This window comes from Humulus lupulus, chromosome 3 (genome assembly GCF_963169125.1).
Source record: "Humulus lupulus chromosome 3, drHumLupu1.1, whole genome shotgun sequence".
Taxonomy (NCBI): Eukaryota; Viridiplantae; Streptophyta; class Magnoliopsida; order Rosales; family Cannabaceae; genus Humulus; species Humulus lupulus.
In genome coordinates, this window is record NC_084795.1 from 172553291 (window position 1) to 172625379 (window position 72089).

General features: G+C 43.1%; 1 protein-coding gene and 2 non-coding genes across 3 annotated transcripts; 2 read left to right on the forward strand and 1 right to left on the reverse strand.

The window, feature by feature from the left end:
* The first annotated feature begins 5980 nt into the window (after window positions 1-5980).
* LOC133827979 (small nucleolar RNA R71) lies at window positions 5981-6087 on the forward strand. The gene has a single exon (XR_009890626.1). It is a non-coding gene; the product is annotated as a small nucleolar RNA R71 (small nucleolar RNA).
* A 17482-nt stretch (window positions 6088-23569) lies between these two features.
* On the forward strand, window positions 23570-23642 carry TRNAR-ACG (transfer RNA arginine (anticodon ACG)). Its single transcript has one exon. It is a non-coding gene; the product is annotated as a tRNA-Arg (tRNA).
* A 210-nt stretch (window positions 23643-23852) lies between these two features.
* Window positions 23853-30471, reverse strand: LOC133823276 (CDPK-related kinase 1-like). The gene is made up of 11 exons (XM_062255941.1): window positions 29134-30471; window positions 28282-28412; window positions 27723-27764; window positions 27495-27603; window positions 26965-27043; window positions 26590-26886; window positions 26184-26296; window positions 25179-25286; window positions 25033-25095; window positions 24768-24935; window positions 23853-24499 (listed from the first exon to the last, which is right to left on the reverse strand). Exons 1-11 carry the CDS (start codon window positions 29614-29616, stop codon window positions 24362-24364), a joined length of 1731 nt encoding a protein of 576 aa, XP_062111925.1. The 5' UTR covers window positions 29617-30471; the 3' UTR covers window positions 23853-24361.
* Between the last annotated feature and the right edge of the window lie 41618 nt (window positions 30472-72089).

Here is a 72089-nt window from a genome sequence, read left to right on the forward strand (position 1 = left end):
GCTAATTAGTGAACCAACGGCCTAAGGGTGCCAAGGGTTACACTAGCGCACAGGGCACGGCTTGGCCACTAGTAGCCAAGGATAGCTTAATATGCACTGAGCTCGGTTTAAGCGGGCTGGAGTCAGTGGGGTAAACAGAGGGTGCGTCCTAAGTTGTCGGCCCTGATTATTATGTGATATGATTGTTATAAATGTTTGATTGCAACCATGACTTTGAATATATGTTGATTGACTATTGTGGATTATTTGATGAGAGTTCTTGCTTAGTGAGTTTGTTATCTGTTTCTACTGTTTGTGTTGCACATGTTTTCTTGCTGGGCCTTGGCTCACGGGTGCTATGTGGTGCAGGTAAAGGCAAGGGAAAGTTGGATCAGCCTTGATTGGAGAGCTCAGCAAGAGGAATGTACATGACCAGCTGCTCAGCCGCCACGGTTGAGGTATAGGCAGGGACGCGAGACCCAGAGATTGTCTATTTTGCCTTAGTATGGCTTACCTTTGTTTATGTACTTTTGGAAGTCTGTAAATCAACTTTCAACTCTGTTTCTTTTGGGATCCCATGTATATAACAATTTAATTATATAAAATGAGTCTTTTAAGACCAAAACCTTTTTAACCCTAGCTCTTACATGTTTAATGACACATTTTTAAATTAATGACTTGATTAGCAAGTCTTGCACCTTTATAAGTACACAGTGTAGCGGTCTTGGCTATCCAGGGCGTTACACGCACCCTCTATATAAGTCACTGTCTTCGGCTCACTTAGGCCGAGCCCAGTGTTCAACCCACTGACTCTGGCTCACTTAGGCCAAGCTCAGTGATTATTTGACTAACCTTAGCTACTAGTGGTCGAGCTGCATCTTGTGCGCAAATATTGATTCTGGCACTCTTAGGCTGTTTATCGCATGTCCCCATGGCATAATACCATCTATGACATCATATACAAGTAAAGGGAACTCTTAGTCCCAACATAACCGCATAACTGGGTGCAATTTCTTACCTTTGATTCCGATAGCTTTGATAAGTGAAATCTCCTTCAAGCGCGATCCTGTCTGAGCCCTAGCTACACCTAGTCACAGCCATAAATTAGAACCATCACTAAATTTCAATTCTGTAACCTAACCCCGGGACCAATTCCGAGCCCTCGGAAAGCCCTAATTCCACCAAACGGGGTGGTGGAATCAAACCCCGAGCCCCCAGGAAAAAACACTAAGAAAACACCCAAAAATCCACTTCTAAAGGCAGGGTAGTGCTACAGCGCCACAGGGTGAGCACTACAGTGCTACAAGGAGAGCCAAAAGTCCCCAGAAAACCCAAGTCTAGCGCTGTAGTGCCCTAAGGCTAGCACTACAGCGCTAGTTACAGCACCTTCAGCACACTGATTTTCTCCTTCGAATATCCTCGAGCCAAAACTCCCTAAAACTCCTCCAAACTTCAACCACATTTCAAAATAGACCTACCATCCTTTACACCACATCCCACATGACCCAATAACACCAAATTTGACAACATGCACCATCAATCACAGAAAAAACCATGTTTGAGCTTGAAGCTCAAAAACTCAACTGAAAAACCAGAACAACCCAGAAACTGAAGTGACCAAGTCCAGAATTTCTTACCTTTGATGGGAAATCACCCCTAGGTTATCCTCCAAGCCTTTCTAGCCTTTAACTCCTCAGTTCCCAAAGCTTAATTCCCTTAACTTCCATCAAAAACCAAGTTTCAGAAATCAATTCTAACACAGTTCAGAAAACTCATCATAACCTTGACACCTTACCTCAATTAAGTGGCTAATCCCTGCTAAATCCTCTAGCTTTATCAAAGATCCTAGCCCCAAGCTCCAGCCTAAAGTTCCTCTTAATTATTGCCTCAAAAATCTTCAAGGAGTGGTGAAATATGGCCAAATCGAGAGAGAGAAAGAGGTTAACTTATGTGTTATGTTTTTCCTTCTTCTTTTCTTTTCTTTCAACTTCCACTTGTTTCTACACTTCCCACTAAGTCTATAAAGGCTGAATATCACTTATCCCTTTTTAAATCAAATGACCATATTGCCCTCCTAATTATAACCAAACCTTTAAGTCATTCTAAGGGCATTTTGGTCCTTGCTCCCAATTCCCGCTAATTCCTCAAGTGTCCCTAATAATTACCGCTTACATCCCGACACATAACTAATCATCAATCACTTTCCCAGATTCCCAGAAATACCTCTGGGCCCTCTCGAGCCGGGTATAAATCCCCACCGTGACTTTTTCGCTAAACCGCTCACCATGATTGCCTCGAGTCTCAAGCTGCAAATATATCCACATAATAATGTGGTCTTAACAATTTATCACAAATAATTACATTTATGCCCTCAATGGGCTAAAATTACGAATATCCCCCTTTTAATCCAATCAGGGCCTACATGCATACTAATACACATAATCATGCTTCTCACATATCCAAATAATCATATAAGCATGCTTATCACATAATCATGCATTTAACCATATAAATCACACATAATCCAGTTATGCCCTCCCGACACACTAATCAAGGCCCATAAGCCCTATTAGTGATTTTGGGTCGTTACAGGGGCCGAGGTGGTGGGTTCGCGGGACTTAGCGCGAGGCACTGCCATGCGACCAAGGTGGGGTCCGCGGGACTTGGTGCAAGGCACTGCTGCGCAGTTGAGGTGGTGGGTCCATGGGACCTAGTGTGAGGCGCTGCTGCGCAGCCGAGGTGGTGGGTTCGCAACATCTGGCGCTAGACGTTGCTGTGCGGCTGAGGTGGGGTACGCGGGATCTGTCGCGAGGCGCTGCTGTGCGACCGAGGTTGTGGGTCTGCAGGACCTGGCGCGAGGTGCTGCTTTACGACCGAGGTGGGGTCCGCAGGACCTGGCGTGAGGCTCTAGGATTCGTGGCACCTGGGTGCAAGGGGTTCTAGTCTTCAGTGAGGCAGAGGCCTCGTGAGCTGCATGGGAGCTTGACTCGTAAGATCTTGGCACTTGGGTCTCCAACCACGCAAGGGTCTCGAGAGGCACATGGACGCCCGGCACATAGGCGTGAGGCGGGGGCCTCGCAAGGCCCAGGGGCACGAGACACACAAGGGTGTTGTGAGCGTTCGAATCTTCAGCAAGGCAGAGACCTACGGGGCACCTGGGAGTGTTGGCTAGAACGTGGTCTCGTGAGACCTATAGGCCCGAGCTCGATAGCATGACTAAGTGACCATTAGCCACGTATTTCAACCAGGGATCAGAGATTTTTTCCTTGGTGGATTTTTGGGATCCACAGATACCATGAAGTGGCATTTCTCCCAATTGAGCACAAGTATTTTCTCAATACAATGTTTTAAAACAACTTCAAGATGAAGAAGACATGTGTCAAAGGAATTTCGAAAAATGGTTAGGTCATCTATGAATACTGCCATTGATTCTTCAGTCATGTCACTAAAGATGCTCATCATGCATCTTTGGAATGTAGCTGGTGCATTACACAAGCCAAATGGCATGCACTGGAAAGCAAAAGTGCCAAAGGGACAAGTGAAATTAGTCTCATCTTGATCCTCTAATGCAATCTTGATTTGATAATAGCCAAAATAGCTATCAAGAAAGCAATACAATTGATCACCAGCTACACGTTCAAGGATTTGATCAATGAATGGGAGTGGAAAATGATCTTTGCAGGAGGCGGCATTTAATTTTCTATAATCAATGCACATGCACCACCCTGTCACAGTTTTTGTGGGGACAAGGACCCCTTTTTCATTTTGGACCATAGTGACACCAGATTTCTTGGGCACGAATTGAGTAGGACTAACCCATTTGTTGTCTGCCACTGGATATATGATACCAGCATCTAGCAATTTCATAACTTCATTTTTCACGACTTCTTTCATTGTGGGATTCAGTCTCCTTTGAGGGTCTCTTTGAGGGATAGCCTCATCCTCCAGATTGATTCGATGGGAGCAAATTAAAGGGCTGATACCTTTGATATTAACAAGTGTCCAACCTATCGCAGATTTATGTGTTCGCAGTAGCTCGAGTAACTGCAATTCTTGAGAATTTTGAACGTTGGACGAGATGATAACTGGAAAGGCTTCACCGTCTCCCAAGAAGGCATGTTTCAGACCCTCGGGTAGTTGGGTCAATTGAACAATTGGAACATCTTCAGCTGAAATTTTTGGATGTGCCCTCTCACGAGGTAGCTCTTCAAAGCGAGGTTGACAAAACTTAGTCCTTCTATTGCGTGAGTCTATGTGATCTGATATTGCAAGAGTAGACTCAATAGAATCAGGACTTTCATTGTCAGATAGATGGAGTTCATCAAGATTATCGAAGTTGTTTCGCAATTGAACCTCCTCGAGAATTAAAGTGTCAATCATGAATGTTTGATAACATTCATCATCTTCTCTTGTTTCCCGATGTGGAAGATATTGACTTCAAGAGTCATGTTTCCAAACGATATCTTCATTAGTCCATTCCGACAATTGATTAAAGCATTTGCAGTAGCAATGAATGGTCTTCGGAGGATAATAGGAATTTTTGACTCCATGTTTACCATAGATTGGGTATCAAGAATAAGAAAGTCCACGGGGTAATAAAAATTTTCAATTTGAACTAAAACATCCTCAATAATACCCCTAGGATTTTTGGTGGAGCGGTCAGCAAGCTGTAGCACAACAGATGTTGGCTTCATTTCTCTAAGACTGAGTTGCGAGGGCACAGAGTAAGGCATGAGATATACACTCGCGCCAAGATCAAGTAAAGCTTGGCTGACTTCATGAGTCCCAATTTGGCAAGAAATGGTGGGACAACCGGGATCTTTGTATTTCAGCGGTGTCTTTTGTTCAATCAACACACTCACTTGCTCAGTCAAGAAAACAGTCTTCTTGACATGGTGCTTCCTTTTTGCAGTGCATAGATCCTTGATGATTTTGGCATAAGTCGACGTTTGTTTTATGATGTGAAGCAAAAGAAGATTAATCTTTGCTTGTGTTAAGTTGTAAAGGATTTCGGCTTGGTTATCAAGAAGTTTCCCAACAGGTTTCAAAGCCTGGGGAAATGGTACTTTTGGAGAAGCATTAAGTGGTGTATTTTTGGTATTAACTTTTGGAATACTGAGAGAAGTGGTTTTTATGGATGGGTCTTTCAAAGTTTTACCACTTCTAGTTGTGATGGCATTTGCTTCCTTAACATTTGGATCATTGGAATTTGAGGATTGGGCCATGTGTTGGCCTTGCACATTGAATTTAGGTTGGGAAGGAAGTTTGCCTTTTTCGGGAATGGCCAAGGATTCAATCAATTTTGAGAACTGACATTTCATTTCCTTAATTTCTTCCATCATTTGGCAATTTAGTTTGGATTATTCCTCTATGAATGCATGAAGGGTATTCTCGAGAGAATTTCGTTGTGGATGAGCATTGTATTGAGGTGCAGAATACACCTTTGATGGTTGAACTTGATGCTCGTTTCTCCATTGGTTTCCAGACGATTGAGCTTGGTTCGAATCTCTCCAACTAAAATTTGGGTGGTTTCTCCAACTAGGGTTGTACGTATGGGAGAATGGCTTGTTATATGCCCCTAAGGCATTGCATTGCTCCTCATAAACCCCCACCATTTCATTAAAAGCTAAGCAGTCCTTAGCTAAATGCTCCGTCCCTCCACAAACAAAGCAAAGTCTTGTGGTTCCACTTAAGCAATCATGTGCGATTTTGGGCAATTTTTCGTCATTAAGACCTCAAACTACTTTTTCAAAGATTTGAGTTGGGCCTTAACACTATCCATTTCTCGAAGTTGATAGATCCTAGATGGTTTATGTCGGTTGGTGCTATCAATAGTACTTGGACTAGTCCAGGTGTGAGATTTTTTTGCGGTTTCTTTGAGATATTCAAGAGCATCATCAGGCTCTTTTTGAGGAATTCACCATTGCATAACATTTCTACAAACTGACGCTCACGACTCGTGAGACCTTCATAGAAGTAACAGACCAAACGTCAGTTCTTATAGCCATGGTGCGGGCACTGATTCAACAAATCTTTGAATCTTTCCCAGACTTGATAGAACATTTCATTGCCCTTTTGGGAAAATGTGGAAATCTATCATTTTAGACTGTTGGTCTTTGTTTACCGAGTTTTTCGGAAACGAATACAAACAGAATAATAAAAAGATAAGAACTGTAGAAATGCTGAAATGTAACTAAACAAACAGTGTTTTTACGTGGTTCAGGCGTTAACAAGCCCTAGTCCACGAGTCGATGTTATTATACTTGGAAAAGGTTACAGTAAGATGGCTGGTGCACAAGAACTTCACACACTCACAGTGTTTCTCTCGGGTTCTCTTGAAGAAGATGAAGCTAGAGAGATTTTAGTAGAGTTTTTGCTATGTGATCTGTTGGTCGTCCCCCTTCTTGTAAAATGAAGGGGTCTTTATAGCTAGGGTTTCAGATTAGGGTTTTTCTCTACGTACATGAGTCTTAATTACACCAGCCATAAATAGGGATACAATTACTGTAGTAGCATGGCTACAAGACTCTATGTGGGTATATTTACGTGAAAGTATGGGGAACACACAAAGTCAGCCGTCTTTTCCAAGTTGTCAGCAGAACAGTAGGCGAAAAGGTACCCTTAGGCGTGCTGGGATGTGTGCGGCTTTGACCTGACGGGCGTGTCAGGCGGGATCCTGTGTCAGGCGGATATCATTCCAAATATGCCTCCTCCAGGACTCGACCGTTTGGCTTTGTTCCGTGCGAGGCACGGAACTGCTTCCGCGGAGACCACTCGAAGAGCTTCTCCTGGAAGGGGCTTCCCCGAAGGATACCCCTTCGGGAGTCCGGGAGAGTTGACGAGTTTCCGTGTTGTGTTTGCTTGGAAGAGTAATCCGGACACTAAACGGGAGAGGTGAAGCCTTTCTGTTCATCCGCGAGCTCTGGTCACCTACCGTGAAAGACATCGATAATTCTGCTTCCCCGAGGACATCAATCTAAACGCTATCCGGAAATCTGGATAACAGTCTTATGTCTAGGGAAATGTTTCAAAAGGAAAGATTTGGTCATTTCCTCTCATGTTCCAATAGACCTAGGTCTCAAAGAGTATAACTAGCTTTTGGCTTTGTCCTTCAAGGAGAAAGGGAAGAACTTTAGTTGCACAGAATCGACATTTTGGCTCAGTTATAGAACGTGGCTACTACCCCCTCGAATTCTCTAATATGCACGTATGGGCTTTTGTTTTCCATTCCATGAAATGTGGGCAAGAGTTGAATCATGCTAGGTTTAAAGTCTAACACGGGCATATTAGGAGGGAATATAATGCATGAATGTGTGGAAGTGCGAGTAAGATGGAGGTAGTCATTGAGAGTTCTTGGTGGGATTTCATCTTTGCGAGCCATTGCGAATGTATTATTATCAACTAAAGTTTGTGGAGAAGCAGGAGTGGTGGATGAATTGGAAGAAGTTTTACTAGAAGTTTCGTGATGATTCATCCACTCTCAGAAATCAGAATTAATTTTTTTTTATGTTTTTATTTTTTTTGTTAAACTTGTTCCTAGGCAGATTTGGAGGTTTTTGAATGATCTCCAACGCCTTACTAGAACTCTCCGAGATTACTAAGTATGGTGGATCACAAGTTAAACATTTTCGACCAACAACCTTTAAGCAGAGTGAAATTGCTTATTTTGACATAACAAGCTTGGTTTTCTTATAGTAATAAGTTCAAAAATATAATAGTGCAAAGGTATATGCTCGAAATGTTCCCAGGTCGATTGGGAATATTGCCAAGGTACCACTTTAGACCCACACTTGCCAAGACAGAACTCCCCGGGGCTCCCAGGTAAGTGTGGGGGGTAACACTATCACAAACCATATTTAACAACCAATCTTTCTAGACAGAACAATATCTGTTTTTACCATTTGTAATATTACACAATTGTTCTCAATACTTAGCGTTTTATGATTGAAATTTTATGAACAATTTTATGCAAATTTATGCCTTTTTTTTCAAGGAATGACTAAATTCTAAGGAAGACTAAGGAAAAAAAAGGAATGAAAGATCTAAACTAAGAACCTAAAACAACAAAATAGTCAACACAAAAAAATAAAGAAAGGAGAATTGTAGTGAAGATAAAATAACAAGCTTAATCTTTTTTTTTTTACAAATATTTATTAAACTAAAAAAATAAAAATAATTAAGAAAAAAAAGGAAAGAGAAATGAAATTAGTGTTAACTAAAAAGAAAAATATAAGTTTTATATATATATATATTTATATAATATTTTTATGTAACCGAAAAGTAGAAAGAAAATTAAGAAATAAATAAATATATATGTTTTTTTAATTTTTTTTTTAATAATATTCAAATTAACTAAAAATTAGTAAATAAAAAGAATACAACACACAAATGAAGAAAAAAACTATACTAACACAATATTCATACCAACAAAAATACAAATAAAGTTACTAACATTTTGGTAAAAATTTCACTAAAACTTTTGAAAACTACCTCCTCGGCAACGACACCAAAATTTGTTTAATGCCCAAAATGTGACAATCACTAAGTGGTAGTAGTAGTACAATTGGGTGGTCGATCCACAAGGAGGTAACCTAAAACCAAAATGTTAGTAGAAACATAACACAAAAAGTTAGTAACATGTAATAAATAGAAATAGAAATGAAAATGAAAATAGAATTGAGATTTTTTTTGTTGTGTTTTTGGTGAAATGATGACATGAGACAAGTCAAATGAAATAAAAATAAGATGTAATAAAGGGTTGAAAAGTAGAAAGGTTCCAATAATCATCCATATGCTTATTTAGTTACTTAGTTACTTGATTTACAAAACTACACAAGTAAATAGTTCACATCGCAACATTTACTTGGAAAATCTAACACTAAAGTCCATATTCTTTTCTAACAAAAGTCCATTTTAGTTATAAAGTTCTTTACTTTAGAAGTACAATGTTAATCTTATGAAAAATCTAAAAATGACAAAATACCCAAAGGAAATAATGCAATAGAAGATTAGACATGGAATTATGTATCAATATTACTTTTACTAATTAGAAGCACATAGAAAGAGCATGACTAATCCTATATACTATTAGCACAAGTAAATAAAGATAACAAAATAGAGATGAAGATGAAAGAACATAAGCAACTCAAATACATTATATTAAGAACATTGTAAATCAAAGTGACAAAATAACATCACTAGCATATGGAATCATCCCTAACCTTCCTAGAAAGATTAGGCCATTATGCTCATGATTCTCACAAAATTCTAAGAAGAAAGTATGAGAAGAAAGTGAGTAGAAATTTTGTTATAGTTTCTTTACTCAAAAAATATATACCAAATGTGAAAGAAGAGCCTTATTAATAGAAGAAGAAAATGACTAAAAAGAAATTAAATTACAAATGAGGTTTACAAAATAGATTTGAAATATTAATAATAAAATATGATTTTGAAAAATAAATTCTTATTACTAGCTATTTTAGTGAAGACTTGTACGCCCTGATTTTTCCACGGGCTGATTAGCGAGCTGAGTTGCGGCCTAATCATGATTACCTTGTGGATATCCCCAAAACCGGAGCTACCGTCATAAGATCATACCTCTTTAGATCGAGGTAACCCAAAGGTTCGCCAAGATTGCCTAAGACTTGAGTCCGGACTCTGGAGGCCGAAGGTCGAGTTAGGTATCCAGCTCGTGGTACGAGCTGGATTTGGAGGCTATGACTCTTTGTAAAGTCAACACACGCAAGGTAAACGTGCACATATCAGACATCACGTGTTTGATATGCCCCTGACTTCTCGGACACGCAGCAGGAACGTGCGTATTCAGACACCCACGACTGGGATGGGCCGTGCGGCCCATTATCTCCTTACCTATTGATTTGACCACACTTATGTGTCAGGTTTAGGAATTAATCATGAATGTCACAGAGTTGATACGATAGGTAAGAAGGTCACGGGATGACCTTCTTACCAACTCCCAGGTGCCTTCTCCTATAAATATGGAGACCCTGGGAGTTGATAAGGGTTGGATTATCTCTTGTAAGAAATACCCTGTAATCAAATATCCAGTATATAGCAATAATACTGACTAGTGGAGTAGAAGGATTTTAACCTTCGAACCACTTAAAAAACGTTTCTTGAGTCACCATTTCACTTTTCCAAGATCATATATCTGTTACGGTTCAACATTAGCACTAATCCCTTTCTCTTCTTTTCTTAATTACCTGTTGGCGAAGAACCGCGTCAACAGTTTGGTGCTCTTGTTGAGAGCAAGTTTGGTTAGTGTTGTCGCAAACATCCAACTATGGTGACTACTCGATCTAGGCACGGTAACGAGACAAAGCAGCGTGATGGGCAGGAGGCTCATCATACTGCCACCCCTGGTGAACAAGTTCCTGAGACCCAGCAACGGCCAGGAAAGCAGCCGGTGGGCCAAGATGACACCGGAAGTTTGGCCCCCCTGCCACCTAATCCAAACCCGTGTTATTACACGGCGGTGGAGATGGAGAATGCTCAGCTAAAGAGCCAGCTAGCAATAGCTAGCCAGCAGATCAAGGATGTGCTGGCCCGACTACCCCCTCTCACAACTGACGCTAACGTCGGAGAGAGGCAAGGCGAGGCTCCTAAGTCTCGCTGAGGTAACCGATCCAGGCATAGCCGCTCGGACAGACTTCCGACATCCAACTCCACTCCTTCATCACACCATCGAGAGGCAAGCTTCGAAGAAGTGCCTGGAGCCAGGCAACAGAAATACAGTCGTTCAGTCAGGACGTCGACACCTAGCTCCCAACCATCCTCGAGAGCGCCCAGGGGAGCTCGAGGTAATTCCCGAAGGAGATCTGGGGAGGGCTCGCAGCATCAGCCCGTCCCCAACAACCGTCCTGCGCCTCGTCCAGATCGCCAGGCGCGGGATCAGCAGGTTGGCAGGGCCGAAAAGCCCCCACCAAATTTGATCCGTCCTGACGGAACTAGGATCGCCTCTCCAGTCAGGCATCCTCCATCTCCCATCAGATATCCGTCTCCTCCTCGGCCCGTCCGAGATATCCCAGCCTATGGGAGTAGTCGGAGAAACCCGCCATCAACTGGACCTTCCCAGCGTAGCAGGGCACCAAGGGAAAGCCCAAATCCTCACCACCAAAGGCGGACTCCAAGCCTATCTAGCAGGAGCCAATGGACCGGCAGTCGCCGGAGTGATCTCTCTGGGGGAGACCTGTGTCAGCGTTTGAGTTCGGCACAAAGTCATCAAACCACCCAGGGGGGCGACCTACGAGATCGCCTTAACTCTCATAGAGGGGAACCAGCAGGAGGAGATGGCCACGCTCGCTCAGGGGGGGCCTTGTCCGAAGTACGTAACGGGGGGAATGTCCCAAATAACCTATCTTAAGATAGGAGGGGCAATAACCCACCAAATGTGTACAATGGGCCCGGAGCTGTTGAACAACCCCGGAATAACCACGGACATCAGGACCAAACCCTCGAGCGCCTGACTCAGATGGAGGAGCTGATGAGGAAACTCCTATCAGAAAAAGAAAAAGATGAATATGATTCAGGGGACGAGATGGAACTCTTCGCCCCTAGCATAGCAGCAACGGCGTACCCATCTGGTTTCCGTATGCCGCACCTGTCAAAGTTCAATGGGGACGGAGACCCATCAGACCATCTAGGGATGTTCAACACCCTAATGATGGCCCACAACATTGGCCCCGAGCTGAGATGTTTAATCTTCCCTTCCACACTGAATGGACCTGCCAGGCAGTGGTTCAAGCAAAGAAAAAGATAGTCAATCAGCTCCTGGAGGACTTTCAAAAGGGCATTCCGAGCCTCCCAGGCCGCCCGTGTTCAGGCCCACTCCCTGGCTAACGTGAGGCAGCAGCCCGGTGAGACTCTGAAGACCTACCTGAGCAGATTTGTGAACGTCGCTGCTCGAGCTGGAGACGCGGATGATAGCTCCAAGCTCATGGCCATGAGAACTGGAATCCTCGTCAGAGGAGATCTCTGGAAGGATATACAAAGGAAGGGAGTCAGCTCGGTTAGCGAATTCCTTAACAGGGCCCAAGAATGGATAAACTTGGAGGAAGCCGAAGCCTCAGCTGCGGGAACCAGCCAGGTCCTCGAACAGCCGCTGGAGTGGAGACGGAGGTCGTGGTAGCGACCCAAAACGTCTCACAGAACAACCAGCCCGGTGGAGGCAAGAGAAAGGGGAATGGCGAAAACGGTCAGCACGACCAAAAGAAGAATAAGTCCGTAGACAAATTCAAGCCCGTCTTTGCGACTTATACAGAGCTCACCCAGTCTAGGGAGAACATCTTCCTAGCCAACTCTACTCGAGTCCCCTGGAAGAGGCCGGAACCATTAAAGCACCATAAGGGGAAGAGAGACACCTCCAAGTTTTGCCGTTTTCATAACGATGTTGGCCACAATACCGACGATTGTAGGCATTTAAAAGATGAGATCGAGACTCTCATTCGAGCAGGCCCCTTGGCTCAATACACACGGAATAGGGTTCCAGCAAGTCGACCTGCTCCAAAAGTCCCGTCCAGTTAGCCCGGGCCTCGGGTAGATCAAGACGTCCCTCCTCCCGTGGTTGGAGGAGAGATATCCACCATCTCTGGAGGTCCGTACATGGCCGACACAAGAAGGGGTTCCCAGAAGAGATACGTGAACGAACTAAAGGCTCATAACGGAGTAGAGTTCGTCCCGGAGCAGCGCCAGTCAAAACAGCAGCGGTTGGAGAGACAACCGAACATTTTTACGGAGGAAGATGAGGGCCATGTCCAATTCGCTCACAATGACCCTTTGGTCGTGGCAGTTCAGCTCGCCAATCAGAGAGTGAGGAGGGTGCTGATCGACAATGGGAGCTCGGTGAACCTCCTGTTCTGATCCACGTTAGAAAAGATGGGTTTAACCGTCGCTGAGTTGAAGGCGACCTCCATGATGCTGTATGGTTTTTCGGGAGAGGGATCAGCAGCAATATGGACGATCGAGCTGGTGATCACCCTAGGAGAAGGATCTCGGACAGTCTCCAAGCTCCTCGAGTTCGTGGTCATCGACTGCTCCGCTGCATACAACGCGATCTTGGGGCGACCTACGCTCATGGAATTTGAGGCCGTCACTTCCATTCGCTACCTCGCGATGAAATTCCCTACTTCCATGGGAATATGCACTGTTCATGGCGATCAGCTCGCTGCCAGGGAATGCTACAGCATTTCTATGAAGGGAAAATGTAAACCCGGGCAGCTGGCAATGGTCATTCAAGGTGGTGGAGAGGAATCCCAGGAACCCTTAGCTAATACTGAGATTGAAAAACCTCAAAGCGCCGAAGGGGAAAATGTCATCTTAAGTGAGGATATTGACCCCCGAATAGGCGAGGACCGATCCGAGCTCCAGGCGATTGAGGAGCTCGAGGAAGTGAACATTGATCCACAGAACCCATCACGGATGGTCAAGCTCGGGAAAAACCTCTGTAGCAAGAGGAAGGCGGAGCTGACTAAATTTCTGCGGGATAACCTGGACGTGTTTGCCTGGTCCCATGAAGACATGGTGGGAATCAGCCCGAGTGTCATCATGCATACACTTCATCTGGATAAAAGCGTTCCCGCCAAGTCCCAGAAGCAAAGACGCCTAGGAACAGCTCGGGCTGAAGCCTTGGAGGAAGAGGTGGCCCGGCTCAAGAAATGCGGCCTTATCCGTGAGGCCAAATTTCCAATATGGGTCGCCAACCCTGTGCTGGTCCCGAAGCCCAACGAAAAATGGCGGACCTGCATCGACTTCTCCGACCTGAATAAAGCCTGCCCCAAGGATTGTTTTCCACTGCCAAGGATTGACCAGCTGGTAGATGCCACGGCGGGGCACAAGCTCATGTCCTTTATGGACGCGTACTCAGGCTATAATCAGATCGCCATGAATCCGGCAGACCAGGAACACACCAGCTTCATGACCCTGACTAACGTCTATTATTACAAGGTCATGCTGTTCGGGCTGAAGAACGCTGGAGCTACCTACCAAAGGTTAGTAAACAGAATGTTCGCAAGCCAGATCGGGAAAAACATAGAAGTTTACGTTGATGACATGCTAGTCAAATCAAAGACCGCCGATAACCATGTTTCCGACCTGGAAGAATGTTTTAGGACACTACGGGAGTATGGCATGAGACTTAATCCGCAGAAGTGCACTTTTGGAGTCGCTTCCGGGAAGTTCCTGGGCTTCATAGTCAATACCCGAGGAATCGAGGCAAACCCCGACAAGATCAGATCACTGCTCGAGCTTCCCTCGCCCAGGTCGCGAAAAGATGTCCAAGGCCTGACAGGAAGAGTGGCAGCCCTCAATTGGTTTATTTCCAAGTCCACCGATAAGTGTTTGCCATTCTACAACCTGCTCCGAGGAAACAAGAAGTTCGAATGGACAGAAGAGTGCGAAAGCGCATTCCTTGACCTGAAGGCACATCTGGCCGAGCCACCCGTATTATCCAAACCCAAAGCAGGAGAGCCTCTTTTTCTCTACCTGGCTGTCACCGGGGATGCAGCTAGTGCCGTGTTGGTACGAGAAGAAGACCGAGTTCAGAGACCAGTCTACTACATCAGCAAGAGACTTCTCGGGACTGAATCCAGGTACCCGTTGATGGAGAAATTGGCGTTCTGCCTTATCATGGCCTCGCGAAAGCTCAGGTCATACTTCCAATCCCACTCGATACACGTCATGATCGATCAACCTTTAAGGCAGGTTTTGCAAAAACCTGAAGCATCGGGACATTTGTTAAAATGGGCAATCAAACTCAGTCAGTTCGAGATTTTGTACACTCCGCAAACTGCTATAAAAGTCAGGCCCTGGCCGATTTTATGGCAGAATGCATGGGATTCCAGGAGGATCCCGCAGAAGACTCACACCAAGTCACCTCGCCCCAGGCGTCGTGGAGGATCTTTGTAGATGGTTCGTCCAACGAGAACGACTCCGGAGCTGGAATCATTTTGATATCCCCCGAGGGACATAGATTCCACTCGACACTGAGATTCGGATTTAAAGCCTCCAACAACGAGGCCGAATACGAAGCTTTGCTGGGCGGGCTGAGGATAGCCCAGGAGTTGAAGGCGAGCTCCCTCCAGTGCTTCAGTGACTCCCAGCTCGTGGTAAATCAGGTTCTGGGCGAATATTAGGCACAGGAACCCAAGATGGCCGCCTATCTGGCAAAGGTAAAAGCTTAGCTGTCCGCGGTTGAGCGAGGCTCAATCGAACAGATACCTCGGGAGCAGAACGCTAACGCAGAAGCTCTTGCCAAGCTCGCCACCTCTGGGGAAACGGAGACCTTGGGGTTAGTGCCAATAGAGTTCTTGGAGAAACAAAGCATAGTAGATGTTAGGACGGAGGTCGAGATGATCGATTCCAGGCCGACCTGGATGACCCCCATCCTTGAGTATCTCGTCGAGGGAAAGCTGCCTGAAGGGCGTAATGATGCACGGCGAATACTCTATCAAGCTCCCAGGTATACTATAGTAGATGGGGTGTTATACCAGCGTGGGCACTCCCTCCCTCTCCTACGATGTGTTCTTCTAGGTGAAGCAAAGGCCATCCTGCAGGAGGTGCACGAGGATTTTTGCGGAGACCACACTGGGGGGCAGAGCTTGGCCTTAAAGGTCCTGAGGCAGGGATATTACTGGCCAACTCTGTCCAAAGACTGGATCTCATACATGAAGAAGTGCGACAAGTGCCAGCGATTCGCCGTAGTTGCCCGAGCTCCTCCAGTTGAGCTAAAGATGATCTCGTCCCCATGGTCGTTTGCTAGACTTGGTTGGCGCCCTCCCCACTGGAAAGGGTGGAGTCCGTTACGCCGTGGTAGCCATCGAATACTTTACGAAGTGGACTGAGGCAGAACCTTTGGCAACGATAACGTCCAAAAAAGTGCTTGACTTCGTGGTTAAAAGCATTATCTATCGATTCAGCCTGCCCAAGAAGATCGTTTCCGATAATGGTACTCAGTTCGACAGCGACCTATTCACTGAGTTTTGTGAAAGGTATGGAATTGTGAAAAGTTTCTCCACCGTGGCCTATCCTCAGGCGAATGGCCAGGTCGAAGCTGTCAACAAGACTCTAAAGGCGAGCCTCAAGAAGAGATTAGATGAAGCGAAGGGGGTCTGGCCAGAACAGCTCCCCCAGGTCCTATGGGCATACCGGACCTCGCATCGGACTCCTATGGGTCATACTCCTTTTTCCCTAACCTTTGGGAGTGAGGCAGTCCTCCCCGTGGAGGTTAAAGTGCTTTTGCATAGGGTCCAATCTTACGACCATGACCGCAACCACGAGCTACTGCGCAATTCCCTTGACCTAGTTGATGAAAGGCGAGAAGATTCGCAACTCCAGCTCGCCCATTATCAGCAGAAAATCACTCGCTACTTCAACACCAAAGTCAAAAAGCGCGCCTTTAGCGTTGGCGACTTGGTCCTAAGGAGAGTTTTCCTGGCCGGGAAAGATCCCAAAGATGGAGTCTTGGGACCAAACTGGGAAGGACCGTACCAGGTCATCGAAATCATTAAGGAGGGAACTTAGAAGTTAGCTCGGCTTGATGGAGGGGCGGTCCCGCGGACTTGGAACGCCATCCACTTAAAGAAATATTATCAATGATTCACTTGTAAGGCCTGGAAGGCCATTTTTTATGTATTAATGAGAATCGGCTTTTTGTACATGTTTGCAAGTGTAATCTAAAGTAACCACGAAAGACCCTTTCCCAGTTACTTGGGGGGCATATGGTACCTGGATATAACCAGGTCTCCTTAATGACTTAGAAGTTGATTCATATCGATTGACCGTTGTTTTTCTTAAAAAATGCGAGATATTGATAAGGATTAACGCTAACTAAGTCCTATCCTGGTCATAACCGGGTCATAAAACTTAGAAGTTGATTTAAATCTATTGATCATTGTTCTTTCTAAAGAACTCGAGATATGGATAAAAGTTAACACGAACTAAGTTTTCAAAATAAGTTCCTGGCCATAACCGGGTCATAAAACTTAGAAGTTGATTTAAATCTATTGATCGTTGTTCTTTCTAAAGAGCTCGAGATATGGATAAAAGTTAACACGAACTAAGTTTTCAAAATAAGTTCCTGGTCATAACCGGGTCATAAAACTTAGAAGTTGATTTAAATCTATTGATCGTTGTTCTTTCTAAAGAGCTCGAGATATGGATAAAAGTTAACACGAACTAAGTTTTCAAAATAAGTTCCTGGTCATAACCGGGTCATAAAACTTAGAAGTTGATTTAAATCTATTGATCGTTGTTCTTCCTAAAGAGCTCGAGATATGGATAAAAGTTAGCGCGAACTAAGTTTTCAAATTAAGTACCTAGTCATAACCGGGTCATAAAACTTAGAAGTTGATTTAAATCCATTGATCGTTGTTCTTCCTAAAGAGCTCGAGATATGGATAAAAGTTAACACAAACTAAGTTTCAAATTAAGTTCCTGGTCATAACCGGGTCATAAAACTTAGAAGTTGATTTAAATCTATTGATCGTTGTTCTTTCTAAAGAGCTCGAGATATAGATAAAAGTTAACGCGAACTAAGTTTTCAAATTAAGTTCCTGGTCATAACCAGGTCATAAAACTTAGAAGTTGATTTAAATCTATTGATCGTTGTTCTTTCTAAAGAGCTCGAGATATGGATAAAATTTAACGCGAACTAAGTTTTCAAATTAAGTTCCTGGTCATAACCAGGTCCTAAAACTTAGAAGTTGATTTAAATCTATTGATCGTTGTTCTTCCTAGAGAGCTCGAGATATGGATAAAGATTAACGCGAACTAAGTTTTTCAAAAAATTGTAACCAAAATGCGTAAGGGCAAGAAGGAGGATCAATTAAAAGCGTTGAATCAAATTGTCTCGAGGTGGAAGCACCTCATGCAAAGGTTACACAAAAAATATTAAAAAATAGTGAAGGGCACAAGAGAAGAAACACCCTAGGCTCCGCCAGGTGGCCCCTTGGAGGTCGTCGTCTCGCCTTGCTCAACTGCGCCAGAGCCCTCCCCGGCCTCGGAGGGCGCTTCTTTATCAAGGCGAGCTTGGAACTTCACCAGCAAGCGCTCCCAGAGGCTCGCTGACAGGAAGGAGAAGTCAGCGTCTGGATTGTAGGCCCAACAATGGTAGAACAGGTCTTCCAGGGACTTTTCCGAAGTTGTCTGCTCGGCCTCTAGGGCGGCCTGAGCCTCAGCCTTCACGGCATCTAGGTCTGTCCGCGAGGTGGCGAGGGAGGTCTCGAGCTCTTGGACCTTCGAGCGGGTTTTTTCCAACTCGACCTGCGAGGCCGCCAAGGCATCCTTAGCCGCCTGCAGGGTAGTCTGATGCTCGCTCCTCATGTCCTCGAGCTGAGTTTTGGTCCTGGCGATGCTTCGGTGAAGGGCAACGGCGCTCTGCGAAGGTGAAAAGACAATTTCCTTAGAAAAAAGAGAGGAAAAACAGGGCAAAGTGTAGTAATAAAAACCACAAAAAGGTTAGTTAGCTTACCGTCATGGCCATGCCCAGCGAAGACTCCAGCACGCCCACGGGGCTCATTGTCTCGATGGCCCGGAGCTCCTTCTCGGTGAACTTGTATATGTGGCTGACGACGTAGTTCGCCGACTCATACACCGTTCCCCGGAAGGCCTCGGGGATCTTCCCCAGGTCCTGAGGATTGACTGGGATGCGTACCTCGGAGGGTACAATCGCCGAAGTCCCGAGCTCCGTTCCTGCGTCCCGGGCGGCGGCCGGAGCTCGCGGAGGGGGTGGAGGCATGTTGCTTCCCCCTGCAGCAGGAGGAACCGCTCCCACGACCTGAGCAGCTGGGGCTTGCTCCTTCTCCTTTGCAGGAGACTTGGCGGGGTTCCCGGCGACGTGCTTGGACGTCCGGAGCCTCTTCATTTTTGGCCCAGCGGTCCCTGCTGGGGGGGTTCCCCCCGAAGAACGCACCTCGCAGGCTCTCCTCGGGCTGAGACATCTCTTCTGTAAAAACGAGAACATGATTAGTACAAGAGTTGGCAATCATACAGAAACAAAAACAAAGGGGTAATGAAAAAAATTCAAGTATGTGTATACTAAAGGATATCCTACCCCCCGAGCTAGAAGAAGAATCTAAGTTGATTACTTCCCGAGCTGACGCGAGTTCTGGGTCCGAGGCTGACTCAAGGCTAGATTCCTCTACATATTGCCTAAGCCCCGGAGCTACGGCGCCCCTCCGAAGTCATGGCCATGACCGAAGGTTGGTCCCATACTCCTCGAATAGGATCGACCTAAAGGCTAGGGTGTTATCTACTACTACGGTACCCCTAGGCCGGCTGTCTTGGTAGTCCAGCACAAGCCGGTCGACACAGTGGAGCAGGGTTGTGTTCAGGTCCGGATCACTTCGGTGACGATGGACGAGCTGCCTAGGGTTGAACCTAGCCAGCCGGGGGTCTGCTGTGGCCCTATCTAGACTCCTAAACATGTAAGGGTTACCTTGTCCAGAAGGACCCGCGGCTGCTCCAGATTGGATCCTCTCCTCGCCCGTCCTCTGGGCGACCTCCAAAGCCCGCTTCCTGTTCCTCACGAGGGGAACTTCATCGTTCCCATCCTCCTCATCTTCATCTCCCGCGACCTCCTCCACGATGATGGGTCTGGTGTTGCAAGCTGGGGGAAGCCCCCGGGGCCTCCTGAGGTTCAAAGTCTGATTTGGGAAAATCAGCTTGCAGGCTACCATCGTCTCGTCTGTTACGAGCACGCGGTAATCTTTCTCACTGGGGGCAAGCCCGCCAGTGTCTCGTATTCGGCCCCGAGGGTCACAGATTTCTCTGTCCTCGCGAAGATGGCTACAGGATTAGTCTAAGTCAGAAAGGGATACGGGAGGAGCTAAAACGACACTTAACTTACGAGCTAAGGATGAAAAACACTTACGAGGACGATTGAAGTAGTGGAGCTCGCAGTTCCTGAACCCCGTCGACATGAAGAACTGATCCTTGAAGTCGTTGGGGTGGCTGGGCAGCTCGATGACCGCAGCCGTATTGGGAAATCGGGTTAAGTAGTAAAACCCGTCGCCTCACCCCCGCTGATACGGGCTGGCCTTGAGGCAAAAGAAGTACAAAATTTTCGCTGGAGTGGGGACCTCCCACTCGTGCTTCAAAAATAAATATCTCAACCCCGCCAACAACCGATAAGAGTTGGGGGGGGGGAGCTGGAATGGGGCCAACTTCACATAATTTAGGAAGTCAGCAAAATACTGGTCCAGCGGGAGGAATGCCCTCGCCTTGAAATGCTCGTCGCTCCAGGCCGCGAATGCCTTGTCAAGCGGCGCGCAACTCCGCTCACCTTCCGCGGGAGGTCGGGCAATCACTGACGTCCTCCCCAGCGCGATGTTGTGGGAGAGGAATATCTTATTGATCTTCGTTTGGTCAGTGATCTTTGAGACGATCTTCTCCGCCTCGAAGAACACATCAGGAGCCACCTCGAGCTCATGCTCCACTGCCGGCCCAAAGTTGGGGATCGGGGAGTCCGGCATTACCGCCTTTCCTTTGTCTTGCTGGGAGGCCGAGCTGCTGACGGTCTGCTTGGAAGCGTTCCTCTTCGGTGCCATCTGGTCGCCTAGCGAACAAAAGAAAATATTTCAGAAAAGGCGACCCAAGCATGAGGAAAAATCAAATGTTATTTGCACGAGCTGAGGTAAGCCTAGCCCGTGGAGAGTGGGACCACGCGGTTCAATGAACACGCGCCTATGCTCCCAACAGATCCCCGATTACTCGGAATTCGTGTGTCAGGAGGGTCAGGATAGAATTTTCCTTGGAGGGAAAGTTTCAGTAGGCAAAGATTGCAAAACCGCCTGTGAAGCGTGTCCCCTAAGCTACCCGGTTTTGCACCCAAAATTCCAAAACTCCTACCCAGAAATTTTCCCCAGAAAATGCACCCTATAAATCATACTCCTAAACGATTTCCTACAGCAAAGAATACCCTAACCTAAAAGGCTTTCACCCTTCATACCCACAAAAACCAGTAAACCCTTGCATGTGGCTACAGTAAATATTTACCTAAGCTACAGTGAAAAACATTTTCAAAACACACATGGTCAGGAGACTTACAGTGTTTGGTTGGGAGGTGAATGAAGGTGTCGCCTGGGTTGGAGCTTCGTAGGAGTTGCTGTCCCCAAAGATTCGAAGGAATCCTCACGCCTGAGCTTCTTGAACACTGAGAATGGCGGTCGCAGAAAGGAGGGTTTCCTTGTCTTCTGAGATGAAGAGAGAAGAAGGAAAGAAGTTCTGAGAAATTTCAAATGAAAGGGTGGCCCATGCGTAGGGTGGCCACCCCTTTTATATATAAAAAGGATCACATATAGAGGGCCGTTGGATGGCCCTGATGTGGGATCCAAGGCCCTCCACTCGAAATACGAAACGATGGCTGGGCATAGGCTAGGCCATTAAATGTGGTTCTCGTAAGACGTACCGTCACCAACCATGATGTTCCACGTATCAAGCGCTTGCGTAAGATGTGGAATGTGAAGAGTTCACGGGGAAGCCTAAAAGCCCCTACTGTGGCCTTATACGACGTAGTATACCACGAGCAGGGGCTTGGGGGGCAGATGTACGCCCTGATTTTTCCACGGGCTGATTAGCAAGCTGAGCTGCGGCCTAATCATGATTACCTCGTGGATATCCCCAAAACCGAAGCTACCGTCATAAGATCATACCTCTTTAGATCGAGGTAACCCAAAGGTTCGCCAAGATTGCCTAAGACTTGAGCCCGGACTCTGGAGGCCGAAGGTCGAGTTAGGTATCCAGCTCGTGGTACGAGCTGGATTTGGAGGCTATGACTCTTTGTAAAGTCAACACACGCAAGGTAAACATGCACATATCAGACATCACGTGTCTGATATGCCCCTGAATTCTCGGACACGCAGCAGGAACGTGCGTACTCAGACACCCACGACTGGGTTGGGCCGAGCGGCCCATTATCTCCTTACCTATTGATTTGACCACACTTATGTGTCAGGTTTAGGAATTAATCATGAATGTCGTAGAGTTGATACGATAGGTAAGAAGGCCACGGGATGACCTTCTTACCAACTCCCAGGTGCCTTCTCCTATAAATATGGAGACCCTGGGAGTTGATAAGGGTTGGATTATCTCTTGTAAGAAATACCATGTAATCAAATATCCAGTATATAGCAATAATACTGACTAGTGGAGTAGAAGGATTTTAACCTTCGAACCACTTAAAAAACGTGTCTTGAGTCACCATTTCACTTTTCCAAGATCATATATCTGTTATGGTTCAACATTAGCACTAATCCCTTTCTCTTCTTTTCTTAATTACCTGTTGGCGAAGAATCGCGTCAACAAGACTTATTTTGCCATTTTTCTAAAACACCACAAAATGTGAGCTTTAAATCTCAAAATGGGAGGTCTAAGGCCCAAATAGCACACAAAAATGGGCTGGAAACACAATGTGGCAACTGGTGGGTTTTACCAACACACAACCAATGCAAGGATGCCACGTGTCGTGGCTGGAGCAAGGGAACCAGGCAACTGGTAGGCGGGTCACGTGGGGCTGCTTCACGGGTCAGGGGGGCGGGTTCGAGTCGGCACGCGGGTCGCTGGCTGTTGGGCTTGCAGATGCGTGGCAACAAGGGCACGCCCGTTGGCGCTGGGGAGAGAGGAAGGAGGCAGCGGGCTTGGGCTTTGAAATGGGCCTTTTTGGTTCCAAAAATGCCACTTTTTACTCTTTTTTTCAGCTTTACTCCTTTCTTTCTCTTGCTTTTTATCAATGCCCAAATAAAATTAATTCCTAAAAATTAAACACAAATTAAATTAAAATTAATATTTTCAATTATAAAATATATTACAATATCTCCATGAAAATATTAATTAAAACTTAATTTATTTTACACTTTAAAACTAATAATTTGGCATTTTTGAGCATTAATCATATACATATAACAATAAAACCTAACATACAAAATATTACTAGATTAAAGAATGAATGAGATAACAAAACTAACCTTCAAACTAACACAAATAAGCTAAAACATAATTTTAACAAAAAATATGGCACATTTTCATGTTCACACAAAACTATGGGAAAAATCTCATTAAATCAATTAATATGTCCAAATACCTACAAAGATGACAATCTTGAAATTACCATGTATGTGAATAAAAAAACAAACAAAAAAGGCATACCTCACGTAATATATTCTATAAAGGGAAAATACCATTTTGGCTCGTGTGTTTTTCCTGAATACGTGATCGGCTCCCTGTATTTTGTTAAATGACAATTCGGACCATGTGTGTTTACAAAATGGATCAAAATAGTACCCTAGGCCCTGATTTTGGTTAAAATATTTTCAATAATAAGATCAATTCTCAGGTCGTCAGTGATGTGATGGGTTATGAGAAGTGGATAAAGTGGTCGAGAAGCTGAGAATGAAATATTATATTTGAAATTTTTTTGACCAAAATTGGGTATAAGGTACTATTTTAATCAATTTTATAAAATACAGGCTCCGAATTGTTATGTAACAAAACACATGGGCCGATTGCGTATTTAGGAATAAGGGCCAAATTGGTATTTTCCCTTCTATAAATAATAAAGTTGAAGCACCCCTGCAATACTGACTCCGTGGCCCAATGGATAAGGCGCTGGTCTACGGAACCAGAGATTCTGGGTTCGATCCCCAGCGGAGTCGAAAGGCAACGCCTTTATTCTCTTGTCAATTTTAATTTTGTGGTGATATTTTGTCGGATTGCTGAGACATTAAATAAAGCTGCATTTATAGAGTTTTCTGCAGGGCACATACAAAACAGAAGGCCAGAACTATTAATCCTTTGTCTTCACCATAAATCTACTCAACTTTGTGAACCTAAAACCAACCACATTGTTTTTAAATAGCTGTTACTACCACGAAATCATCTGGCATTAATATTTAATAAAAATCTCTCCATTAACACATGTTTTGTTATCTTTTTCAAGAAAACTAAAGAGAAGTGCAGGCAGTATGATAAGACAGGGACGAACCCGAAATTTGCTCAAATTTAAAAAAGTAGCTTGCTTAATCCTAAATACATTTTTTGATCTACAACTCTCATCTGTACAATCCTCTAAACTTGAACAGCACCAATCAGGAAGCAAACCCTTATGTAAGTTTCAGAAAGGAGAAACTAAAAAACGAGGAAAAACACTGACTTGAGAACATGCTATATGGACTCATCAGCAACAATTGCCATATTGGCAGTAAGTACTTCTTGCTTTGCAGCATCACTCTTTGGGACCAGGAAAAATGCTGGGTCATTTGATGTTGAAGAAGTTTTCAAATAGACTGCGCTTTTGTTCTGTTTGACACATATCAGGCCAACGAGGTTGAAAGTGTGGAAGATAAGAAATTACACTTGGTACCCAGGTTTGGTTTCAAGCTTTCTGAAATGAGCGGGAAGAAACCCCGTGTAAAAGTCTGACAAAACCAAGAAAGCTAAGCTTCCCATCGGAATGTCTAATCCAGTCTTGGAGAACTACATGGACGGGTACTGATGGACTAAGTCCAAGTTCCTGAAACGAAGAAAGAACAGAAGAAACAGATTATACATAGAAATCAGTACCAAGATCTACTTGAGGTAAGAAAAACTTCTTGTTAATTATACAAATCAAAATGGATGTTTTATTCAGTGTTTTGACATTTTCGCTGAAAGTCGACAGAAATTAAAATGAGGTATTCAAGAAAGACTAGTGTTTTGTCAACTTGATAGCTAAACAGTAGTTGTAAAAATCTAACATTGTTCTTCTTTGTACAAGAGTAAGGGTAGACTTTGATACATACCGATGCGAGTTCTTCAATCATAATTGGTCTGTTTCCATCCTTCTCAAATAGTTCGTAGGCTCGCCTTGCATGTTGCTCCCAGGTTTCCATTCCTTCCAGCTGATGTACACTTATGGCAGCAGCACAGAATTCTTCAAAATCTAACTTTCTATATTGAATGGAGCTAATCTGTACCATATATAAAATATGATCAGCCAAATGTTGAAAATCTCTACTTGTCTAGTAACACTAAGAACAAACAAAAATATGATCATGGCAGTATTACCATGTGAATGTAATCTGTGGACCGAGAATCCTTCATGGCATCAGTGGAGTTCTTTAGGACACCCTGACAAAATTTCTGATGTTAATATGAATGAAAGAATATAGAAAATAGCAGAAAAACAGATGCAAGTGAAGAAAAAAGCTTACCGTCTTAAAGTTCTGCATAGAGATGAATCCACTTTTGTTTGGCCCTAAAAGCATAAATTGGTCCCTCAAATAAGCTGTATGAGATACTGACAACGTCTTTGAAAGAGCCTGTTACATGTCAGAGGCAAAAAAAAAAAAAACGATTACTTCATTTATCTATTGTTATGTTAAAATGTAGTTTAATGTTTAGGCATATAATATGAAAAGCAAAGTTAGACCTTATTATTGAAAATATTAACTTACTATATTTGAGACAGTTAATAGTATTTACTAATTTAAGGTAGAATCATTTCTATTCTGCATAAATAACATTACATATTATATTCCTCTCTTTCCTAAATCAGTTATATTAAGTCTGCTCAAGCTAGTGCACAGGATTTGGACCATTCAAACTGGAGCAACTTTTCACACCAAGTGACCAAGTCCTAATAAACAAGACAAGGGGAACCAGAAAAGAAAAGAACAAGGAAGCAAAATAATTAGGTACAAAATCTTTCCCATGCAAATGCAAGAGAAACTGCAATAGATCAAGATACGAAATCCTTGTCTTTCAAATTAAGGACTATGCTTTTGGGGAATTCGGAGTGTTGTGGGTGTGGTGGCCTCATCATTATCCATATATTACGTCTCCTGGGGAAGGAACAGATTATAGGAGCCAATTCAAGTATAAGGAAGAAGGTCCAGAACATAGCTACATTAGCTACATGATGGCAACTTCAGCTCAAAAGGTATAGCCAAATTTTCAAGGGCATCAAGATTGAATTGATGCACTTGTGGAAAAAGTTAAATTTTGGGTAGCTTGGTGGATCTTTAAGTCCAAAAACTTTAAATGACTTTTCATTTTCTGATTTAATGTGACTGGAATCTCTGACTGTAATTTAAGACGACTCCCTATTGTTTTCTGTGACCAAAGATGATATCTTATACATCCTTTGTAATTTTCTTAATATGCACAAAAATATTTCTTTTGTTCCTATTAAATTAAAAAAAAAAAAAATTACTCACCCCTAATGCTGATTTCCGCAGAGAAGAAGAGCAAATATAAGTTTTTACAAGCTTCAACACTATCATGTCCGTTGGCACCTTTAGATCTTGACAATCAGCTAACCAAGGATGACCTAAACAAAGAAATTGGTTGTCAAATTCTAGATCACTGAAATTTCTGTAAGCCTCCAAATTAAACCAAAACTGAATACATCACCCATTCCAACTGATATGAGAAAAAGAGAAATCCTCAGCATCCCCTATTTCTTGATCATTGGATTTCTTTTCAATTTTCATTAAACATGGACTACCACAAAGCAGTAATTATTGAAAAAGCTAGTTGCATACCCATAGCTTATGTAACAAGAATCCACAATGGTGGGTGAAATCAGGACTCTACTATGTTTAGATCACTTCAGTGACTTACTTAGAGCTTGAGCAGCTGTCAGCCTCTTCCGGAAATCCTTGTTCAACAATCTCTTTACAAAATCTCTTGCATCAGAAGACAATGCCGGCCATGGGACTTCATCAAAGCTGGGATCTGCCTTAAGGACAGTTCGGAAAATGCCAGATTCAGTTCGGGCCCAAAAGGGTCGACTTCCACATAAAAGGATGTAGGCAATTACACCAATACTCCACATGTCTGCTTCTGTCCCGTATGACCTATGTAGAACTTCAGGAGCTACATAATATGCACTTCCAACAATATCGTTCAATCTCTCATCTGCAACATTTTTTATTGTTAAGCCCAATCTACTTTTCAAAATTAATCAAAAGGATATATCTGAGGCAATGTCCTGACCTGGCTTTACATAGTCAGAGAGTCCAAAATCAATTGCCTTCAGCGTGGAATTCTCATCCTTTGTTACAAAAAGAAAATTCTGAAGCAGAAAACAAATAAATCAACATCAACAAAAAGGAGACTGCAAGACAACAGAATTATGCAATCGTATAGTGATATAGGCATATTGGACAACAATCAGTATTATGTGCATTTTCTAGATAACATAGTATTTCAGGTAGGGAAAGATATCTGCTCCAAAAGAAACAACTAAACACTATATCCCTGTAGCAAATGCAACAGCAAGTGCTTTCCTGATGCAGTTTCGACAAAAAATTATTTAAAAAATGTTACCCACTCAAGATCAATAGTAAAATAGTACACACTGATTGGTGACAGTTAACAACAAAAGTTGACAGAATGTAACATGCCATTGAGAAAAAAAATACTAAATTTATCTCTTTACACAAACATCTAGTTACCAAACTAAGCAATATAATATTCCAACATGAAAAAAACCCCTCCCTCCCATCTTCTAATAGGAAAAATACCTCTGGCTTGAGGTCTCGGTGAACTACACCTTGAAGATGACAGAAAGCAACCACACTTAAAATCTGCACCATAACTGCCTTTGCATCTTCTTCTGAATACTTGCCACCCCTAGAACATAATGAAAACAAAACAAGTGAGATAGAGATAGAGGAGGCCAGTAATAAATTGTAAAAGGAGTATGTATGCCTTCATTGAAGCAAAAAAAAAACCATAATAAGAAAATATACCTTGAAAGTATTCGATCCAGCAGTTCACCTCCTTTACACAGCCTAAAAAACATAGCATATAGCATAATTAATTTATAATGTGAAATTAATAGCATCAAAGAACTTATGCAAGGCATGTATTCAACACTCATACATGCGTAAGATATACAGAGCCTTATTGAGGGAAAAAGTTCAGCAGACTGAAAAAAGAAAGAAGAAGGATTCCATATTTTGGTGCTCGCTACAAGAGCATTCCACTATTCCAGTAGATATGTTATCTTAGAAGGTGTCGAAAGGATCAGATTACTCAGCCTGCTCATCTGTATTTCGAAAACATTTCTACTTATATAACTGACAGAGACTGGCTCAATAGTTGAGCAAGAGGCTCTCATGGACTCCATGAGACAACTTGACTACTCTAAAACTAGATTTCACATGAACAAATGAAAATTTATGTTATTTTGAGCTCGTTTTAAAAATCATTTACCTATGGTGCATTACTTGCAGGAAAAGCCAAAGGCATTAAATTCTAATATTATAAGATGCACATTTAGAAAGAAAAAAGGAGAGAGCAACATACTCCATCACTACATAAACATTTTCATCATCTTCGTAGGAATCGTAGAATTGCACTAAGTTCTTATGTCCCGACAGAGCACAAAGTATCTTCACTTCTCTCCTTACATCCTCTATGGCAATTGCTGTTGTCATCTGCAAAATCATCTCTCATGAGAACAGAACAAAGCACTTCGATGGATTTAAGGCCCATGGACAAATAGAAAGCTAACTAATATATTACTAATTTTACTTTAACTCTTAATACTAAAATCCCAGCGACTGGGAGGAGAATAAGTCTTCTAGTTATAAAGACCATTGAAAGAAAATGACATTAGCAATGTAAAGATGATTACAATGTATTTGTCTGTCTTGAAGTTAGGAGGCAATGAAACGGTCATTACTATATATGTCAAACAAAATCAACATATATCCACCAATTTTTTTTGTCGATAATAACAATAGTTTCACAAAACTAAGCCATCCTGATCCTAAATTAATTTACAGATGCTTTTTATGAAATTGAACTATTTATAACATGATAATCATGGTGACCATGCATATGCTCTAGCAAATATAATCATAAACACTACTTTTTACTTAGACCTCTACAACATGATATGCATATTACACAATTAAGTAGAACCACTCAATACAGAGTCTACAATGCAAAACTACCAGGAAAATGCATCAAGTACTAGGTGGAAAAAACTATATAATCTGAAAGGATATTAAAGTCAAATTTTCTTCACTCAATTCTAATCAAACTTCCATAAGAATTACAAAACATGCAACTAACCAAACGAACTTGATTCACAAAAAATATGTATGTACAAAATAAAATTAAATAAAATTTAAAACAAACAAACAAACAAACCTTTGATTTTGGAATAACCTTGACAGCCACATCTTGGCCCTTCATACTCCCTTTCTTTGCTTTAGCTGAGCAAGTATACCCAAAATGCCCTCGTCCCACTTCTTCCCCAAGCTCGTAATTGGCTCCAAAATGCTTTGAAAAGCCAAAATTTTTATCCAACCCAACCTCACACTCACTCCCTTCTGGGATTGAGGCCTCGTTGGGCTTGATCGAGCCATGGCGGCGGGCTAAAAGTGCCCGAATGTGCTTTGCCGGAGACGGTGGTGGAAATGGCCGCTTGAAGATCCTCAAAGGAGTGGAGCTAACGCTTGAGTTGGCCGGAGAGTTCTTGAAGAGGCTGGGAAGAGGACTTGGGCTGTAAAAGGGGAAATTTGAGGACTTTCTGGTCTGAGAATTAGACGCATCCTCATTTCCTTCGTGAACTATTGAGGTTTCGAATTGAGTTTGGCGATTTTCAATGGGTTTTCCATGACAGAGTCCCATGGGATCAAAAACCCAGAAAGGAATTTCAAGAATAACAGGGATAGAAAAATGAAGATCAGAAGAAGGAAAAAAAAAGTAGACAAATTCAGACCATGAAGAGAGAGAAATATAAAAGTGAAAGAAAATTTGAAGATTATTATATGGTCATAGATAAATCTTAAGTTTGAAGCTTTAACTGATCAAACAAAACCAAACACAGTTGGGATCAGAACAAGAATACGAGGAAAAACAAAATTTTCCAACTGAATTCTAAATAAAAATTTAAGCTTGGAAGCTATAACAAAAAGCAACCGAACTTTTTTCTGATTAAATCAAACAATGCCAGAGAGGAAGAAGAAGAAGAAGAAGAAGAAGACGAGAAACCCATCAAGGTTGATCAAAACAAGAAGCAAATGCAAATTATAGGTGAGGTAGGAAAGAAGGAAGGAAGCAAACAAAGCACAAAAAGCAAAGTCAGAAACAGTAAAAAAATTCCAAGAACAAGGAAGGAATGAGTAGTGACATATAATAATTATATTGAAAAAGAACAAGATTTTAGAGAGGGGAAAAGTGAAGAAAAGAAAAAGATGCTTAGCAGAGGCTGCAAGAAAAGAAAACCCAACCTCACTTTTTATTTTTATTTTTTCTTGCTTTATGTAAGCTTTCTTTTTTATTTTTTTTATTTGCAGTTTGTTGGTTTATGGAGCAAATATCACTTTTGTTAGGAGAAGAATCTGTTACTCTGTTTCTGTTTCTGTTTCTTTTTCTTCTTCTTCTTCTTCTACCGCTTCTATTCTTTCTTCCTGTTTCTCTTTCTTCTCTTTGATAATAATAATAATAATAGAAGTGGGGTTGGGTTTCGGTTACCTTACAGCCTGTACTTTTTTTTTATCCAATATATATGAGATTTATTGGGTTTGTTTTCTTTTTATCTTTTCGTTTATATATTTTTGATTTTGTGAGCAAATTAGCTAGTTAAACAAGCTGTGAGCTAACATTGTTTATGTTTGTGTGTGTTTATTTGAGCTTTGACCTGCTTTTGTTGGCTTTGAATGACCCTGTCTTTTTCTCTTTCGAATATATATTTTCTTTCCCCTAAAAAAGTATATTTATATTTTCTTCTCTTTTTTTAAGTAACTCAATTGAAAATAAATTATTGACGGCTTATGTGTCACTGTTTGTTTGTTTGTTTTTGATGTAAGAGATAATTTCATAAATTCAAAATCAATAAACATCATAATTAAATTCTGAGAATTACACAGGTTTGAAAAACATTAACTGGCATACTGTATACTTTGGTTGTGTGGGAATGAGAATGTCAAATCTAACTCATATTTGTTAAATTTATTTTTAATGGCTTGAGGGTTTGTGTTTCCAAGTGAGTTTATGTTTTAGTTTGATTTGAGGGTAATCTCAACCCCTTTAAATACTTGAGTTTCACATTTTCTTAATCTAAACCCTCTCTAACTCTACACCCACAAACTCAAACCTCATACCAAACACCCCTTAGATTAAGAGAATGTGAAACTCAAGTGTTTAAATGATTGAGATTATCTTCAAATCAAGCTAAAAAATAGAACCCATTTGGAAACACAAACTCTCAAACCATTAAAAATAAATATATCAAATATAAATTAGATTTGACATACTCATTCCCACCAAACCAAACTCCAATACCAAACGCCCCTAAATATCCCCTAACTCTATTCCCCAAACTCAAATCTCGTACTAAACACCCTTAAATATCGCCAAGACTTGGTCAAATTATGTTCTAGATTGAATAATACAAATAGTTCAAATTATGTTCTAGATTGAATAATACAAATAGTTTATCTACAGTTTAAATCATTTAAGAACAAAAAAAAAGTCCATCTCTTGATAGATAATACTGTGCAGTTACAATTCGGTTACCCGAAAAGTATAATAGCTCGACTAGTTCTAAATTTGTTAAATAAATCACCTATGCTAAAAATTAATTAATTATTTTATAACCTATCTTGCATTTTTTTTTATATCCAAAAGATATTATCATTCCAAACTTTTGATGCACATCCTTGATATATATATATATATATAACTTCAGACATGGATGGTTAAACATAGTTGCTTTTTCTTCCTAGTGTTTTTGCTTTTGGGAATTGGTTAAGCAGTGGGAATATATTCCACATCTTAATTTATTTCAATTCATGGAGATGATAAGATTTGATTGTAAATGTCGATCTGGTACTATATGCCTTTAAAACTTTAACTGAATTAACAACTTTTTTTTCACAAAACAAAATTTACCATAAATAATTACGAGGGTAGGTATTTAAAAAAAAGAAATGCTTAAAGTATTAACAAGGATTAATTAAACTTATATGATACTAATCTACTCACACAATTTGTCCCATGTACCCTTACTTTGAAGGTACATTGCCCATAATCACTTTGATCTTACAGCTACTTTCATGTCCCTAAATAGGTGTCATTTAGAAGCATTAAGAATCATTTTTATTCTTCAAATGCACAAGGAATATAGATGTATTTATATAAAAGAAATTCGCACCAATTGGAGAAATATGGCACAAGAAAACGTCACAACTTTAATTAAACATATTAAATAAAACGTTGTAGAGATTAATGGATAAATGGCGTGACATTTTATGTTTACAATAAATAGTGTTTTATTAAGATATGAAAATGACCACCAAACAATAAACATGAATGCTAGACATATATAAAAATGACATGCGAAATGGTTTAGTTTTAAAGTTTTAGTGGATGGTGACCTATGAACCCTGCAATCTCAGTTATTCAAAATATAGTTTTATTTTAATTTTACATTTAAACATATGAAGCTGAAAATCAAACCTAACCCTATCCATCGCTGGAGTCCAAGTCAAGCTTCCCTAACCATATATTTAAGAGATTTTCATAATCATAATGGCGTTCACAAAGCCAAAGCAATTAATAATAGTGGTATTGAGGTTAGATAACGTACTTGACGTATAAATAATTGTTGAGATACCAATTATTGGATGGATATATTGTTAATTAAAAAACATTATGCATTTGTTTGGGGGTATCCCATTGTGAAGACATTTTGTCACCTGATTTATTAGTGCAGAGTAATAACGTATAACTGTGTAATTAGTTTTCCTAATTATTGTTAGCTGTCACAATTAGTTACATATTCTATTTTTAGCCTCTTGTCTATATAAGGCTTGTAATCCTCATTTACTCAATATAGAAAATCATAACATTTCTTTTCAATAGACTTTCTTTCTCTCTTTCTCTTTCTCTCTCTTGTTCGTTAGATTCATTTTCTCATCATGGCATTAGAGCCAATCGTTACCGAAAATAACACTTCTTCTTCTTCTTCGGCGATCGCCACAACTTCTTCAACATCACGACCGGTTGTCTTTTCTCATACGTTTTCCCTCAAACTCGATGTGGCAACTACTTCCTCTGGTGTCAGCATGTTCTTTTTACGGTCCGAGGTCACTCCCTTGAACATTTCCTCTTTGATAAAGATTCTTGCCCTGAACAATTTCTTTCCGATGAGGATAAAGCTGCCAACAAAATCTATTCTGAATACACAACCTAGATGCAGCAAGATCAATTGTTGTTTTCTTGGCTATGTTCTTCAATGTCTAATCCATCCTCACATGCATGGTCGGTTGTAATACCTCCAAACAGGTATGGACAACTCTTCAGATTTATTTTTAAGCTCAAACTGAAGCTAAGATTGATGATCTTACTACATAGTTGCAAACGATCAAGAAAAATGACTTGACCTTAAATGCCTATTTGCTCAAAATTAAAAGTTTAGCTAATAAACTTGCTTCCGCTGGTCACCCTCTCAATGCAAAAGAGCATGTTCAAGACATTTTTAGAGGTCTCCCAACCTCTTATGATCCCTTTATTATATCTGCCAATACCTGTACCTAGGTTTATACATACCAGCAATTGAATCTCTTCTTCTCTCCCAAGAATCAAGAATTGAGATGCAAAACAAAGACCTAGATTCAATTTTCCCTAGTGTCAATCTTGCTTCAGAAAATCAATCATCCAAGAAGAGATTTCCTCACTTTCCTTCACCCAATTATAATCCTGGTTATGCTTCTAATGGCCAAAATTTCCCTCGACCTTCCCCGTATGTTCATAATCCCCATTGCCCTCAATTCACTCCTGATTATGCACCATCATCTCGAGGCCCAACTCCTACTGGTCGTTCTAATTTCTACAGGGGTTCTCGTCCTAACTCTAGGTCTGTGTGCCAAGTTTGTGGTAAACAAGGCCATATTGTAGCATTTTGTTACTATAGGCATGGCCCTAGTGTCACAGGACAACAATCATCATCTCCTGATGCTTCTCAGTCCAATTCCATGACAGTAAATATGGTAGCCATGATGGGCACTCCTGAATTGGTTCAAGATGCAAGTTTGTATCCGGACTCGGGTGCTATTAACTATTGCACCAACAACATTGACAACCTCATTGACAGAGAACCTTACATGGGGCATGAATCAGTCCACACTGCAGATGGCTTGGGCTTACCAATTTCCAACATTGGTCAGTCTTCTTTCACATCTCTTTACAATTCAAAGATACTTACTCTTAAGAATGTTCTTCATACTCCCAACATCACTAAGAATTTATTAAGTGTGTCCCAGCTTGCACGTGACAATGATGTCTACTTTGAGTTTCATGCTAATGTTTTCTATGTCAAAGATCAAGCCACAAAGGGTACTCTTTTGACGGGTAGCTTCGAGAAGGGACTTTATGTTTTTAACAATGCTCACTTGAAGTTTCTTGGACAGAATAGGACTGCTACTTCACCATCAACACAATTTCTTTCTTCATCAACAGGACTGCTACTGTTAATAATGTAGAATCACATGTCACTAATACTCATTCCATTGTACATTTGTAGCACAACCGTTTGGGGCACCCTACTGCTCAAATTGTAATACAAGTTTTACATCAGTGTAATACAAAACTCAATACAAATAAAGCAATTCCTGAATTGTGTAATGCTTGTTGTATGGGAAAAATTCATAGACTTCCTTATTCTCATTCCAATACTGAGTATACCATGCCTCTCCAATTAGTGCATTATGATTTATGGGGTCCAGCCCCTGTGATTTCTTCAAGTGGCTACCATTATTATATTAGTTTTATTGATGCTTACTCGAGGTTTACTTGGGTCTATCTTTCACGAAATAAATCTAATGTTCTTCTCACATTCCAGAATATTAAGGCTCAATTTGAACTTTAGCTTGATTGTAAGCTCAAATCTCTCCAAAGTGACTGGGGTGGGGAGTATCAAACACTTACGAGCTTCTTACAAACTCAAGGCATTACTCACAAAGTCTCTTGTCCAAAGACCCCTCAGCAAAATGGTGTTGCTGAATGCAAACATAGGCACCTTATTGAGATGAGTCTTACTCTTTTGGCTCATTCCAAGATGCCCACCAAGTATTGGGATGAAGTCTTGAGGCCCTCACCCAACATAATCAATCGTCTACCTACTGTTAAGCTTCAAGGTATGTCACCTTTGGAGGTCTTATTCAAATAATAGCCACAATATGATTTTTTGAAGGTCTTTGGGTGCAGTTGCTTCCCCAAACTCAAGCCCCTACAACTCTAATAAGTTGCAACCTCATTCAAAAGAGTGCACATTCTTGGCTAACAACCTCAATCACAAGGGTTAAAAGTATCTTGCTACCTCTGGCCGCATATACATTTTCAGGATGTTTTATTCAATGAAAACAATTTTCCTTTTGACAAGTTATCCTGTACCCCATCACCAACCCCTTCCCTAACCTCATACCCTGCCTTAATCCCTCTTATACCAGATACTACACCTAGTTTACCAACACCACCACCACCATCACAGCCACCCTCACCAACACTGTAACATCCCAAATTACCTAATAAGGCTTAGGGCCTTGATTAGGGGGGCAGGATGGCAAATTATGGAAAATTATGTGATTATGTGATATATATATATAAATATATGTATCATTATATGATTATGTGAGTGTTGACGGTAAGAACTCGTCAACTAAGTTAGATTAAGAACTTTTGGAGTTGTAAAAGAAGTGTACTTTAAACTCACTAAACTTCGGGTAAGCTTCCTTATGATTTCAAGAACATCAAATGTAAATGATGGAACTCTAAAATGAAGAATGGAGAGAATGTTGAATGTCACCTTTCATTAGTAATAACTGGTTACAAAATACTTCCACAAATCCCCCCTTCTCAGATGAAGGGAGGTCATATTTATAGTAGATCTCTAATGACTTTTAGTACATTGTGGCCCCTGGGGACATGACTCTACATATGTAGTTTACATGTGGTAGTGGTGCCAGGAGTGTGGTGGTCAGCTCTAGTACATGTCGAGAGTTTGTTGGAGCACCTTCACTTCAGTACCTGGATGTACCTCCACCACTTGTTTAGTACGAGTGTCAGAGATTGGCTGATGAGGACCACATCAGGAACCTTACTCATACGACCACTACTTGTCTGGCGTGTACATCGTGTCCATACTCCAACTCCTCTTGGTTTGTATGTGCATTCCATACCTGTACGAGCTCCTCGAGTCATGCATAGGCTTTTACCCACACAAGGTACCTTACTCTTCAAGTATTGAAATCCCTATACGTTGTCATGTATGACACGATCCCAATAAGCCTGGGAGGCAAGGACCTCGCGTGATGGCCCTATGAAAAGGATACATAAGGGACCTTTCATGCCTTAGGCACGATATCCTTGGCGCTAGGTACAACATGGTAGGCGAGACATGCACCTCGCAAGTCCTTCAGCACGAGATGTGATGCCACATGCGGGGGCTGACCTCGCGACACACTTGGCGTGAGACGCGATGCTCCGCAGGTGAGGCATGTGCCTCGCGAGACCTGTGTGGTATGAGATGGGGCACACAGATGTCTTCGCAAGACGCTTGACATGAGGTGAGGCTCCATGCGCGAGGTGTATCCTGGAGCACACGCAAGGCCATTGGTGCGAAGCCGTTGGTGCGAGGCCCTTGGTGCGAGACCATGGTGCGAGGCCATTGGCGAGATGCTCGGTGCGAGGCCATTGGTGAGATGCTCGGTACGAGGCAAGGCTCTGTGTGCGAGGCCATTGGTGAGACGCTCAGCATGAGGCGAGGCTGTGGTGCGAGGCCATTGGCGCGATGCATTTTGGTGTTCAGTGAGGCGGTGTCTTCGTGAGGCGCAAGGGTGCATGGTACCTGGGCATGAGGGGTTTTAGTCTTCAGCGAGGCGCAAGGGTGCGTGGCACCTGGGCACAAGGAGATTTGGCCTTCAGTAAGGCAGAGGCATGACTCCTAAGAGCTTGGCACTCGGGTCTCCAACCAGGCAAGGGTCTCGCGAGGCACATGGGCGTGAGGCGGGGGCCTCGCAAGGCCCAGGGGTGCGAGACACACAAAGATGTCGTGAGCCTTCGAATCTTCAGCAAGGCAGAGACCTACAAGGCACTTGGGAGTGTTGGCTAGAACGTGGTCTCGTGAGACCTATAGGCCCGATAGCATGACTAAGTGACCCTTAGCCATGTATTTCAACCAGGGATCAAAGATTTTTTCCTTGGTGGATTTTTGGCATCCACACTTGCCCCCCAATCTATGGGAGGGCCTTTAGGTGCTTTGGTAGAATTTTCAGTAGGGTGTCTTCAAAGCATAGGTGGTGTTAGTGTGTTTCTTTGCTTTGGCAGCATATAAAAACACACTTTGGAGGTGGTGATCCTTGTGATTCCTTGAGATTGAATGTGAGCCTACCATTTGGCTTCGTGGATCCCAATGTAGGTGTTTGGCTCCATTTTTGACCATAGATCAAGCATTAGATTCAACGACTAAGATGAGTTTGAGCTTCTTATAAATTGATCTTCATCTCAAACATAATATCTACACATTCTTTTCTTAGCTTGGTGGTATTTGTGTCTTTACATCCTCCAAGAGGTAAGTGGTTCTGTTATCCAAAAAACAGGCACAGATGACGTGGCAGGTGATTTCTGAACACGTGGCTGACACCTGGCAGAGTTCTGTTAGAGTATCAACCAGTAAGATATTACAAGCATAATAGTTGAGTTTTTCTTACGACCAGCATGGTCGTACGCTCCGCATATTTCAAGATGATTTTGTAAAGATCATAGTCAATCCCGAGATTGTCTCCAATAATTCCTGATGATCCGATTAATTAGGAGAGAATATCTGTAACAAATTAATGTAACCCTCCTTGAGCTTATAAATAGAGAAAGATAGTTCAAGGAAGGGACTTTTGGGCTTTTTGATTACTTGAGGTTATAGATTTACAAGAGAATTAGAGCTAATATATTACGATATATTGTTTATTCTTCAAAGGTTGGTGAAACTCATAGAACCCTAGTTCTTTGATCACTCCTTTGAGATCTCATATCAATAATAGCTCAAGTGGACGTAGGTTATTACCAGTTTCTGGGGCCGAACCACTATAAATTCTTGTGTGATTTACTGTTTTTGTCATTATATTCATTCTAACATATCTGTCCACATCAAGCATTTTGACTCCGTGTCAGTTGACCAAAATCAGGGTCAACATTCTGGTGCTTTCATTGAGAGCTTGATACGATATTGTTCAAGCATAAATGGCGAAAACAACAAAGAAGACTGGGCAAGCGACTGGCGCTGCACCATCTCAACCGCCTCCTCCTCCAAACGTGACTGAAGATGAGCCACATTTGGAATTTGATGAGGAAGAACTGGATTCCGAGACGCTGAGGAATACCCTGGGGGTATTGCAGGATGAACTGGCCAATCTGAGGGCCAGCCAAGAAAGTGCTGCTGAGATTATGGCTCGGCAACAACAAGAGATTGAGCGACAGCGCCAGGAATTGAGTGAAAGACAGGCGGAGATGGACCGTCGTCAGAGGGAGGCCATGGCAGCCCTCGAAGCAGCCCTCAGTTGGCTAGGAATCAGGCTGCACCTGCCTCACAGCCTGATCAACCCGCAAATGGGCCACCCCAAAGGGGTCCCAATCCTAGCCCGCTGATCCAGCCGTCGAGCCCCCAAAGGCCCAAGCAGCCACCAATGCCTCCGGATGATGTCTTGCTAAGGGATCCTGAAGCGCAGCCTCCATCCCAGGCTGGTCGTGACATTCCCCCGCAGACAAGGCATAATAGGGCCGGGCAGTAGCCCCGCAGTCCTAGACGCCATAGGGGCGAAGAGCCGAACCCACCGACCAGAGGGCAGCATCCTTCTGGTAACAGAAGGAACTTAGAGATAAGCTCTGCGGTCCGGGGCCCCCCACGGCATGACAATGCATGGGGACCTACCGACCAACGCAGGCCACCCTCTAACGCTCGGGAAGTTCAAGCCCGAGGAGGCAACCGAGGGGACAGTCGATCCCACCATAGCCAGTCGAGGTTCAGAGATGGCCATGGATACAATGAGGCCGACTCAGGCAGAGGAAGTGCCGGTCAGAGAAATGGAGAGAGAGGTGGGGGCAGAAGCCCGCCACCTAGGGAAGACCAACCCGAGAGACGCGATGCTGGGGGGCAGCCAAGGCAAAACAACGTCTTTAATCGACTCGGAGCAAGAGAGCAGCGGCGAAGAGACGAGGATTTAAGAGACGTACTCAACGATCATCAGGAACGGCACGACGAGTACATTCCCCTAGCACCAGAGGCCCCGGCGATTCCCAAAGCCGTGCAAGCCCAAATAGATGCCCTGAACTAGGCAGTACAACAGCTGGTCAGGGGAAGGACATCTCATATCGAGTACGACAGGAGAAGAGGCACTCCTTTCGTTCAAAGGATAGCTATGGAAGAAACTCCTAGCAAGTTTAAGATGCCCATGCTTCCAAACTTTGACGGGTATGGTGACCCGGTATCTCATGTCAACAAGTTTGAGATACAGATGGACATTCAGAAAGTGTTCGAAGACGCTCGGTGCAGGATCTTTCCTGCGACACTTTCTGATGCTGCACAGGAGTGGTTTTTCAAATTCCCTCATGCAAGTATTGTTTCTTGGGAGATGTTCGTAAAAGAATTTTACGGACAATTCTATGCGGGTCGTGTGCACCCAACTGAGGCGAATCAGCTGGTTGAGATACGCCAGTAAGAAGGAGAGCCACTGAAGGATTACGTCTAACGCTTCATGCGAGCAGTGGCTGGAGCCAAAACAGTGGGTGATGAGGGCAAGATGATGGCCTTAACTGCGAGAGTTAGGCGACGCACGCCTTTGTGGAGTAGCCTCAGAAAGCATGGAGTTAAAACTACTGAAGAATTTTTGGATAGAGCTGATCGGTACATAAAGCTCGAAGATGCCATCGCCAGTGAAGGAAAACCCCCAGGCAAGGATAAGGGGACTGCCGAGCCCGCCAAAGCCGCCAATGGGTCAAAACCCAACGGCAACGGCAAAGGAAACGGGAACGGCAATGGCAATGGCAATGGCAAGAATGGGGGGAAACGGCCGCATAATGAGCCTTCCACCTCTAAGAATAAACGCGCCAAGGGCAATCGTTATGAACCATGGTTCACTAACTACATTGCCCTTGTCAAGTCTCGAGGAGAGGTGTATTAGGCCACGAGTTCTAGTGTGCCTTATAAAAAACCCACCCCCATTCGAAAAGATATTTCGAAGAGAGACACTACCAAGTTCTGTCGTTATCATAACGACTACAGACATGATACAAATGAATGCAACCAGCTGAAGGATGAAATCAAGTTCCTTATCAGACAAGGACACTTGAGAAGATACGTACGGGCCTCAAGAAATTCCCAACGAGAGGCTCCAGGTAGCAATGAGCATGCGCCTGCACGCCAACGCTTGCCACCTTTGCAGCCTGACCCCGTAGCTGGCACTTTACTCACCATCTGTGGAGGTCCGCACCTCGCGGGAAGTAGTGGAAAGGCAAGGGAACGATATGCTCGGACCCTACGTCACGACTAGGACATCGAGATGATGACTGTGGAGGACAGGGCATCAAAGAAGGCTCGATTAGAAGATGGTGAAATAACCTTCTCTGATAGCGACGCCCAGCATGTCCGGTTCCCACATTTCGATCCGCTGGTCATGGACGTTCAAATCGCCAACATGATGGTGAAGAGAGTACTAGTTCATACAGGAAGTTCAGTAAACATCCTGTACAAATCTTCGCTAGAATGAATGAAGTTGTTTGTCAAGGACTTGGAGCCCTACAACCAAATGATTTACAACTTCTCCGGTGAGGGACTCGCCCCAGCAGGGTCAATCAGACTTCCAGTAATAGCAGGTATAGCGCCTGCTACCAGGACATTACTTGCTACTTTTATAGTATTCGATTGTCCTTCGGCGTACAATGCTGTCATTGGAAGGCCCATACTGGTTGACCTTCGAACCGTCACCTCAGTATGGCACTTGGCCATGAAATTCCTGACAGACGCAGAGGTAGGACGCGTGTTGGGAAATCAGAGGGAAGCAAGGGAGTGCTACAACGCCTCAGTCACAAAGGCGAAGAAGGGGACGTCAAAGAGCACTCCCCCTGATAGGTTGCAGATGGCTATTGATACACAAGCCCAATCCGGTGATGGAGTCACCAAATAGGGTGTTGCCCAAAGTGAGGATAGGGATTTAGATCCTCGCTTTGGGGATTTTGAGGAAGATGTTGGACCCGTCGAGGACCTGGAAGAGGTCCAACTTGATGAAAAAGACTCGACCAGAGTTGTAAAGTTCGGGAAAAATTTAGAAGCAACAATGAAACATGCACTGGTGGAATTTTTGCGAAAGAACCAGGAAGTTTTTGCCTGGTCACACAAAGACATGGCTGGGATAGATCCTGCAGTTATCAGCCATGTCCTAAACGTTGACAAGAGTTTTCCACCCGTGCAACAGAAAAGAAGGCTGCTCGATAAGGATAGATCGAACGCCTTAAAAGAGGAAGTTGAAAGACTGAAGGAGAATGGGTTCATCAGGGTGGCATTTTATCCATCATGGGTCTCTAATCCAGTACTGGTTCCCAAGCCTAACGGAAAATGGCGAACCTGTGTGGATTTCACAGACCTTAATAAAGCCTGCCCAAAAGATTGCTTCCCACTCCCAAGGATCGACCAGCTGGTCGATGCAACTGCAGGACATGAGATCCTCTCCTTCATGGATGCATACTCAGGATACAATAAGATCAGTATGCATCCCCCTGACGAGGATCACACTAGCTTTCGGACCGATATAGGGTTATACTGTTATAAAGTAATGCCTTTCGGACTTAAAAATGCTAGTGCGACTTACCAGCGATTGGTTAACCACATGTTTAAGGAGTTGATCGGAATAAACATGGAGGTATACGTGGACGACATGCTGGTAATGTCAAAAAAGGCAGAAGGACATGTAAAGGATTTACAAGAGTGTTTCAACGTTCTAAATAAATATCAGATGAAGTTAAATCCTCTCAAATGTTCCTTCGGAGTAAGATCAGGGAAATTTTTGGGGTTCATTGTTAATTCAAGAGGAATCGAGGCCAACCCCGACAAGATCAAAGCCCTGATCGACATGAAATCGCCAATGAAAATCAAGGATGTGCAAAGTTTAACTGGAAGAATTGCCGCACTAAGTAGATTCATTTCCAAGTCGACGGATAAATGCGTCCCTTTCTTTAATCTACTTAGAGGCAACAAGAAGTTCGAATGGACCGGAGACTGCAAACAGGCTTTCCAAGCCTTAAAGGCCCACATGGCACAGCCTCCTGTTTTATCAAAACCCATAGACGGAGAAACTTTGTTCATTTACCTGGCAACCACCGAATTTGCTGCTAGTGCGGTACTAGTACGAGAAGAAGAAGGCGTACAAAAGGTGGTTTACTATGTAAGCAAGAGGTTAATCGGGGCCGAATTGAGGTATCCTCCCATCGAAAGATTAGCCAATTGTTTAATCTTGGCCTCAAGGAAGTTACGTCCTTACTTCCAAGCCCATCCCATCACAGTCTTAACTGACCAGCCCCTTCGGCAAGTTCTGCAAAAGCCAGAGGCGGCTGGACGCTTATTAAAATGGGCAGTCGAACTCGGGTAGTTCGATATCACATATTCACCGCGAGCAGCAGTAAAAGGACAGGTCTTGGCTGACCTTACCGCTGAATTCACTGAGCTCCCAAACGACGAGCAGTGCAAAAAAACCTAGTGCGCCTGAGCCCCAAGTCTAAGTTCCTTCGTGGAAGTTATTCACGGATGGATCGTCCAACGAATCTCACATAGGAGCAGGAGTGATATTGATAACGCCAGAAGGGCATCGATTTCACTGCGCTATTAGGTTCAATTTCGCCGCATCAAACAATGAGGCCAAATATGAAGCACTCCTCGCAGGGCTAAGGTTGGCCAAAGACATGAGTATAAAAGTGCTTGATATTTACAGTGATTCACAGCTGGTAGTGAATCAGGTCTTAGGGGAGTATCAAGCACGGGGCCTCAAAATATTGGCCTACTTGAACAAAACTAAAGATTTTTTGGCGCAATTCGAGAAGTATACCATCCAGCAAATTCCCCGAGATCAGAATTCAAACGCAGATGCTTTAGCCAAACTCGCGAGTGCAAAAGACGCTGACACTTTAAATATAGTGCTAGTAGAGAGATTATGCGAGCCAAGCATACGAGCAGATGAAACAAATATGGAAATTTGAGTAGAAGATACATGGATGGTACCATATTTGGAGTATCTCACGAATGGTGTACTACCAGCAGATAGAAACAAAGCCAGAACTCTTCAGAGACAGGCTGCTAGGTATATACTGGTCGATGGTGTTCTTTACCGAAGAGGATACTCCATGCCACTGCTCAGATGTATTACACCAGAAAAGGCTAAAGAACTAATGAGGGAAGTACATGAAGGCTTCTGTGGGGATCACGCTGGGTGACAGAGCTTGTCGAAAAAGATTCTGAGGCAAGGTTATTTCTGGCCGACTATGAACGAAGACTCAATGGAGTTTGTACAAAAATGCGATAAGTGTCAGAGATTTTCCAAGATCCCACGCGCAGCTCCCAACGAGTTAAAGCAGATGCAGAGTCCGTGGCCCTTCGCAGTATGGGGTATCGATTTGATTGGATCCTTGCCAACGGGAAAGGGTGGAGTAAAATACGCAGTCGTAGAAGTCGACTACTTCACCAAATGGGCCGAAGCTGAGCCACTCGCTACCATAACGACCAAGAAAGTTCTTGACTTTGTCATCAAGAACATTGTTTGCCGATATGGTCTGCCTCAAAAAATTGTCTCAGACAACGACACCCAGTTTGACAGTGACTTATTCACAGACTTCTGTGAAAGGCATGGAATTGTTAAAAGCTTTTCTTCAGTTGCGCATCCACAAGCAAATGGGCAAGTCGAAGCAGTGAATAAAACACTTAAAGATACCCTGAAGAAAAGACTCGAAGACGCTAAAGGAGCATGGCCAGAACAGCTGCCTGAAGTACTCTGGTCGTATAGAACTTCTCATCGAACAGCGACAGGTCATACCCCATTTTCCTTAGCATACGGGTATGAAGCCATGTTGCCAGTCGAGTTAGATCCGCCCTCACATCGAAGAATCACATACGATCAAGACCAGAATAGCCAACTATTGATGGAGTCCTTAGACTCGATTGAAGAGAAATGAGAAAGAGCCCAACTCCGAGTAGCTGCGTACCAGCAAGAAAGTTCAACGTTGGAGACCTAGTACTTCGATGAGTTTTCTTAAACACCCACGACCCAGCTGCTGGAGTACTCGGACCAAACTGGGAAGGACCTTACTAGATTGATGAATTCCTTCATCCAGGCACCTACAAGCTTGCACGCTTAAATGGAGATCTCGTTCCACGCTATTGGAATGGAGAACACCTGCGCAAGTATTATCAATAAACAGTCCTTTTTAAAGGACTGGCTTGTATTAATTTTTACTTTTTACAAGTTTTGAAAAAGGGTTAGCCATGTTATATGGCTAATCGCTTATAAGTGTAAGATCTTTTTAAGATCACTTGTAAAGACATGTTTAGTCCATTTTAATACGAGAATTATAAGGGACCGTGCGCAACCAGTCATTCTTGCCAACCTTTGTAAATTTTTTACAAGTATTTGTTCATTACGTGTGTTGTTTTGCGGTATTATAAGTGTTGCATTTCCTACCGAGCAGTAATGTTCGTACAAGTCGTGGTCAAGGCAAGTGACCAAGGACCTAAAGCTCCTCAGTCACTTGGGGGGCATATAAGGTACATCGATAGCAAAGCGTACCAAGAGGTATGTAAACACATGAACAAAATAAGTGAAAGCATGCTACGGTACTTAGAGTATTTTTCAAAATTTATATTTTGTTAAATCAAGCCAAAGTACTATGCTAAGTTCGATCATGCGAACATATGTTATAATAAGCAGAAATATTATAATATGAAAAGGAATTCTTTTACACCGCAAGCAGTACTGCTTGGGTGTAATTGTTCAAAGTAAAAGGAAAATATGCTGCCCATGCAGCAAAATTAAAAATAAAAATTTAGTCTTTACATCACGACCCGTGGGTCGTGTAATTAAAGAAAATTAAAAGAATAAAAACTTCAAGGAGCAGGAGGATCTTGTTCAACACTCTGGTCGACTACGTCCCCGGCGGCTTCTCCTCCCTCCGCTCCGGCAGCTGGCTGAATGCTTGGGGAAGCAGGAACTCTAGCTCTTTCTTCGGCAGCCAACTAAGCAGTACAGCGGGCTAACTCGACATTCCTAGCATCCTCTGGAAGGTATTCGAAGTTGGCACTCCAGTTGTGTTTCCAAAAATCGTAGAAACACCGAAGTGTCGCATTCTTATACCTCTTTAGATCCTTGGCGTTGGTGAGCTTAAGCTGCTCCACCTGGCTCTGAAGAACGGAAATGGTCGCATCCTTAGCAAGATGTTCCTCCCTAAGTTTCTTGACTTCACCCTAGTGAAGGCGGCTAGAATCCTGGTAGTCATCCCTCTGCTTCCTAGCTGCCTCAAGAGCAGCTTGCTTTTTGGACAACTCCACCACCGTAGCATCCTTCTGCTTGACAACCACCTCTAACTCCCCAGCAAACCTGGCCTCCGCGGCATTGAGCTTCTCAACAACCTTCGACCGAACTTAGTCGATGCTAGCAGTAGCGCGGGCACGAGCAGCGGTTATGGTCAGCATGGCCTGCAGTAAAAAAGTAAAAAGTTAGGCTATATTAAAGAAGAAAAAATAAGAGCCAAGATTGCAAGAAGAGAAAGAGTACTTACGCTAGCCACTTCATTAAGAGCTCTGTTGAGGATCTGGTCGACCCCCATGTTCTCAGCCTCAGCCATTGCCTCCCTACAATGGTCATGCTTCAGGATATGTGCAAGGCGATCTTTAGCTGATCGCAGGGAACGGCTCGAGAGTCTGGCCCCAGGAAGTTCTGCTTGCGGGGCTTGTTCTTTTTGAGCCGCAGGCGAAGGGTTGGTGGCAGGTGCAATCTCCTTCTCGGCAGGAGCAGGAGGTTGGGCAGAAGGTTGGCCAGTGGGCCCATCCTTGGAAGGATCAGCTGTTTGACCCTTCTTGGGCGGAGGTGCTTGGATTGACTCGCCATCTTGTCTCCTGACCGTTTTCTTCCAGCGGACCAGGGGAACTTCCTCCTCCTCCTGAGTCTGGTACAGATCGAAAACATTGGGGGAAGCCATCTCTGCAGAAAAAGAAAAGCATGCGGACAGTAAGACAAAAATAGATAAAAAATCATGGCAAATCAGAAAAGAGGTCACAAAGTTTAATACCCGAGCTACAACTACTTGTCGCTACACTACTGACTCTATTAATCATACACTCACTCTCTCGCACGAAAAATTCTGGCCCTAGATTTGGAGTATACGTAAAATTTTCGTCCTCGTCAAACAAGTGACAGGGAATTGGAAAGTTATTTAAAAGCAGAATAATAGTACCATTTTCATCTGAAGACTCATCCAAGTCTATGACGGGCTCTGTTGCCTTTTGTTTCCCCTTCCCTTGGGGCGCAGAAGGCCTCTCTGCTGAAGGCCTGCCAGTGGGCTCCCTGATCATAACCCCAGTTTGCCTCCTATGGGGAGGAGACGCTGGAGGTTGCTGCTCGGGATGCCCCTCGGCAGTGGCGTCTGCCACCACGGGTCCCCTCATTTCATGACGAGGAGCCAGGAGGCCAGATAGCCTCAGGTTTTCATCAGTGACCAAGGACTTAACGCTTTTTTCAGCGTTTTCCATCCTGGCCAGTGCGTTGGACCTCAACACCATGTCTGGTGTTGGGTTCGGGCGTAACCATGGTCCTGAAAGGCACAATATACTTTAGAGAAGTGCAGAAGAACTTGCAAAGGAAAAGTAGCGACCAGTGAAAATGGACATTTACCTCCTCGAGCGAAGGCCAGGTCATTCATAGTCATGTCTGGTGTGAGGAAATACTCTTGGTTGTACTTCCCCATGTTGGAAATATGAGTAGTGTCACTCAGGAATGTTCGGTTTGTTTCCTGGTGACAAAGATGAAAAAAGCCCGTCCCATATTGTTGAGGGTTGAACTTAAGGTCAAAGAGGAAGTTGACCTCATGAGGAGTAGGCTCTGGCCATTTTTTGAGTTTGTAAAGGATATAGAGTGCGGTCAGCATTCTATATCCATTTGGGGTAATTTGAAAGGGGGCAACACCGAAGTAATTGGCCACCCCCTGATAATGGATGTAGAGGAAGGGTAGCCCCTGCCTCTATGTGATACCTTGACCAAGCACTGTAGACGCCCCCAGACAGGTTAGCTCTTTGGTCAGCAGTCGAGATTTTGAGATTAACCCTGGTAAGAGGATACTTCCTAAGGTAATTGGCGAGCATCCGGGGAGTCACCTGGATGGTAGGAGAAAGATACCACTCGACATCAGGAAGGTTTTGATGCTGAGGGCGAGCCCTGACTTGAATGCGAGGGTCCGGGGCAACGTTTTCTCAACCACTGGTCGAGGGAATCCTAGCCTACGAATTAGGCTGGGCAGGTGAATTTGGATTGTTTTCAGGGTTTGGTTTTTTCTTGCCTAGAGATTTAGAGCGGGCCATTTGAGGTGGTGATGGTTGAGGTCTAGAAGAAGTTCTTGAAAACGGAATCTCGTTAACACGCTGGGCCGACTGTTCTTCGCCTTCAAGTAGTTGTGCAAGAAGATCGTCGTCGATTGGCCACTTACCTCCCCACAAATCTGGCATTAAAATCTGCGAACAGAAGAATGGGGAGGTGAGGATGAAGAATCTAATTAGTTTTTTTAGAATAACGCTGGTCGTGCATAAAAGTCAAACTTTTATACAACAACATTCTAACAAAAAACTAATTTTTTCACACGAACAGTTTGAAAAACAGATCGAAAGGTGAAAGCAAAAAGTTTTTTGAAAAAGCTTTTTCAACTTGTTGATGTGGTTCTTCGCCAACAGGTAATTAATAGAATAAGAGAATGGGATTAGTGCTAAGTAACGAACAGTAACAGATGAATGATCTTAAAATAAAATGGTGATACGAATACTTTTTTAGGTGGTTCAAAGGTTAAAATCCTTCTACTCCACCAGCCAATATTATTGCTAGTTTTCTGGTATTCTTTACAGGGTATTTCTTTACACAATAGAATCCAACCCTTTGCAACTCCCAGGGTCTCCATATTTATAGGAGAGGGCACCTGGGGGTTGGCAAGGGGGGCCATACCGTGACCTTCTTACCCATCATGTCACTTCTGTGACATTCATGATTAATTCCTAAAACCTGACAAATGAAGTGTGGTGTAATCAATAGGTAAGGGGGGTAATGGGCCGCACGGCCCAGCCCAGTCGTGGGTGTCTGAACACGCACGTTTATACTGCGTGTCCGAGAATTTAGGGATATATCAGACACGTGATGTCTGATATATGCACGTTTACATTGCATGGTTGAATTTATAAGGGGTCATAGCTTTCAACTCAAGCTCATACCTCGAGCTGGATGTCTTCTTGGCCTGCGGTGTCCATACTTCTGACCCAACTCCTTAGTAACCTTAGTAAGCCTTTGGTTACCTCGAGCTAAGGAGGTGGGACCAAGTAACAGCAGCTCCGAGTACATGGCATCCACGTGGCTGATATATAATTATGCCATACCTCAGCTTGCTAATAGCCCGTGGAGAATTAGGGTGTACATTTGCCCCCCAAGCCCCTGCTCGTGGCACATGGCATCACCTGGGGCCACAGTGAGGGCTTTTAGGCTTCCTTTTGGACTCTTCACATTCTGCCCATTACGCAGGCGTCGAGTACATGGAACATCGTGGTTGGTGACGGTACGTCTTCCGAGAACCGTATTAAATGGCCTAGCCTATACCCGGCCGTCGTTTCGCCTCTCGAGTAGTGATCCTCGTATCCTACATCAAGGCAATCCAACAACCCTCCTCATTTGGCCTCTTACGTATATAAAAGGGGTAGCCACCCTTCGCATGGGCCACCCGTTCATTTGAAAATTTTCCCATTTTCTCATCTTCTTCTTCCTTCTTAGTCTCAAAAAGAAAAAACCCTCTCTTTCTTCTGGTTACTGTTCCCATCGTTCCAGAAGTTCAGGCACGAGAACTGCTTTGAGACTTCGGCACCAGCATTTCCAGCAGGGTTCCCACCCAGACGATCACTTCAATCTTCACCACAGCAAAATACCCCTGTAAGTCCTCCGCCTGTACATGCTTTTAAATTTCTTCTTCACTGTCACTTAGGTAAATTGCTTCAGCAGTCGCATGCAGTATTTTGCTGGTTTTTTATGGGTATGATACGCATAGGTTTTTATCCTAGGGCATCGACCGTAGAAAAAACCATTTAGGAGCATGACTCATAGGGTACGCTTTCAGGGGAAATTTTCTAGGTAGAATTTTTGTATGCCTGTTTGAAATAACCAGCTTTTAGGGTGTAAAACTGGGTAGCTTAGGGGACACGGTTCACAGGTGGTTTTGCACTGTTTTCGTACTGAAACTTTCCTTCCAAGGCAAGCTTTTACCCTGACCCTCCTAACACACGGATTCCAAGTAATCGGGGATCCGTTAGGAGCACAGGCGCGTGTTCATAGAACCACGTGGTCTCACTCTCCACGGGCTGAGATTACCTTAGCCCGTGTAAAGGAAACACTTCGTGTCAGATTCTTTCTTATGCTTAGGTCGCCCTCTCTAAATTTTCTTCTTTTGTTCGTTAGGCGACCAGATGGGACCAAAGAAGCACGCCCCTAAGAAGACTGCTAGCAGCTTGTCTTCTTAGTAAGCCAAAGGAAAGGAGGTGGTCACGGACTCTCCAATCCTCGTTTTCAGTCCAGCCATGGAGCAGGAGCTCGAGGTGGGGCCCGACGCTTTCTTCGAGGCCGAGAGGATCGTCTTGAAGGTCAACTCCCAAGGGAAAGTGAATAAGATATTCCTTTCCCACAACATCGAGATTGGGAGGGGCACCCTAAACGCCTGACCTCCCCTTGAAGGTGAGCGGAGCTGCGCGCCGCTCGACGAGGAGTATGCCGCTTGGAGCGACGAGCATCTCAAGGCTGGGGCCTTCCTTCTACTGGACCAGTACTTCGCGGATTTTCTTAATTACGTGAAGCTGGCTCCTTTCCAGCTCCCCCCTAACTCATATTGCTTGTTAGCGGGGCTGAAATACCTATTCCTGAAGCAAGAATGGGAGGTCCCCACACCGGTGGACATCCTTTACTTCTTTTGCCTTAAGGCCAGCCCAGAGCAGCGGGGGCGAGGCGACGGGTTCTATTATCTGACCCGTTTTCCAAACACAGCTGCGGTCATCGAGTTGCCCAGCCACCCCAACGACTTTAAAGACCAGTTCTTTATGTCCAAGGGGTTTCGCAACTGTGAACACCACTACTTCAACCGCCCTCGTAAGTATCTTCTACTCTTAGCTCGTAAATTGATTACCGACTAGCTTCTTTTATTAGTTCCTGATCTAGAACCCATCATGCAGCCATTTTCGTGAGGACGACCATGTCCGTGACCTTCGGGGGTCAATACGAGACATTGGCGGGGTTGCCGCCAGTGAAAAGGACTATCGCCAGCTCATGTCTGATGAGAGGATGCTGGCGTGCAAGCTAATCTCCCCAGGCTAGACTCTGGCCTTGAGGAGACTGCGGGGCCTCCCTCCAGCTCGCGAAATGGCACCCATCCTTGAGGAGGAGGCCGCGAGAGAAGAAGAGGATGAGGAGGACGAGGTACCCCTCGTGCGGCGGAAGCGGGCACTGGAGGTTGCCCAAGAAACAGACGTGGAGAGGGCCCGGTCCAGAGCAGCAGCCGGCCCCTCCGGGCAAGGTAATCCTTACATGTTTAGGGACTTAGATAGGGCCACCGCAGACCCTCGGCTAGCTAGGCCCCAACCAGCCCGTTCATTGCCATCGAAATGACCCGGACCGTGACATAACCTTACTCCAATGCGTCGACCAGCTCGTGCTGGGTTATGACAGTAGCCGCCCTAGGGGTACTGTAGTGGTAGATAATACCCTAGCCTTTAGGTCGGTTTTGTTTTAGGAGTATGGGACCAATCTTAGGTCATGGCCCTCCCTCCTGGAGGGTGTAGTAGCTCCGGTTATTAGGCAGTACGTAGAAGAGTCTAGTCCTGAGCCAGATTCGGACCCAGAGCCTCTTCCAGCCCGCGAGGTCGTTATCTTAGACTCCCTTGCTGCAGCTCCGGGGCTGGTGGTCGTGACTATATATTCCTCCTCTAGCTCGTAGGGTAGGATCCCTTTCAATACATACTTGAGATTTGTTTTTCCCTTTTATTTTTGTTGTTTTGCATAAATATTTCTACATGTATATTAATGCTTTGTCTTTGCTTCTACAGAGGAGATGTCTCAGCCCGGGAGCAACGATTTGCGAGTTATGTTCCCTGGAGGGAACCCTTCCTCCGGGGCCTCCAGGCCCATGGTAAAAAAGCTTCAGCTGGCAAAGAAAGCCATCGGGACTACCTCCAAGTCCCCTGCGAAGGGGAAAAACCAGGCCCCGACAGCTCAGGAGAAAGTGCCTCCACCTCCTCCTGCAATGAAGATGCCCCCACCTCCTCTACGAGCTCCCGATTCTGTTTGGGAAACAGAGGTGCCCTTGGGACCTTGTCGACCACAACCCCCGAGGTGCGCGTTCCATTGAATCCTCGGGCTTTGGAGAAGATACCTGATGTCTTTCGGGGAATAGTCTACGAAACGGTGAGCTACACCGTGGACCATTATTACAATGCCGTCAAGAGGGATATGCAGGCGATCGAGACAAGGAGCCCAGAGAACGTGATGGAGTCTTCGCTGGGGATGGCTCTCACGGTAAGTTGGCCTTGCCATTTGTATTCCTTGCTCGTATGCATTACATGTTTGTTGTTTTTTTTTCTAAGGCAGTTGCCTTATTATCTTTTGGTCTTGTAGGGTACCTTGGCTCTCCACCGGAGCATATCCCGATCTAGGGCCAGGCTCGAGGACATGAGGGGCGAGCATCAGACTGCTTTGGCCGCCCTTAAGACTGCCTAAAAGCAGGAACAGGATGCCAAGGATGCCCTGGCAACCGTGCAGACTAAGCTGGACGCATCTCGACCTAAGCTGCAGAGGCTGAGGCTACCAAGGTCGCGCTAGCCGCTGCGAGGATTGAGTTCGAGGAGGCCAGGGCCGCTCGAGCCGCACTGGACGCCGCGAAAGCGGAGGCCGAGGAGGCCAAGGCCACCCTGGCGACGGAGAGGGAAACTTCCAGCTCCTCCATGGAGGCTATGCTGTACCACTGCTGGGTCTTCAACCAAGATGGTGACTTCTCCTTTCTGGGGGCAGACACATGGGAGTCCTTCCTGGAGAATTCAAAGCTCGCCTTCAGCAATAGGCACCCTATGAGACTGGGGAGACTTCCACAGCCACCGAGCAGGAGGGCGAGGTGGTGACCTCATCGGAGCAGCCTGGCGGGGCCTAGGACTTCTCTTCAAACATATATATTTTTTTGTAACTTTGTATTATGAGGTTTTCTAACCTTGAGACAATTGGTTTTATCAACTTTATTCTTAATTGATTTACATCCTTTTGCCTCTATCTCATTTCTCTTTTAATACTCTTAGTTTCTGTTGGTGCTGTGATTGACTTTCTATGCTTTTCTAGGAAAAAACATGCTAATCAATTTTGAACCAACTTCTAAGATAAGTCCTGGTTGTATCCTGGACATTAAATGAAAAACTTAGTTCGCGTTAATTTTTTATTAATATCTCGTGCTTTTCAAGAAAAACAACGATCAATCAATTTGAGTTAACTTCTAAGTTTTAGGACCTGGTTATATCCAGGACGTTAATTTGAAAACTTAGTCTGCGTTAATTTTTTATTAATATCTCGTGCTTTTTAAGAAAAACAACGATAAATCAATTTGAATTAACTGCCAAGTTTTAGGATGACCCAGTTATATCTAGGATACGACTTAGTTCACGTTAATCCTTTATCAATATCTCGTGCTTTTTAAGAAAAACAACGATCAATCAATTTGAATTAACTTCTAAGTCTTTAAGATGACCTGGTTGTATCCAGGCACCGTATGCCCCCCAAGTAATTAGGAAAGGGTCTTTCGTGGTTACTTGAGATTACACCCACAAATATACACAATAATGAAAAAGATTTAATTCTCATTGCTTAATAAACAAAAGATGGCCTTTCTGATTAAGCCTTACAAGGGTATCACTGATAATATTTCTTTAGATGGATTGCGTTCCAAGTTCGTGGGACTGCTTCTCCATTAAGCCGAGCTAACTTGTATGTTCCTTCCTTTATGACCTCGATTATTTGATATGGCCCTTCCTAGTTCAGTCCCAATACTCCGTCTTTGGGATCTTTACTGGCTAAGAAGACTCTCCTGAGGACCAGGTCGCCAATGCTAAAGGCACGCTTTCTGACCTTTGAGTTGAAATAACGAGTGATCTTTTGTTGATAATGCACAAGCTGGAGCTGTGAATCTTCTCGTCTTTCATCAATCAGGTCAAGGGACGTGCAGAGCAGTTCGTGATTGCGGTCCTGGTCATACGCCTGGACTCTATGTGAGGCTACCTTTACCTCGACAGGAAGGATTGCCTCACTCCCGAAAGCTAGGGAGAAAGGAGTATGACCTGTCGGAGTTCGATGTGAGGTCCAGTATGCCCATAGTACCTGGGGGAGCTGTTCTGGCCAGACCCCCTTGGCTTCGTCCAGTCTCTTCTTAAGGCTTGCCTTTAGCGTCTTATTGACGGCCTCGACCTGCCCATTTGTTTTGGGATAGGCCACGGAGGAGAAGCTCTTTACAATTCCATGTCTCTCACAGAATTTGATGAAGAGGTTGCTGTCAAACTGCGTTCCATTGTCTGATACGATCTTTTTTGGTTGCCTAAACCGATAGATAATGCTTTTGACCACGAAGTCGAGGACTCTCTTTGAAGTGATTGTTTCCAAGGGTTCTGCCTCTGCCCACTTGGTGAAGTAGTCGATAGCCACCACTGCATAACAGACTCCTCCCTTTCCAGTAGGGAGGGCGCCAACCAAGTCGATTCCCCAGACTGCAAATGGCCACGGGGACGAGATCATCTTCAGCTTGACTGGGGGAGCTCGAGCAACTGTGGAAAATCGCTGGCACTTGTCACATTTCTTGACGTACGAGATCGACTCCTTTGACAGAGTGGGCCAGTAAAATCCTTGCCACAAGACCTTCAGGGCCAAGCTTTGCCCCCTAGTGTGATCTCCGCAAAAACCCTCATGCACTTCTTGTAAAATGGTCTTTGCTTCGCCTGGCAGAACACATCGTAGGAGGGGTAGAGAGTTCCCACGTCGGTATAGCATCCCATCTACCACTGTATACCTTGGAGCTTGGTAAAGTACCCGTCGTGCGTCATTACGCTCTTTAGGTAGCTTTTCTTTGGTGAGATACTCGAAGATGGGGGTCATCCAGGTCGGTCTGGCGTCGATCATCTCGACCTCCTTCGCGACTTCTATGCTTGGTTTCTCCAAGAACTCTACCGGTACTAACCCCAAAGTCTCTGTCTCCCCGGAGGTAGCGAGCTTTGCGAGGGCGTCTGCATTGGCATTCTGCTCCCGAGGTATCTGCTCGATTGAGCCCCGTTCAAATGCAGACAGCTCGACTTTTACCTTGGCCAGGTAAGCAGCCATCCTAGTTCCCCGTGCTTGGTATTCGCCGAGCACTTGGTTTACCACGAGCTGAGAATCGTTGAAACACTGAGCGGAGCTGGCCTTCAGCTCCTGGGCCACCCTTAGGCCGGCCAGTAGAGCTTCGTATTCAGCCTCGTTGTTGGATGCTTTGAACCCGAATCTCAACGCTGAGTGGAATCTATGTCCTTCTGGGGATATCAGAATGATTCCAGCCCCAGAGCCATTCTCCTTAGATGAGCCATCTACGAAGACCTTCCATGACGCCTGGACCGAGGTGACCTGGGGCGAATCTTCCACAGGATCTTCTCGGAATCCCGTGCATTCCGCCAAAAAATCACCCAGGTCCTGGCTTTTTATTGCAGTTCGCGGAGTGTACAAAATCTCGAACTGGCTGAGCTCAATAGCCCACTTCAACAGACGTCCCGATGCTTCAGGTTCTTGCAAAACCTGCCTTAAAGGTTGATCGGTTATGACATGTATTGAGTGGGACTGGAAATATGGCCTGAGCTTTCGGGAGGCCGTAATAAGACAGAATGTCATCTTCTCCATCAATGGGTATCGGGACTCAGCCCCGAGAAGCCTCTTACTGATGTAATAGACTGGCTTTTGAATCCGGTCTTCTTCTCGGACCAACACGGCACTAGCTGCATCTTCTGTGATAGCTAGGTAAAGGAAAAGAGGCTCTCCTGCCGTTGGTTTGGACAATACGGACAGCTCGGCTAGATGTGATTTCAGGTTAAGGAAGGCACATTCGCACTCCTCTGTCCATTCGAACTTCTTATTCCCCTGGAGCAGGTTGTAGAATGGCAGGCACTTGTCGGTGGATTTAGAAATAAACCGATTGAGGGCCACCACCCTTCCAGTTAGGCCTTGAATGTCCTTTCGCAACTGAGGTGAGGGCAGCTCGAGCAACGACATGATCTTATCGGGGTTCGCCTCGATTCCTCTGGTGTTGACAATGAAACCCAAGAATTTTCCAGATGCGACCCTGAAAGTGCACTTCTACAGGTTAAGCTGTTGGGTTTTATGCCCTTATAAAACCATGTTGGACATGTAGCACGATTTCATATTATCAATAAAAGTAGTAGAAATCATTTAGTTTGACAACCGTGTTGCTTGCTTGTTTTATTACATGGTTATTGAAATAATACAAACATTTATAAAATCCCGAACATATGGATAGTTACAATTATAGTGACTAGGTCAGAGTGGATTATAGTTGTAATTATATGTTCAAAAGAACGAGTCCTAAGATTAGATCAGTGCATTGGATTTTCACTGATTAGGCAATCTACGATATGATCTACTTACACATTCAGGGTGTGATGTCTTGTCCAAGGCATCGACCAAGTAGATAAGATTGGATGTATTTAGTTACATCGGACTAGGACCGATATTGATTATTGATTGATAAATAAGTATCGTTGTTATCAAATCTAATCAATGTCACAACATTGACCATATGTTAAGTCGATCTTAATTCTGCGTGATAATATTCTGCTAATTATATTATTTAAATATTTTGACTTGTTCGTTACCAGCTTACCCTACGGTCTAGCCCATACTTACATCTTGGAGATTTATTAGTGTAATTGAGTGGGAGTATTATTCATAGATACGAAATCTATAACTTTTGTATGAGAAGTGAAAAGATGATTTCCTTAATTGCTTTGTTCAAAAGGTTAAATGATTGAGATCTCATTTCTGTGATTAAGTTCACGGAAATATCATTTATAAGGAATTTAGTGGGAGTTAAGGATAAAATACTGATGAGGGGTAAAACGGTAATTTGCACCCAGCTCGTTAGTAAGTCATCGATAGAGGATTGACTGATTGTAATGGTTATAACAATGGATAACATATTTATGGTTTTGAAAATACGTTCTATGAATTCAAGAGTTCAATTCCGAGTCTATAGTGGAGTAACGAGGAATTAATAAGGTAGTGAAATTATTCGTAAATAAATTCACGGTAACTTGTTGGAGCTTGATTTCATGGATCCATGGTCCCCGCATCACCTTTGAGTAAATCATCTAGAATGTCTCAATTAATTGATTTAATTATCAATTAGGATTTTTAAAGTTGACTAGGTCAATTTTGGAAAATTTACAGAGATATGAGATTTAGAGAATAAAAGATAATCTTTGGGTAAATTTATTAATATTGATAAATTGGTATCAATATAAATAAATAATATTAAATCAAGTTTCAAATTATAATTAGTTAATTTGAATAAGGATTTAATTAATTTAATAATAATAAAAAAAAGGTTTTGAATTTAGGCCCAGTTGGGATTTAAATTCAAAACAAAGAGATTGGGCCCAAGTCCATTTATGGCAGCCCAAGGCTTTTATTTTTGTTTATTATTTTTAATTAATTTAAATTTAAATAAATCCCATTAAGATGCCTATATAAGGAATATGATATCTAGGGTTTTCACAGGCAAGTGAGTTTCAGTTGATTGGTAAGTGAAAACCTAGACAGGCTAACCTTTCTTGGCCTCTCTCTTCTTCTTCTCTTCAAGATCTCTATCTCATGTGTTGAGAACCAGCCCACACTAGTTCTAGGTTGATCAAAGGCTTGGTGAGGAAGACTGTGTTGCTGATTTTGTTCAATCTCTTGAATAGACTCTGCTACAGAAAGGAATCAAGGGTTAGAGAGATTGAAGGATGGAGTGTTCCAGTTCCGCTGTGTAATGTAAGTTTTTATTTTACTCTGTATTTGTATCAATTTCATAGGAGCATGTTCTAGGAATTTGCATGTTTGTTTGATAATATGTAAATTGCATGAAAATAAATAAAGATCCTACAAGAGTTTTTTCCTACAATTGGCCTCAGAGCCATAGGTTGCTAGTTTATTTTCATGAATGAACATGTATGAAATTGATTGATATGTTAGGTGTTAATTGGATGGTACATGTTATTGGTGTATGTGTTATGTTTTCTTATGTAAATTTAGCAATAATTTGGTTGTTTTTGGATTGTTTTGGATTTAAAAACTGCACAGATTAAAAAATAAATAAAAAATTTAACTGATTTTTGCAGTGTGTGCTGGGCACGCATGGAGCCGCCGGCGGGACCTGGCCATACGGACGTCCATACGGCGTCGGTGCCGGAACCCGCGCGGGACATTTTTTCGCAAAAAAAAAAATTATTTTTTAATTTTTTTTAAAAATTGGATATTTTGTGCAGTTAGGTTTAAAATATTTAAAATTGATTATCTGATAATTTTATAAATATTTTTTCTTTTTAAAATATTTTGAATTTGTTATCTGATAATCAAGATATTTTTTTTTTATTTTGTTATAAATAAAATATTAAAATTAGTTATCTGATTATTCAAGATATTTTTATTGTTTAAAATATTTATAATTAGTTATGAGATAATACTATTTTAAATTTGGTTAAAATATATTTTGATATTTTAAAATTTGTTAAAATATTTAAAATAAAATATCTTATCATTCCTAACAACTTAACAACCTTGGTTAAATTAATTATTTGAAATTGAATTTTGTTTGATAAATTCTAGTTTAATTAATTTAATATTTTGTAACTTGTTTAATTAATTATATTGAATTTTGTCTGATGAATTCTATGTTAATTAATTATGGTATTTTACAAAATAGTGTATTGTTGTGGAATATTTGCATTATTTAATAATACATGCTTATAGAATAACATATTAGGCCCATCCAATTATTAACATATCAAACATCATTATTAAGTTATTTTTTGCATTTGGGCTTTAAATATAAGTATAATGATGGCCCAATTTTTGTGTTTAAAAAATGTGAGAAAACTCAAATAAAACTTTCATAAAATGTTAGGTTTTATTTGGGTCCAATTGAACATGTAAAGTTTAAATTCCTCTCTTGTGGGTAGTTCCACTTGTGAAGGCCCATTTGCTTTGCATTACTAGATTGGGCCTAATCAATTGAATAACAATTAATAAAACAAAGGTTCAAATTCCTGTCTTTTTGGGCTTTGTGTGGAAGTTAGGGAGCCTTAGTAGTGGGTCCGACATACTGAACCCAGCTCTCCTCCATGCAAGCTCGAATTGTTAAGGCCCATTTACCTAAGTTGGACTTAATTGTATTAGGTTATTCTTTTTAGTTGGACCTAATAATTAATTAGAAACATATTGATTCTAATTTTTGGATTAATTTTCAATGATAATTTTAGAATTAATGGAAAATTTATAAACTATGGTTTGTTGATTATTTTATAATTTGGCGAACCTTAGTTGGTTTATTGATTATTTTGATAATTTGGAAAACCTAAGTTGATATTTTTTTCAAAAAGAATAAAATACTAAAATATTTAATAATGAGTTTTAAAAATTTTCAATTCGATCTCCATCGTTGATTTAACAAGGTTAGAGTTCAGTGGGGCCTCATGGCGCTTTGATTTCGTCTCCCTACGGAAGGTGTTCACTGGACTTCTTAACATGGTTAAATTTCTTAGGATAGATGGTTATAGATGGACCTTCTATAGACTCATCCCTACGGTGACTATAGGAATTAAGTCTATAATAATCGAAACCGTGGGTCAAACTCATAGAGTAAGAAATATTTGTGACTCTCGCCTATCGGGACACATGAGTTTCCGTTACTTTGATCGGATGGAATAGGTAGTTAATAAAATTCTATGACGTTTTATTAATTGAGATGTTTCTCTATTTAACTACGTGAATATTTGTGACTCTCGCCTACCGGGACACATGGGTTCATGGCTAGCTAAAGTACCTAAGAAATAGAAGATAAGTGTTTTAGTATTTTGCTTATCTCAAAACATTTTGTATGTTATGCTATTTCTAAAATATTTAATGAATAAATGTTTGTAAAGCAATGCGTTGATTTCTACTTAGTTGATAATAGAAGCTCTAGGCTTCCCACCTCATACTCTCTCTGATCTCTAAAATGTTACTCTATGGTGAGAACCTCACGAAATGTTTGTCCAACATCAACATGGTGTTGATTTTAGACAACATCGAGTTCGTGATAATCAAAGATATTCCTATTTTTCCCATGCAACGATCACCAAATCCTTCAAAGAGGATTGTTGATGGTATTTCGAGCAAATGAAAGAATACTAATACTACTAAACAAGCTCAAGGAGAAGCTTCTTTGAGCTTCTTCTTCGAAGAGCAAGAGAGGAAGAAATTCATACAAAAAGAATAAGAAGTCAACTGGCAAGGCACCAAATGTTGCAAAGCATCTTGGAGCAAGGCCTGATTATAAGTACACAAAAAGGGGAGTGTTTCCAACTGCAAGGAGACTGGGAATTGGAACAAGATTGCCCAGAACTCAAGGCATATGGAACCCAAAATAATTAAATTTGTCTTGGATGCATGTGATTTTAGAGGATGATACTTCAGTTTTGGATCGCTGAATCACAATCTACTAACACATGCATGTACCTTTTTACACTTTTAGCATTAGGAAAGCCATGAAGGATAAAAAGCCACGGCTTGGTATCCATCAAGGGTTGTTCGTATCAAACAAGGCAAAAGGATAAGCTTGAATGAATTTTGGAAATAAATATATTGTTTTAAGACAATGTTTATTTTATTCCGATTTTCAATGGAAATTTTAATTTAAGTTTTTCTTATTACATCAACAACAATTTGTAGTTACTTTCATAGGTAATAAAATCATATTTCTTTAAATGGATGTGAATTGTGGGGTGGATGTATGAAAAACAGGCTATACCTATTGCAACTAAACGAACCGGATGTTATAAATAATGAGTTGTTTAAGACAGCTAATTCTAGGACTGTTAAACGACAAAAGGTCAATAACGTTTGAAATGACGTACCTTTGGCATTTTTGCTTTGGTCATATTTGTTATGATAGGATTCAAAGACTAACAAAGGCTGGGCCTTTGAGGGAACTCACCTAGGGTGATCTACCTGTTTGTGAATCTAGTCTCGAGGGCAAAATGACAAAGTGTCCATTCTCTGTGATAGGAGAAAAGGCCAAAGAACCACTAGGGCTAGTATGTTCAAATGTCTGGGGACATATGAATGTTCAAGCGAGGGGTGGTTATGAGTATTTCGTCACCTTCATCGACGATTGCTCTAGAGACTCATGTAAGTACCTAAAGCATAGGAATTCTGCGAATTTGTTAAGAAGTTCAAAGAATTCATTGCTATGGCTTTAAAACCAAATTAGGTAAAACGTTAAAGATCTTGCGATCTGATAGAGGTGGAGGATATTTGGATAATCAGAACCAAGATCATTTAATTAAACTTGAAGATTTGTTTAAAACAACTGCCCCAAGGACTCTGCAACAGAACAGTGTTGCTGAGCGGTGTGAATCGCACGTTTATGAAAATGTGTGTTCTATGATAAGCTATTAAACTCTACCAACTTCTTACCTAGATCTTTTTCTGGAGACATACTACCTAGACCGCGTGTGATATTTTTTTTTAAAATGTTGTGCTGTCTCAAAAGCTGTCTCCAAGACACCACTTGAATTATGAAATGGTCGTGAACCTGGTTTACGTCATTATGGAATTTGGTGGTGTCATGTTTTTGACATGAGGAAAAACGTAGAAAGCTAGAACAATGAGTTGAGGGTTTGCTTGTTTGATGGCTATTCTAAAGGTACTCAGGGTGGTCTGTTTCATAGTCTAGTAGACAAGAAAGTGTTTGGCTCTACAAATGCTACTTTTCTGGATAACGGCTACATAATGAATTTTAAGTCTCATAGAAAAATAGTATTAGATGGAAAAATAATAAATTATTGTTCCATCCTTACCGACGCAAGTCGATGAAAACAAGGTACATTTAGAAACCACTAATCCAAGTCAGAAAGTTACGATGCCTCGTCATAGTGGGAGGATTTCTTGGAACCCAGTACCTATGATATGGATAGTGAAACCCACAAGTTGGTTGGGAACACAAGTAACAATGATTCGTTGGCCTTTAAATAGGAAATGGGTAGGTCTGAAAGGGATTTTTGACTCAAAGCCAAGTACCAGGTAATAAAGTCTAAGTACTCTTAATTTGTCTAAGATCTTGTAGATGTGCCATTTGACTTTAGGCCCATGGGGTGCAAGAGGATCTATAAGAAGAAGAGAGGAGCTGATAGAAAGGTCGAGACATTAAAGGCTCGACTCGTGGCAGAGAGAGAAATTTGACTTAGAGAAAACTTTTTCTCCGGTAGCCATGTTAAAGTTCATTTAGTATACTCTTATCCATAGTCACAACTCTTGATTAAGAGATAAGGCAAATGGACATCAAAGAAGCATTTTTCATGGCTATCTTGATGAGACAATTAACATGCATCAATCAGAAGGATTTAAAGTAGTTGGACAAGAAATTCGGCAAGCTGAGTAAGTCAATCTATGGACTTAAACAAGCTTCTCGCTCCTGGAACTTAAGGTTAAATGGAAACATTAAGACCTGAGTTTTTGAACAAAATGTAGTTGATCCTTGTGTTTGACAACTTAGGGAAAAAGACATTGTGGTGTTTTGAATCCTTTATGTAGATGATATCTTATTCATTGGAAACAATGTCGAGAAATTATCAAACATAAAGAACTGGCTAGAAACAAAATTCTAGATTTTGTTGTAGCAAGTCGTGTTCTTGGTATCCAGAACATCAGGGAAAAAAATAACTGAACTTTAGCTCTAACTCAAGCGACCTACTTTAGTGAGGTGCTTGGTCATTACTCTGTAACAAATTCCGAGAAAGGATGTTTAGTGTCTTGACATGGAATTTATTTTTCTAAGCAGCAGTCTCCACAGATTCCTCAAGAGAAAGAAAAGATGTAATGAATTCCTTATGCATTTGAAATTACAAGTCTAATGCATGCTATGTTGTGTGTTGTGATCGAAGATCTTCTATGCAGTGGGAGTGGTGAGCAAGTGTCAGTAAGACCTTTGAAATAAACAATAGATGGAAGTCGGTATCTTTGATGGACTAGAAACTATATGTTAGTCTTTCCAGGTGGATCTTTGTACTTGTTAGGCTACACATATTCAGATTTTAGACTGATGTTGATGACAAGACATCTACTTCTGAAAAATGTGTTTACTCTTGGGGTGGAGCTATGATTTGGAGAAGCATTAAGCTTTCTGCCATTTTAGAATCCACTTTGGAGGCTGAGTACATAGCTGCGTCTATGGTGGCTAAGGAAATAGTCTGGCTAAGGAAGTTCTATACGGATCTCAGTGTTATTCCAGAAATGGATAAACCACTCATTTTTTTTCTAGTGACAGTAATGAGGCAATAGCGAATTCGAAAGAACCTCGAAGCTATAAAAGAGCAAAGCATATAGAGAGAAAGTACCACATTATCGAGGATGTGTGGCGAAGGTGTGAAGTGAAGGTGATGAAGATAGCATTGTAAGGCAATCTTTCATATCCCTTTACAAAGATTTAAGCAGAAAACATAATTGTGAAGCATGTAGAATGCATGGTTTTCATAAACATGTCCCATTTGTTTTAAAAGGGCAAGTGGGAGTTTGTTGGGTTTTATGCCCTTATAAAACCATGTTGGACATGTAGCACGATTTCATATTATCAATAAAAGTAGTAGAAATCATTTAGTTTGACAACCGTGTTGCTTGCTTGTTTTATTACATGGTTATTGAAATAATACAAACATTTATAAAATCCCGAACATATGGATAGTTACAATTATAGTGACTAGGTCAGAGTGGATTATAGTTGTAATTATATGTTCAAAAGAACGAGTCCTAAGATTAGATCAGTGCATTGGATTTTCACTGATTAGGCAATCTACGATATGATCTACTTACACATTCAGGGTGTGATGTCTTGTCCAAGGCATCGACCAAGTAGATAAGATTGGATGTATTTAGTTACATCGGACTAGGACCGATATTGATTATTGATTGATAAATAAGTATCGTTGTTATCAAATCTAATCAATGTCACAACATTGACCATATGTTAAGTCGATCTTAATTCTGAGTGATAATATTCTGCTAATTATATTATTTAAATATTTTGACTTGTTCGTTACCAGCTTACCCTACGGTCTAGCCCATACTTACATCTTGGAGATTTATTAGTGTAATTGAGTGGGAGTATTATTCATAGATACGAAATCTATAACTTCTGTATGAGAAGTGAAAAGATGATTTCCTTAATTGCTTTGTTCAAAAGGTTAAATGATTGAGATCTCATTTCTGTGATTAAGTTCACGGAAATATCATTTATAAGGAACTTAGTGGGAGTTAAGGATAAAATACTGATGAGGGGTGTTGACTGTGATTTTAGCCAACGACGTAAGAACGTCAAATACGACAAGCCTTCAAGAGAATTATAAACGACAACAGACAGTTTTTATCAATGAAAGTAAATAAAACGAGATTTTATAGTGGTTCAGCCCCGATAATCGGTAATAGCCTAATCCACTTAGAGATTTTATTACTGTATTCACACTCAAGATCAGATGAACCAGTGTCAACTGAGTTTCTTCAGTGCAAATATTCCAGAATACAAAAAAGGGGTTCTCTCAGGAAAAACACACTTTCTCTCTCTAGAACACAGGTTAACTCTCAATTTTTCCAAAAGTCCCTTTACGATCCTCCCAACCCTCTATTTATAGGCCTGGGATTCTCAACTGATATCCCCCTTCGATAGGGATATTTTATTATTCACCTTATATTTATATTACAATAAATGTTTAAAATACAATTGATCCCTAAATTCGAGTGAGGAGTGAGAGATTCCCGGGTGCTTAGACCAATTCTCACTGAAGTCGTTTCGGGGAGTTCGACGTAGTCTCACATGCATGTTGATTACTCCTCTGAGCTTTCCGTGGGCCTAAGGTGGTATATGCATGGCTCTCCTCGGACCAAAGGTCATGTAAGTTTGGCTTTCCTCGGACCAAGGTGGTCCAAGACCACCTCCTTTGCTCCTTACCTCGGGCAAGTCCGAAGTAAGCTCCTCCATGACTTGTCCGATCGGACACAACGACCTTCTCCTCGGACCAAGGTGGTCCGAGCCATCTTCTTCATGCCATCTCCTCGGACCAAAATGGTCCAAGGCACCTCTCCCATGGCATGTCCGATCGGACATGACACCCTTCTCCTCGGACCAAAGTGGTCCGAGCCTATCTCTTTCAACCAGGGTTCGATCAGACCTTGTAATCTTCTCCTCGGACCAAGGTGGTCTTAGCCAACCTTCCTCCTTCTTCTCACCTCGGACAAGCCCAAGCATACCTCTTCCATGGCATATCCGATCGCCCATTATGTGGCCTTCCCCTTGACTGAAACTTAAGTCCCAAACTTTGGCTTGCACGGGACCTCTTTCCCTTAGTCACTCTCTTTGGACACGTTCGAGCCAATACCTAGGAAACCTTGAGAGGTTTACCTCAGACACACTCGAGCCAAAATATCAAGAGGCTCCTCAAGCTTAGGTCCGATCGGACCTGTTTCTTTTTATCCCTTGAACCAAAATCCAAACCCCTCCTTCAATCTTCTTGGACTTGGTTTCAAATCAATCACTAGGGTCTTCAAACTGGGGTCTGAGCCAAGCAACCCTTAGACCAAATATTCTCTTCGGTCGGGTGTATTTAACTTATTATGGCACCTCTCAAGCAGTCCAATTTTTAACTGATGCATTGGGCTACCGTTAAGCCAGATCACCCAACTAATTCATGCCATTTGTCTATTTTATTGCCAAATCATCTTTTCAAATTTTTGGGATAACATTTGCCCCCCAAGTTTATTATATGATACATTCACATAATAAACTTTTTCTCCAGCTGACGTCATTATAAAAAATAATAATTGTTCATCTCCATGCAGCAGACCCACGATCACTGCAAAATCCACCCATGATCGTGGAGAGAAAAATAGTCCCAGAATGCCAAAGGTCCAAAAGTAAATAAAAAACCCACTTTTTTCCCTTTAAATAACCCCACTCTACACACTCTTCTTCACACATGCAAAAATCACACTCTCAAAATCCTCTCATCTTCTTCCTTCTCTTTTGGCCGAAATCCCCAAGGATTTCCTTCTCCTTGCCGATTCCAAAAGCTTCAAGGGGAGCTCTTCATCTTCAAGCAAACCAAAAGTCCTCCAACCTTGAGTAAGTCTTCTTTTCCATGCCTTTTATATTGTTATATATATATTTTTAAAAAATTTCTAAGCCATGGCCGAAACCCCCATAGCCTTGCTTGTTCTTGAAATTCTTGTGAATGCTTTGTATAATGAGTTAGCTTGTTGTCTTGATGATGTTTGTGGCATGGGCAACCCGAAATTACTTCTAATTTCATAGGAATTTCAAGACAAATGGGCTATTTTGACATGAATGTGAATATGGGTTTTGGGGTTTTTGATAGTATAATGGGTTTTCAAGAACATGAAGAAAAACCTTTCATTTCTATGCTTTGATCTTGTTTTTGTATGTGTGAATGAAAGAATGTGTTTAAAATAAGGATTCTAGGGCTTTGCCCATTTGATTTTGGTTTGAGGTAGGAAAGGGCTTTGTTTACACGGTTTTGGCAAAAAAAATTTTCTGGGCATTAATGTGGTCCGATCGGACCACATATTGTTTTCCTTGGGACCCCATGTCCAATCGGACATGATGAGTTGTTGCCTATCCAACGCCCTTGGAGGCGTAGATGCACCAAGGCTTCGGACATCACCCCCTTTGAACCTCAAAGCGCACATCTTCATGGACGAGCCAAAGCAGCACATCCGATCGGACACAGAAAAATCTGGGTAAGTCGCCACGCACTTATAGGACGCTCGCACGCCACCTCCTGGTCCGCATAGCATGCTCTTCCACGGGCGTATTACGTCCGATCGGACATCCTGGGGAATTCACGCCGGGCTCACACGGAGGCAAGGCTGGACGTCTCCTCGGTCAGGCTGTGTCCGATCGGACCTCCTGTGATACTAGCTTGGTGCTGGGCTCGCATGGATGTAAGGCTCCTTGATCCCCCTTGGCTGCTGAACGTCCCTTTGGTCACGCGTACTTGGCGTGTCTTGGCATCCGATCAGATGCACTAGGCAAGGCCACCTCCTAGGGTCCATAATATGGTCCGATCAGACCATCCCCAACTTCCTAGGCTTCGACCTTCTTTTCTATTTTGTCAAATGCATACCCAATCCTTTGGTATGCATACTCATACGCCTAGGAAATTTAGCTTCATAGGAAAACCTCAAAAATTTCAATTTACACAAACTTTAATAACTTTCAACACCTCAAGTACCTTTTAGGCACTCTTGGGCATTAAAATTATTTTTTCCCTATGTGTTATATTTTTATAACTTAGACAAAATTTTCTAAGTATAAAAATAACTTTTATCTTCGATGAATTTTTCCTGTATGGTTACTCACCTCCCCATGTTTTATTCATTTTTGTAGATGAATCGCTCTGACTATAGGGGAGGTGACAATCATACGGACTCCGACACATCCGTCCCGCAAACAATCGAGACTCCTCTAAATAACGATTCCTCACCAGAGTCGTCTACTGGTTGCACTCCATCTTCGCCGCTTCAAACAGATCCTCCCTCGCTCAGCTTTGTATCTTCTCCACGAGGAACAGTTCCTTCAACAAGTTTCTCAGTCGACGATGAGAGTGAAGCAGTCAAACAGACTTCCTCAGGAACATGATCCACAGGTTGCTCACAGAGCAGTGCAGAAGGTGGTAAAGCGCAGTCACGCTCGCACTGCCATAGCTCTAGAAAAACCTTCTCAGAAATTTGCTACGGCGATCCAGGACTTGGCTGTCCAGAAGCCACGTAATGAGGGAGAAGAAGAACCTTCCTGGTTCATTACTAAGGCTTCAAAACTTAATCCCGCACTGTTCCAAAAACACATTGAAGCCTTAGGCTTGAGCGGGGCAAACGTGATATGTCCGGGCTCGCATCAAAGAGCCAATAGGCCTGGTGGAAGATACTGCGCCTGGTCCAGGCATCATGTGCACGCTGGAGCAACACTCCTGCTACACATCTATTTCCGGTCTGTAGCAGATTACTTCAACGTCTGCCCATTCCAGATCGCACCGAATGGGATCCAGGCACTCTCGGCGTTGTACATCCTTTACTTCCTGCATGATTGGGACTAGCCCACCCCTCATGAGGTGCATTACCTGTTTGATCTTAGGACCAATCCTTCCCACAACAACTCAGGCTTCTTCCACTTCTATCATAGGCAAAGGGGGGTTACATATCTCAGTGGTATTTTTCACAAATCAAACCCCGGGAAGTATCATAAAGAATACTTCCTTACATTAGACATTGAGGCCAACAACTTGGCCTTTACACGCTCGGGTCCATTCGAGCGACCATTGCCTACTAAAGGGATGTTTAAGCGGGCCCAAAAGTTAGCTAACATGAGTCTTAAAGAGAAGGATGTGAAAAAATTGGTCACTTTGGACCTCCTTCAGATGGTGGGCCTGGTGCCGTGTGACCAAGATTTGGTGGTGGAAAGTACCACCGGGGAGAACGACACTACCGATCAGTCCAACGCGAGAACGGAGCTAGTGACTAATCAGCTTTCTCCTGGACCTTCTTTGCTTTCTCGTAGACCTGGCGACTTAGTCATTAGAGAACCCGAACCTCAGCGCAGATCTACTATTCCCGCTCAGCCTGGGAAAGGAAAGGCTATCCAGGTTGAGGGGGAACTTAGCTCATCCTCGGACGACGAGGATGAGTTCCTTGATCAGATCCTCAACGCAGGTAACACATGTCTAGTGAACATAGGAAAATTTTTTATAGCTTGGTGATTCGAGAGTAACAAAATTATAGTATACACTTGTACACATTTCGTTATGTTTATATCTCTAACAACCTCGTGTTTTCCTCCTTTGCAGATTCAGACATGTTCAGAGAGTGCGTTGCTTCAAAGAGGAAAACTGGTGATGGAAGTGGCTCTATGCCTCCGCAGAAGGTTCAGAAGGTAGTACTGTCCAGTCAAGGGAGGCAAATTGAGGGATCGACTACACTTCCGCCACTGACTCCCTCTTCGCTTCCTCCTTCTGCGAGCCTAACTCCTACTCACCAGGGTAGCTCGAGTGAGGCCTTTTGTGCTGTTAGTGACCTAGGCAAGGGACTTCTTGAGGAGATCGGCCATGATGTTTCAACGCTCCAAAGCTTAGAATCCTACCCTCGACTTAGCGTTGAAGTCATCTTGAAAAGAGGGCTTGCTCAACTGATGAAGGTAAGTATTTTCTCTTAAGACAATTTATTATTAGTATTTTTGCATGTAATAACCTTTTGTCCTCATGATGACACTCGGGCTGATTCCCACCATGTCCTCATGAGACCATGCGAACACGTCCAGGTTCTCTTGTAGGAACTTGATCAGCTCCGCCTTCCTCTCACCACAGAGGTTTTTCCCGAGCTTAACCATCCGCAAGGGATTCTGTGGATCGATATTTATCTCCTCGAGCTCTTCTATAGCTTGGAGCTCGGACTTATCCTCGGCACTCTGAGGTTTTTCAATCTCAGGATTAGGCAAAGGTTCCTGAGATTCCTTGTTTCCACTCTGGACGGTCATCATTAACTGCCCAGATTTTACTTTTCCCTTCATGGAAATGCTGTAGCATTCCCTGGCAGCAAGTTGATCGCCACGGACAGTGCATATCCCCGTGGAAGAGGGGAACTTCAACGCAAGGTGGCGGATGGAGGTAACGGCTTCAAATGCTATTAGGGTAAGTCGACCCAAAATTGCATTGTACGCGGCGGGACAATCGATGACCACAAACTCGAGGAGTTTTGAGACTGTCCGAGGTCCCTCTCCCAAGGTGATCACCAGCTCAATCATTCCTATTACCGCCGATCCTTCTCCAGAGAATCCATAAAGCATCATGGAGGTTGCTTTCAGCTCGGTGACAGATAAACCCATCTTCTCCAGTGTGGACCAGAATAGTAGGTGTTATCCATAAAATTAGCATTGGTGACGTGGCAAGTAATCCCTGGACACGTGGCTGACACCTGGAGACGTTCTGCTAGAGTATCGACCAGAGGACACATTAGAAGCAGTGTAAGCCTGTCTTACCCGCGACCAGTCTGGTCGATAGTTCCGTGTACAAGGCGACATTTATGGGAAGATCTTTATGGATCCCGAATTTATCTCACACAATCTCCTGAGTATCCGATTATTCAGGAAAGAATATCTGTAACAATCTTTTGTAATCCCCCTTGAGCCTATAAATAGCAAGAGATAGCTCAAGGGAGGGGGGACTTTTGGCATTTGATACGTGAGAGATTATGGTAATTATCCTAGGAATACCGTATTGTTCTTGAGAAAGTGGTGAAACTCATTGAACCCTAGTTCTTTGATCACTCTTCTGGTTTTTATATCAATATCATTCTAAGTGGACGTAGGTCATTACCAGATCCTGGGGCCGAACCACTATAAAATATTGTGTCTTATTTACTTTTGTCATCACGTTCTTCTCATCTCTTTCATTCATATCAAGCATATTTTGACTCCGTGTCAGTTGGCCAAATCTTGGGTCAACATTCTGGTGCTTTAATTGAGAGCTTGATTTATCGTTGTTGAGATAACTAATGGCGAAAGCTGGAAAGAAAACTGGGCAAGCAGCCGCCGCTGCACCGTCGAACCCGCCACCTCCTCCTCCTCCTGCAAGCATGGCAGAGGATGAGCCACAACTGGATTTTGAGGAGGAGGAAATGGATGATGCAACGTTGAAGAGTACTCTGGGCGCGTTGCAGGAAGAGCTGGCTAGTCTGAGGGCCAATCAGGAGACTGCCGCTGAAGTTATGGCACGGCAGCAGCATGAGATTGATCGGCAGCACGCGGAATTGAGCGAAAGACAGGCGGAGGTGGATCGCCGCCAGAACGAAGCCATGGCAGCCCTTGAGGCAGCCTTGCTATTGGCTAGAAATCAGACTGCGCCTGCCTCACAGCTTGACCAACCGGTAAATGGACCACCCCAGAGGGGTCCAAATCCAAGCCCACCGATCCAGCCTTCGAGTCCGCAAAGGCCCGAGCAGCCTCAGATGCCCCATGACGATGTCCCACTGGATCCTGAGGCACACCCACCATCCCAAGCTGCTCGAGGTAAACCCCCGCAACAGAGGCAGAATAGGGCCGAGCATCAGCCTCGCATCCCTAGGCACCGTAGGGATGATGGGCCGAACCCACCGAACAGAGGTCAGTACCCTCCTGGCAACAGGAGAGACTCAGAGTTAGGCTCTGCGGTCCGGGGCCCCCCACGACACGATGATGCACGGGGACACCACGACCAGCGCAGGCCACCCTCTAACGCTCGGGATGGTTCAGCCAGGAACGGACATCGAGGGAACAGTCGATCTCACCATAGCCAGTCGAGGTTCAGAGATGGCCACAGATACAATGAGGCCGACTCAGGCAAAGGAAATTTCGGTGGGAAGAATGGAGAAAGAGGTAAAGGCAGGAGCCATGTACCTCAAGATGACCAACCAAATAGACAGGATGCTGGGGGGTAGCCCAGACAAAATAATGTCTTCGACCGGCTCGGGGGTAGCGAGCAGCGGAGAAGAGAAGAGGACCTGAGAGATGTACTCAATGATCGCCGCGAGAGGCACGGCGAGAACGTCCTCCCGGCAACAGAGGCCGCCATGATTCCTACCGCAGTGCAGGCCCAGATAGACGCCCTTAACTAGGCGGTGCAGCAGCTGGTCGGAGGACGGACTTCTTACATCGACCACGATAGGAGGAAAGGCACTCCTTTCGTTCAAAGGATAGCTAACGCCGAAAACCCCAGCAAATTCAAGATGCCTACGCTTCCAAAATTTGACGGGTATGGAGACCCAGTCTCGCATGTCAATAAGTTTGAAATTCAAATGGACATCCAGAAAGTGTCCGAAGATGCTCGGTGCAGGATCTTCCCTGCAACACTTTCTGAAGCTGCGCAGGAGTGGTTCTTCAAGTTCCCTCCCGCGAGCATTGTTTCTTGGGAAATGTTTGTACGGGAGTTCTACGGAAAATTCTACGCTGGTCGCGTGCACCCAACCGAAGCAAACCAGCTAGTCGAAATTCGCTAGCAGGGCGGGGAGTCAGTGTAGGATTACGTCCAGCGCTTTATGCGAGCGGCAGCTGGAGCCAAAACAGTAGGAGACGAAGGCAAGATGATGGCCATTACCGCAGGGGTTAAACATTGCTCTCCCCTCTGGAAAAGTCTCCGAAAAGAAGGAGTAAGAACCACCCAAGAATTCTTAGACTGAGCTGACCGCTACATCAAACTCGAAGAAGCCATTGCTGATGATGGAAAACCCTCGAGCAAGGGCAAGAAGGCTGCCGAATCCGCCAAAGCCGCCAATGGTTCCAAACCTAATGGCAACGGCAAAGGCAACGGGAACGGCAATGGTAATGGCAAGAATGGTGGAAAACGGCCGTATAACGAGCATTCCACCTCCGACAACAAAGGAGCAAAGGGTAATCGTTATGAACCTCGGTTCACTAACTACACTGCCCTCGTTGAGTCTCGGGGAGAGGTTTAC

Coding starts and splice junctions, on each gene's coding strand:
- LOC133823276 (XM_062255941.1), bottom strand. CDS start 29,616: ATGGGACTCTGTCATGGAAAACCCATTGAAAATCGCCAAACTCAATTC. Junction 27,604..27,722: donor CTGGATCGAATACTTTCAAG/GTATATTTTCTT, acceptor ATTATGTTCTAG/GGGTGGCAAGTATTCAGAAG. Junction 25,096..25,178: donor CTATGCAGAACTTTAAGACG/GTAAGCTTTTTT, acceptor AAATTTTGTCAG/GGTGTCCTAAAGAACTCCAC.